Raw genomic sequence first — 72,089 nt, 5'->3', positions numbered from 1 at the left:
GGCAGCCGCTGAAACGTGGGACGGCTGCCGCAGGTGAACTTGTAAGTGTTTTTTTTTTTTTAATTTATGGACCATGAGGCATTTTTCCCCTATACAAACGGCCCTTGTCACCAAAAAGGTTCCCCACCCCTGCTGTACCTGCACCCGAAGAGCCTCTGCTGTTTTTCCCCTGAAATCAGCTGTACTGCATGCTGTCAGGCATCCAGGGCCGAGGAGCGTGAGAAGCCTCTGTGCCAGGGAGCGGGACTCTGCGCTCATGGGAGAGAAAACCCAGTGCCATGGAGCGGGAGCTATAGGAAGAAAACCCATCTCCAGGGAGCGGGAGCTGCGGGGCAACCTGCACTGCTGAAAGAAGACCCGGGAAGACAGAGGAGAAGCGCTGGGGGGAGAAAGTGTGCAGCAGACTCAGGAGAAGGAGTGGCACTGCTGATCATGACATGAGGTACATCTGCTCATCCTCCACATGTCCACCCCTGCTCTCCTCTCCCCTTCTCTCCTCCTAGATCCTCTCATCCCCCCTCCTCCTACTCCTCCTGACTTCCTCCTGCCTCCCTCCTCCTCCCCCTCCCTCCCTCCTCCTTCCCCCCTCCTCCTTTTCCTCTCCTCCTGCTCATCCCCCTCTTCCTCCTTTCCGGCACTCTCCTCTTCAGTCCTCCCCCTTCCTCCCCCCTCCTCCTCCCCCTTTCCCCTCCTCCTTTTCTCCCCTCCTCCCACCCCTCATCCTCCTCCTCTCCCCCACCCTCCTCTCCCCCACCCTCCTCCTCCTCTTCTACATTCTTCCTCTACTACACTTTTCCTCTCCTCTGTTTAACCTTCTCCTCAGGCCCTCTACCCCTCCCATGCTCTCCCTTCTCCTCTCCTCAGCTCATCCACCACATCCTCTGCTCCCCTTCCTCTGCTCCTCTGCTCCTCTGCTTCCCCTCCTCTTCTCCTCTGCTTCCCTCCTACTCACCCTCTATCTACCGCACCCTCTCTCGCTCCTTTGCTCCTCCACTCGGCCTCCTTTCCTCAGCTCCCCCACAACCTCCTCCTCTGCTCCCCCTCCTCCTTTCCTCTGCTTTTCCCCCTCCTCACCCCCCTTTCCTTTGCACACCCTGTCCTCTCCCTTCTCTTCTCCCCCTCTCCTCTGCTCCCTCTCTACCCCTCTCCTTCATTTCCCCTCCTCCTCATCCCCTCTACTACTCTCCCTTCTCTGCTTCCCTCCTCCTATCCTTTGCTCCTTTACTTTGCTCCAGCTCTTCCCTCACTCCCCCTCTGTTTCCCCTCCTCCTTACCTATGCTCCCCCTCCTCCACTCTCCCTCCTCCTCTCCCCCTCTTCTTCTCTTCCACTCCCCTCCTCCTCTCCTCCATTTCCCCTTCTACTCACCCCTCCTCCCCCCTTTTTTACCTCACTCCCTCTTCTTTGCTCTCTCATCCCCCTCTATCTCTCTCCTCCCCACCACTTTCACCACACCTTTCTTTTTCCCAGACTGACCCTGCGCTAGGGTGAAGGAAAATAAATCCCGGCGCCAAGAAGAAAGTGCTGCGCCAGGAAAAAGGAGCTGCTGGGGACCATATGCTGTAGGGAAGGGAGAGTGAAGCAGACCTAGGAACAGGAGCAGAAAAAAAAACAGGAGCAGACCCAGGAACAGGAGCAGCTACCGTTGCTGCTGATCATGACAGAAGGTACACAGTGCCCACCTGTACTGCTCTCTCTTCTCCACTCCTCCTCCCCCCACGTCCCCCTTCTCCTTCCCCTACCTCCTGTCCTCCCCTTCCCCCTACCTCCTTTCCCCCTTCTCCTCTTCCGCTACTATTCTTTTCTGATTAACCTCCTTCTCACCCCCTCTCCCCCTCCCCTGCTCTCCCTTCTCTGCTCCCTTCCTTAATTTACCCTCATCCGCTCATGCTCTCCCTTCTCCTCTCCTCCACTCCTCCTCCTCTCCTCAGCTCCCCCTCCTCATCTATTCTGATTCCCCTCCTCTGCTTCCCCTCCACTGCTCCTCTGCTTCCCTCGTACTCTGCATTCTCTCCACCTATCCTCTGATTCCATCCTCCTCACTGACTATCCTTCGAACCCCCTCCCCTGTCCTCTCCATCCTCCACTCCTTCACTCCTCCCTCCTCTCCTCCATCTCTTCAACTTCTTCACTCCCCCTCCTCTCCTCCCCCTCCTCCTCACCCCCTCTCCTCATCTCCCTTCCTTGCTCCTGCTCTCTGCTTCACCTCCTCCTCTCCTATGCTCCCATTATACATATGTCACACACTGTGATGCCCATCCTCCTCTGATCCCCCTCCTCCTCCACTCCCCCACCTCCTCTGCTTCCCCTCATCATGCCCATTACACATGCCGCACACTGTGATGCCCATTATACATATGTCTCCTCCACTTTCCACTCTCCTCTGCTCTACACTCCACTCCTCTCCTCCCCTTCATTTCACTTTACTTCCAATTCCCTTCACTTCACATATGCCACACACCGTGATGCTCATTATACATTTGTCACACAACTTGATGCTCATTATACATATGTCACACACCGTGATGCTCCATTATACATATGTCACACACCGTGATGCTCATTATACATTTGCCACACACCGTGATGTCCATTATACATATGTCACATACCGTGATGCCCATTACACATTTGTCACACACCGTGATGCTCATTATACATATTCCACACACCGTGATGCCCATTATACATATGCCACACACCGTGAAGCTCATTTTACATATGCCACATACCGTGATGCCCATTATACATATGCCGCACACCACGATGCTCATTATACATATTCCACACACCGTGATGTCCATTATACATATGCCACACACCGTGATGCCCATTATACATATGTCATACACTGTGATGCCCAATATACATATGCCAAACACCATGATGCCCATTATACATGCCACACACCATGATGCCCATTACACATGCCGCACACTGTGTTGCCCATTACACATATGTCACACACTGTAATGCCCATTACACATATGCCACACACCGTGATGCCCATTATACATATGCCACACACCGTGATGCCCATTATACATATTCCACACACCGTGATGCTCATTATACATTTTTCACACAACGTGATGCTCATTTTACATATGCCACACACCGTGATGCCCATTATACATATGCCGCACACCGTGATGCCCATTATACATATGCCACACACTGTGATGCCCCATTATACATATGCCACACACCGTGATGCCCATTATACATATGCCACACACTGTGATGCCCATTATACATATGCCACACACCGTTATGCTTTATTATACATATGCCACACACCGTGATGCTTCCTTTATACATATGCCACACACCGTGATGCCCCATTACACATTTGTCATACACCGTGATGCTCATTATACATTTTTCACACATTGTGATGCCCATTACACATGCCACACACCATGATGCCCATTATACATGTGCCGCACACTGTGTTGCCCATTACACATATGCCACACACCATGATGCCCATTATACATATGCCACACACCGTGATGCCCATTATACATATTCCACACACCGTGATGCTCCATTATACATATGCCACACACCGTCATAAACATTATACATATTCCACACACCGTGATGCCCATTATACATATGCTGCACACCGTGATGCTCCATTATACATATGCCACACACCGTGATGCCCATTATACATATGCCACACACCGTGATGCCCATTATACATATGCCACACACCGTGATACCCATTATACATATGCTGCACACCATGATGCCCATTACACATGCCGCACACTGTGTTGCCCATTACACATATGTCACACACCGTAATGCCCATTACACATATGCCACACACCGTGATGCCCATTATACATATGCCACACACCGTGATGCCCATTATACATATTCCACACACCGTGATGCCCATTATACATATTCCACACACCGTGATGCCCATTATACATATGCCACACACCATGATGCCCATTATATATATGCCACACACCGTGATGCCCATTATACATATGTCACACACCGTGATGCCCATTATACATATGCCACACACCGTGATGCCCATTATACATATTCCACACACTGTGATACTCCATTATACATATGCCACACACCGTGATGCCCATTATACATATGCCACACACCGTGATGCCATTATACATATACCACACACCGTGATGCCCATTATACATATGCTGCACACCGTGATGCTCCATTATACATATGCCACACACCGTGATGCCCATTATACATATGCCACACACCGTGATGCTCCATTATACATATGCCACACACCGTGATGCCCATTATACATATGCCACACACCGTGATACCCATTATACATATGCTGCACACCATGATGCCCATTACACATGCCGCACACTGTGTTGCCCATTACACATATGTCACACACTGTAATGCCCATTACACATATGCCACACACCGTGATGCCCATTATACATATGCCACACACCGTGATGCCCATTATACATATTCCACACACCGTGATGCCCATTATACATATGTCATACACTGTGATGCCCATTATACATATGTCACACACCGTGATGCTCATTATACCTGGAATAACATGTAAAAGGGGCCGCGGTACTTGTTTAGTTTTACGGTGGCCGATATATCGGATGCGATATCGGCCGATCCGATGCAATTTTTTGCCAGTTCATAACACCACTATCCACTACGCATGGAGTTGATTTTATATTGTGTGGCAAGTGCAGTAATCCACTACGCTCGCCACGCTTCAGGCTCGCTGCATTTGCCACACTATAGAAAGTCAACTCCATAAGTAGTGGATAGTGGGGTTATGAACTGGTAAAAAATCGCATCGGATCGCATTGGATTGGCCGATATATCGGCCGATATCGCATCCGATATATCGGCCGCCGTGAAACTAAACAAGTACTGGGGACTCTACCTGGAGTAATGTGTATTATGGGCTCTATCTGGAGTAATATGTATAAAGGGCTCTACCTGGAGTAATGTGTATTAGGGGCTCTATCTGGAGTAATGTGTTTAAGGGGCTCTATCTGGAGTAATGTGTATTATGGGCTCTATCTGGAGTAATGTGTATAAGGGGCTCTACCTGGAGTAATGTGTATAAAGGGCTCTACCTGGAGTAATGTGTATAAGGGGCTCTACCTGGAGTAATGTGTATAAAGGGCGGTACTTGTGGAGTATCACTGCTCCCATCTCATGCCATCGCATGCCATCGCATGCCATATGTAGTGCATGATCTGACATTTTACAAAACTACTGAATTTCTACCACTTAAACTAAAATAAACTAAAATAAGCAATGAAATTCTGATCATTAACAGACATAATTGTGCAATACAGATATGGCATGACCTGACCAGACCTTTACCTGCATAGAATTCATGTGTGTATTCAAATGAGCACACAACATTGTGAATGTCACACCAGGGGTCTGAGTTGATGAGACAAAGACCTCTGGTGGGGGTCTAGATCGGTATTGGAACCGGGCAGGCTGTAGGAGACCCTTGTGCATATGAGCACGACAGTGCACCCAGAGGAAGAATCAGGCAGCAGGTAAAATACAACAGGTTTATTGAAGGAAGATGGTACAAGCAGTTGGTAACCAGATGGAATGGTAAATGACAGTCACTGATAACGTGAAACAGAACTACTTGCACCGATATGGATTCGATGGTGGAACATCGGATGGAGTATGATATCCGGAGTATCGGACCAGGGATGCGGAGGTGATGAAGGCTGTGGAATCCGGATGGAATGGATGGAGACAGCAGAGGATAACCGGAGTATCGGTCAGGATCGATGGCGGAACATCGGAGCTAGGCTGAAGCTGGTAAGTGGATCTGCGGCAGGTGGAATCGCAGGTGACGTCACAGGGGACCTGGATGGCACAGGACAGGAGACCCGGCTTGGACACAGGCGATGGTGTCCCCGATATCACAGGCGATGGTGTCCCCGATATCACAGGCGATGGTGAACCCGGATGGACACAGGCGATGGTGAGCCCGGATGGACACAGGCGATGCTGAGCCTGGATGGACACGGCAACCTGGATGGACACGGCAACCTGGATGGACACGGCAACCTGGATGGAACACTGCAGCAGGAAGAGAATAACAGCAGACAAACACTTGCATAGCAGGATGACAAATGAAGCACTAGCAATGAGATGAGAGCTCCCAGGATACTTATACACATGGCTTGGCCTGGATTGGCCGGGCAGGTAACCTGGGAGATCAACTCATTGCCAGATTGGATGAACCAGACATGTGACTGACAACATCATGGCAGCCACCATGTCTGGCTAAGGCGGGAAAGTGTGTTTGTACACACCATGCTTGTGGCCGGGAGCAATGGCGTCTGTCACGGAACTTGCAGGGCAAAGGCTACTGTTACTGCGGGTGAGGAGAGCGGTGCACCGCGCAGCCGCAGACTCAGCAGCGCTGAGAGGACTGCCAGATGACTGACATGGAGGCGCACTGCGCTCAGGATGCCGGCTGTATCGGAACTTGTAACGCAAGCTGAGCCTGCGCAGGCACTTGAAGAAGAATATAGGTTCAACCACCACCAGCGTGGGATAAATAAAATGATACTTCCCTTCTATGAGTATAATCCTTTCTTTGTATACACTTGTGTCAGTCATACGTATCCTCAGCTCAACTTATATTCATTTGTACATGAAAAAAGAGCATATACATGACATAGTGTATACAATTTAATATAACAGTGGGATATCACATAAAAACATCAAAACATCAAAACACAATTTGCACACAATAAAAATTCCAAAGTGGCTGGTGCATTGGTTAAAGAACTTTGAGGTAGTTACCAGATGGCCAGTGAACCATAAACCAATATAGTTCAAAGTGAGCATGCAAGGATGATTCCACGATCGCCCGGGCACAATCAGGATCACACGCTGCTGCAGGATAACAGTCCCCCAGTCCAGTCCAATGCCTCTGCCCGCCGACGCGTTTCAGACTCGATCTGAGTCCTTTTTCAAGGCTTGTCTTTGTGTGCATATGTCCAGTTTATTTATGTCATTCAAATCTCGCGGTGTCTCGCGAAAAAACCCGGCACTTCCTGGTTCGCGGCACCGCGATGACGCGTGTGACGGCGTCCCCGTCATCACGCATTGGTACGCGAAATCCCGATACTTCCGGGTTCGCGTGAACGTGGTGACGTCTGCAGTTGCGTCCGCGTCACCCTCTGATGACGCTCCGATTTGCCTTATTCATCTGCGCTGTTCTAGGCGTCCCATATACCCGGTCATGTGATCACTGCCACTCTCACATGATCGGGGAATGATGCCATTAGTACATATTCACTTCCGCCCATACAGACTGTGGGTATACGTAATTTGCCTTTAATAGAGAGAAATATAAGATAAATATATAATAAAAATACGATAAAAAACATGATGCAATATATTAAAAACCATTTATAAAAAACATTTTAACTCAAAATCTGAGTTAATGCCGTTAGGTTTTAAAGTATTAAGATTATAAATAGTTTGCATTTCTATCCTGGCCAATTGGACATCTGTGTCTCTGCGGCGACAGTGTCCTTCCACGTATTTGATTCCCAGGAATATTTTAATTTCATTAGGGGAACTTTTATGATGAATTTTAAAATGTAAAGGAAGGGAATGTGTTTCTATCCCCTTCTTAATATTCCTGATGTGCTCACTTAGTCGAATCTTCAATGGCCGGGATGTTCTGCCAATATAAAATAAATTACATGTGCATCCAATAGCATATACCACATTTTTGGTATTACATGTGATAAATTCCCTAATCTGGTGTTCTTTGCCATTGATGCTTATTTTTTCCACCTTTCTCTCTCCTTTAATATTAATACATGCACAGCAACTTCCACATCGAACCTAACTACTAAGGAACAGAAGGCACTCAAGGATTTGAAAGGGAATAAGTAGATTACCATCAAACCCGCCGACAAAGGCGGGGGCGTGGTAGTTATGGACACAGTGTGGTACGAAAACGAGGTCCTGCGACAACTAGGGGATAAAGATACGTACCAGAAGCTCAGATCAGATCCAACAAAGAAAATCATGGACAAACTGAAGATCATGTTGGACATCTATCAACAAAATGGCACTTTAACGGAGAAAGAATTCAAATTCTTATGGATAGCGGAACCAGTAATTCCCGTCATTTACGTGTTACCCAAGGTGCACAAGGATCCCCTGGCACCCCCTGGACGTCCAATTGTTGCAGGGATAGACTCGGTGACATCTAATCTCTCCGAGTTTATCGATTACTACCTGCAACCTTTGGTATTGGGTAACCCATCACATCTGCGAGATACCAAAGACATTCTACAGAAAATACCCAACTTCGAATGGGAAGATGGATATACACTTATAACAGCAGATGTGAAGTCGTTGTATACGATTATCAACCACCGACAGGGAATCGATGCCATTGCAAGCACTTTGTCCAATAGCACTTTAGAATCAAATCTCCAAGAATTTTTAATACAGGGTGTAACCTTCATTTTAGAAAATAATTATTTTATGTTCAAGGGTCACTTTTATGTACAACAGGTCGGGACAGCAATGGGCACCAGGTTCGCTCCAAGCTATGCTAACTTGTTCATGGGTCAGTGGGAACGCGATTTTATATGGAGTAATAATCCGTTTGGAGCGAACCTGGTGTCCTGGACCCGATACATTGATGACGTTTTGTTTTTATGGCGAGGAGAAAGATCACTTTTAAATGACTTTTGTTCTTATCTGAATACCAACAATTTTAATATCGAATTCACTTTTAACATCAGTGAGTCATGTGTCAACTTTTTAGATATTACTATTTATTCAGAAAACGGAGGTTTGAAGACCAAAACATACACCAAACCGACCGACTCACAGAGTTACATCCATGTGGGAAGTTGCCATCACAAGAACTGGCTGGACTGTATCCCACAGGGACAGTTCAAACGAATTAAAAGAAATTGCACAGAGGACCAGACCTATAAAGAGCAAACTGCAGTAATGTCTCAAAAATTTAAAGAAAGTGGATACGATCCAGTGATTATCGATAAAGAAAGGGAAAAAGTGGATAAGATTGAACGTGTTGCTCTACTTCAAAATAAAGGGCCTCAACCTGAGGTGGACAACAAGAAGTATGCTTTTATTACGAGTTATAGCCAACAGCATAAGCAATTGGAACACTCCATTAAAAAAAACTGGAATCTATTAAGAAAGGATCCCATTATAGGTATGGATTTACCCGAGAGACCATCTTTTGTATATAGGAAGGTGGCCAACTTGGGTAACCATTTAACAAAAAGTATGCATCCATCCAACTTGGAGAGACGCCAAATAAGAACCAAGGGGTTCCACAGATGTGGAAGTTGCTGTGCATGTATTAATATTAAAGGAGAGAGAAAGGTGGAAAAAATAAGCATCAATGGCAAAGAACACCAGATTAGGGAATTTATCACATGTAATACCAAAAATGTGGTATATGCTATTGGATGCACATGTAATTTATTTTATATTGGCAGAACATCCCGGCCATTGAAGATTCGACTAAGTGAGCACATCAGGAATATTAAGAAGGGGATAGAAACACATTCCCTTCCTTTACATTTTAAAATTCATTATAAAAGTTCCCCTAATGAAATTAAAATATTCCTGGGAATCAAATACGTGGAAGGACACTGTCGCCGCAGAGACACAGATGTCCAATTGGCCAGGATAGAAATGCAAACTATTTATAATCTTAATACTTTAAAACCTAACGGCATTAACTCAGATTTTGAGTTAAAATGGTTTTTATAAATGGTTTTTAATATATTGCATCATGTTTTTTATCGTATTTTTATTATATATTTATCTTATATTTCTCTCTATTAAAGGCAAATTACGTATACCCACAGTCTGTATGGGCGGAAGTGAATATGTACTAATGGCATCATTCCCCGATCATGTGAGAGTGGCAGTGATCACAAGACCGGGTATATGGGACGCCTAGAACAGCGCAGATGAATAAGGCAAATCGGAGCGTCATCAGAGGGTGACGCGGACGCAACTGCAGACGTCACCACGTTCACGCGAACCCGGAAGTATCGGGATTTCGCGTACCAATGCGTGATGACGGGGACGCCGTCACACGCGTCATCGCGGTGCCGCGAACCCGGAAGTGCCGGGTTTTTTCGCGAGACACCGCGAGATTTGAATGACATAAATAAACTGGACATATGCACACAAAGACAAGCCTTGAAAAAGGACTCAGATCGAGTCTGAAACGCGTCGGCGGGCAGAGGCATTGGACTGGACTGGGGGACTGTTATCCTGCAGCAGCGTGTGATCCTGATTGTGCCCGGGCGATCGTGGAATCATCCTTGCATGCTCACTTTGAACTATATTGGTTTATGGTTCACTGGCCATCTGGTAACTACCTCAAAGTTCTTTAACCAATGCACCAGCCACTTTGGAATTTTTATTGTGTGCAAATTGTGTTTTGATGTTTTGATGTTTTTATGTGATATCCCACTGTTATATTAAATTGTATACACTATGTCATGTATATGCTCTTTTTTCATGTACAAATGAATATAAGTTGAGCTGAGGATACGTATGACTGACACAAGTGTATACAAAGAAAGGATTATACTCATAGAAGGGAAGTATCATTTTATTTATCCCACGCTGGTGGTGGTTGAACCTATATTCTTCTTCAATTGCATGTCTCTGGGTGTCTGAGAAACGCCCCCAGGTGATAGCCACCCTAGCATAAGGTGCGCACAGACAATTGCACTTGCCCTCTTGTATATGCGCAGGCACTTAGCCGGTAAGATGGTTTGCTTTAATACCCGGATCGTGACAGTGAACATAGGCGTGCGCACAGGGGGTGCCGGGGGTGCACAGGCACCTCCTAATCACCGGCATTCCCCCCCCCCCCACATGATTGCAGCTCCTCTCCCTACTGGCAGCAGCAGTGGCGTAAGATACAGCTTGGGTGGACCCGACGGGTAGTTTAAAGGGCAGTTTCCCAAGGGCCCCACAACACTAGCCCAAGTCTTTCAACCAAATCAGCAGCCGCCACAACACACGGGCGACGCTGGGATTCAGCTGATAGAGGCACCCGGCAGGCTAGAGAACTGAAGCAGAACAGTGGGATCATGGGAATTGTAGTTTATATTTTACTGCTCAGACTTTGAGCAGTTAATGATAAAACTACAAATCCCATGAAGCCATGCTTTGCACTTGCAGGAAGTCTCACTAACCTGTGGAACCGCACTGGCTTGCCTGCAGAGTGCAGTTGTTGTGATAAGGCTGTTCTTTAAGTGGGAGACGGCTCTGCAGTTCTCTCCCTCCCTCCCACATCCCCTGTGTTTACCAAAGCAGCAGAGTTCAGCAACGTCAGGAAGAGGACTCCTCCATGCTCATAACAGTATGTGCTTGCTTTCTCACTGACCGGGTAAAGATCCTCTTTTGTAGCTTGTATATCCATAGTAAATACATGTATTTGGCAGCTTATATTGTCACCATTTATTTCACATCATGCAAATAAACTGGAATATATATATATATAAATATATATATATGTATATACATATATATATATATATATATATATATATATATATATATATATATTATCTATCAATCATCTAGGTGTAACTAGTCATTTTGTGCCCTCCTTCCAAAAAAGTTTTTGGTCCTCTCCCTTATACATTTTTATTATTATTTTTACTTGCTTGCTCATTGCCACAGGGGTTATGTGTTTATTGCCATGGGTTTTGTTCTTGTTGCCAGGGGGTTTGCGGTCATTGCCAGGGGTTACATGCTCTTTTCCAGAGGTTACGTGCTGATTGCCAGGGGTTACATGGTCCTTGCTGGATGTTACATGTTCATTGCCAGGGGTTTATAACTAGTTGTCAGTGGGGTTTCCTGCTCATTTCCACTGGGTTACATACTAGTTGCAACGAAGTCACACAAAGCACACTAGTACACTTCCATCTATTGCTGTATGCGCTGCCTTCCCCTGACACACACTAGTGGTTTAGAAGGACCTCGACCATCTGTCTCCTAGAAGGTGGCATCCATTTTAGAAACACCATTTTGTAGATTTCTTGCTATCTACATGAAATATGCGGAGACCTGTCACCCCCCCCCCCCCCCACGGTGCGGCTTGGCTTGCAGTGGCGCCTTTATTCCACTGATTCCCGCCATGCTGCTCCCACTCTATCTGTGTGCAGCATCTGCGGTTCAGGAGTAGGATGTGGCATTAAAGTTCATCTTTCCAGCCATGCCGTGGCTCTCTTTGATGTGATTTAGTATAAATTAATAGTATAAATCAAGTTTAATCAATAATTTCACTTTGTAATTGCGATTACTACTATGTGGGGGACTACAAGTGGCATAATGTGAGTAAGGTTGTGCCCACACTGATGCGTATCCAATGTATTATATGCTGAATATGATAAGGCACTATGAAATGCCTCCTCTGCATGGGTTAGGGTGGAGCAGAAGGGCCCAAGTTATATTTGGTCACCTGGTCTCACCTCCCACACTGCTGCCACTGAGGGGCCCCACTGCACTGCTTTGCCCGGGGGCCCATAATGTTGTTAAGATGGCCCTGGCCAGCGCTGTGACCACGGAAGATCTGGTGCAGTGACCTCTAAAGTCCCGGCATTATGTCCCCTGAGACCCGTCCCTGCGCCTGAGGGAGACTATGCTATGTGCAGGAGATGCGCCACTACTGGAGGTAATTGTGCTGAATGGGAATCTCTCTCTCTTTCCCTCTCTCTATCCTCCCCCTTTTCTGTACCTGCCGCTGTCTCTCCTTCTTTCTCTGATAGTTTCTCTCTCTCCCTGTCCCCCCTCCTGTCACTCTGAGTTGTTCGCCCAGCGGCTAGCAGCCAGCACAGCAGTGGGCACTGGCATTCCCAAATTAACATATGTGACATCCAAAAAAGATATTCCTCACTACACAGCTGAAGGGGGCCACGGCTGACACAGGGAGAGGGGGACAGGGCGATAGGGCTTACACAGTGGGAGGGGGACAGGTCTGACACAGGGGGAGGGGGACAGGGCTGACACAGGGGAATGGGGACAGGGCTGACACAGGGGAATGGGGACAGGGCTGACACAGGGGAATGGGGACAGGGCTGACACAGGGGAATGGGGACAGGGCTGACACAGGGGAATGGGGACAGGGCTGACACAGGGGAATGGGGACAGGGCTGACACAGGGGAATGGGGACAGGGCTGACACAGGGGAATGGGGACAGGGCTGACACAGGGGAATGGGGACAGGGCTGACACAGGGGAATGGGGACAGGGCTGACACAGGGGAATGGGGACAGGGCTGACACAGGGGAATGGGGACAGGGCTGACACAGGGGAATGGGGACAGGGCTGACACAGGGGAATGGGGACAGGGCTGACACAGGGGAATGGGGACAGGGCTGACATACGGAGGGGGGACATGTCTGACAAAGGAATGGGGACAGGGCTCTCACACGGGGAAGGAATGGCATAATGTGTAATAGTCATTATGGTGTGTGGCATAATGTGTAATGGGCATCACAGTGTCTCAATTAATCTGTATTGGGCATCACGGTGTGAGGCATAATGGGTAATGGGCATCATGTTGTGAGGTGTAATGAGCATCACATTGTGAGGTGCAACGTGTAATGGGCATCACGGTGTGAGGAGCAACGTGTAATGGGCATTACGATGTGGCATTTGGTATACTATGTAATTGGTGTGACGTGTAATAGGCATTACGGTGTAAATTTGGCATAATGGGTATTTCAGTGTGTGGCTTTATGTGGAATGGGCTTTATTTGTGACAGACATTATGGTTTGTGGCATTATGTGTAATGAGCATTACAATGTGTGGCATTACAGTGTAAAGTTTTGCAGCGCGCCGTCGGCGTGCACTGTCCCTGTTTCTAGTATGTGTTGGGGGGGGGGGGGGAAATGATTAATTCTAAAGTGCATAAACAGAAATAAGTCACCTTCTATTTAGTTTACACTGATGCCCTGTACGCGTTGATGGACACGCCCAGTAGGCGGTGAAGGACACGCCCAGTAGGCAGTGATGGACACACCCCTCCAATTGTGCACCCCCTAACAAAATGGGCTGCGCACGCCTATGACAGTGAATAAGCAGCTCCACCATTGTGTGAGTGACAGCAATCTTAGGAGGTCATGCTGGTTGACACGCAAAGCTGTGAAATTCACAGCTTTGTGTTTCTTCTAAACACAGCCAGCACGACCGACCGCCTACCCCCTCGCACACTGATTTCCCCGCTCGCAAGCAAATGGATATTGTGCAAAAACATTGATTTCCATCCTTGGGTGTGGGGGAAAAATCAGTTGATGGTCATTTGACGCATTTTTAGTTTAGAGAATCTCCCCTCATGACTCAGAATCCTTAATGAAACATGTGAACTGCTGTGAGGGCTGGCCACACACCCTAGGTATGCTGGCCATACCCCCAAGTATCACTGTATTCTCCCCATTTATACTGTGTACAAGTCAAACTATGTCAACATAGACACAAACAAGTGAATACTTATGTCGGCTCTTTCCATCTTTTCATAACCCTGTTGACCATGTTGACCTTTTTGCATGTCAACCTATTTGATGTTTTAAACTTTTGACTATCAAGCCAATAGTGGTCGACCTTTTGACTGTTGACCTTGACACTGTCTACCTAACAAGCCGTACCCTCGCCAGGCATGGTGGAAGTATACTGAGTAAACCTACTCCAGTGCCGTCACCTTATAGAGAGTGAAGGGCTTTGCCTCTATTCTTGGGAACATTCCTCCGGCATTTCTAGATACAATGCGTAGAATGCATAATGCATGTGCTGCTATCGGAAGGAGCACAGCAGGAGCACGGTATTGTTGGCTGATGGGCTCGGAGGTAATAGGACTGTACACAAGATGGAATATAACCAGATACAGGGGCTAATAGTAGTAGAAGAAGAGTAATGGAATATTAGCGGGGGCATTGATACATAGTAGCAAGATAGAACAAAGCGGGTGGCAATGAAAGCAACATATCGGGGGAATTTACTAAGATGTGTATTCTACTTCACATGTGATGTTGCTATGGGCAACCAATCAGATCATGTCTACTATCTTACAGAGGGTGTTAAATAAATAAGGAGTAGATTCTGATTGGTTGCCCTTAGCAACATCACATGTGAAGTAGTATACACATCTTAGTAAATTTCCCCCAATGTGTGATGCGTATAGTATCATCACAAACACAGCGAGAAACAAATGAGCAATAATCATGTGTATACAGTAATAAGTATGACCATATTGGACTTCTGGTACTTATATATGGGGAGGCAACTAATGTAAAAAATATTGCAAAAAAAGATTTTTGGGGGTTAATTTCTTTAGGGATTCTAACACTGGGCTGACGAGGTAAGGGGTTGGCTGCCTTTACAGCAGGTTGTTCCACAATGCGTACCTCCCCTAAAGATTGAACAGCATTAGCCCTCCACTAGCTCATCCTAGTGCTAGTTTTTTGGAATAAAGGGTGACCCCCATCACATTTCCCCCACTATTTCTCAGATGCCAGATGCTGGCTTGCAACTGACACCATTTTTGTAATTATTGTTAAGCTTTTTCATAACAATTAACAATAAATCCTGTACAGATCACAGAGCAGTGCGCCATCTTGCTGATACGGCAGGTCTGTCTTTGGGGCCATCTTGCTGGTATGGCAGGTCTGTCATTGGGGCCATCTTGTCTGTACGGCAGGTCTGTCTTTGGGGCCATCTTGTATGGAAGGTCTGTCACTAGGGCCATCTTGCTGGTACGGCAGGTCTGTCTTTGTGGCCATCTTGCTGGTACGGAAGGTCTGTCATTGGGGCCATCTTGCTGGTACGGCAAGTCTGTCACTAGGGCCATCTTGCTGGTACGGCAGGTCTGTCATTGGGGCCATCTTGCTGGTACGGCAGGTCTGTCATTGGGGCCATCTTGCTGGTACGGCAAGTCTGTCACTAGGGCCATCTTGCTGGTACGGAAGGTCTGTCATTGGGGCCATCTTGCTGGTACGGCAAGTCTGTCACTAGGGCCATCTTGCTGGTACGGCAGGTCTGTCATTGGGGCCATCTTGCTGGTACGGCAGGTCTGTCATTGGGGCCTTCTTGCTGGTACGGCAGGTCTGTCATTGGGGCCATCTTGCTGCCATCCCATTGGATTTGTCTTCAGTACATCAGTGGGTTGGGAAGGATTAGAAATAATAAAGGTTGAGGATTGTTGGATCAGCTGGATGGTACTGTAGTACTGATGTAGACTAGTCTATTGAAGTATCATGATTGACATTTACGGTACTTCTTTACTTTCACGGCGCCAGCATGGCGCCGTGCTACTTCCGGCTTCTACGCTCGCCACAAACTATGTAAAATAAAGGAACTTAACGCCATGCCAACATGGATAGTTCATACCTCCACTATCCATGTTGGCATGGAGTTGATTTTAAATAGCGTGGCGAGCGTAGCGAGCCACCGAGCCCGCAGCGTGGGCGAGCGAAGCGAGCCCCGCAAGAAGTACCACATTTACCTTAACTTCGAAATTACCCTGTAGAAATGAATCACACGGACACCTTATACTAAAATAATCACACTGACAACAACTGCATACAGATTTAGCGGGATTCATCTTTGCAGGGGATGGCGATGGCATCGCCATCGCCATCCCCTGCCCCGCCGCCATCTGTATGCCGGAAGGGGACGCGCGCGCACGAGGTGCGCACGCGTCCACTTCCGAGGGTGCTGCCCTCGGTCAACCGGTGCCCACACCGGGCGACCGAACCCCCCACAGTGGCCAGAGGTCCCCCCCAGCCCTGTCGAGCGGGAGGCGGACAGTATTGCGTCCGCCTCGCCGCCCTGCCGCCCGGATACTGAGACGTGCGTGCGTGGGGGACGCACGTGCGTCTCAGTCAGATAGAGGCGCCGTGTTGCTGGCAATCCGCCAGCAGCATGCTGCTGGCGGATCACCAGCAAGGATAAGGCCCGCTACATCTGTACAGTACACAACTTAGTAAATTTCCCCCAATGTGTGATGCGTATAGTATCTGTACAAACACAGCGAGAAACAAATGAGCAATAATCACGTGTATACAGTAATATTTATTAAGTGGTATGGCTCTATTGAAAGGGATTTCCCAGGAATGCGCTTGGAGACCAGCTCAGGTCAAAAAATGTTAGTAATGTCGGCGACTACAATGCCCCAACTTATAACCTGGGCGATGAACCGCTCCCATTTAATTTAAGGCACAGCCCGCACTGTGACGGTCTTACCGCCCCTCCTGTGGCATGGCGAGGACACTTCAAGGAAGTGACCAACGTCCCCCCTCGGGGCAGGACTCACCAGCCGTCCTGGCAGAGGGGGGCAATACCGCACAGTGACCACCTGTACCTCAAAATTGACCGCTGGTCGAGAGCGCCTTCCCGCCAATTATTAATTAATTTTGTAGAGCCAAATTAGGTGAAGGCCGAAAGGCCAGTTAGCAATTGAAAAAGCAAGGGAGGAGGGTGGGAATCCAGACTCAAAGAGGAAGCAGCATCATCTGACTCCACTTTATATAGCCCTGAATAAGCTACCACCCCTTTTCTACCTAATTGGCTACTCTAACCATCAATTACGTGCACTTCTATGAGTAATGAACTATTCAACTTTATTAGGACAATCACAAAATTCACAGGCTCTTAAATGCCCTCGTGCCTATACAGCCCTCACTTAATCTAATGCTCAGTAGTCCTATCTATAGATTGGTTGCATGAGGGTTGTTCTGTCTCAGTCCATTCCTAATGCTTGTAACATTGTTTATCTATAATGTAACCACTAGTCCATTTTACTGTAATATAATGATTAGTGTGGTCTACATAGTCTATATAATGATTAGTGTGGTCTACATAGTCTATATAATGATTAGTGTGGTCTACATAGTCTATATAATGATAATTGTGGTCTACATAGTCTATATAATGATTAGTGTAGTCTATGTAGAATATATACAGTAGATGATGTAGTCTGTGTCTTCTGTACATAACTTGTGGCTGGAGATGATTTGTGTATCTAGAGAAATGACATTCCTACACTTGTAGTTTGAATGATGCTAATTGGCTAGAGCTCAGTTACACAATGGCCTTAGCATAAGTAAGTAGTTTAGAGTACAGCTGTTTACATTCATTTGCAAACTAAAACACAAGTACAATCATTTGCCTGTAAGCTGTGCGTGCTTCTAAAAATGTGTGCTATAATCTTTACTGTCTGTGCACCCAGACGGGTCCACCTCCATTTCCAAGCGCAATAGTGGAAGTTAATACATAGATATTTCAACAATACTAAAAACATTGCTAAATATTTTGCCATATCTGGCGTTGGAATTAGAGATGAGCGGTTCAGATTCCGTGGAATCTGAACCGCTCCGAACATCGCCGGCCCGACGGCACACGAGCCCATGCTCGCAAGATTATGGCTTTGTTCGGAAACCCGAGCGCGGCTGAACACGGCAATCTGGGGTCCCGAGAATTTGGCGCCATTTCACACTCACGCTTCCAGCTGCACACAGCTCTGCTCGTGCCCGGCAGGTCTAGTTGTGCTGCGTGCAGGAGCCTGGGGTGTTGAACTTGTCTTGAAATTGAATCATCAGTTACTTGTCACATCAATCATCAAGTTTTCAGAGGGGTGTTGTGCAAAGTGCAGACAGAGGGGTGTTGTGCAGTGCAGACTTCAGAGGGGTTTGTACTGGGCAGACTCAGAGGGTGTTGTGCAGTGCAGACTGGAGAGTTTTTGTGCAGTGTAGAGTGGTGTTGTGCAGAGGGGTGCAGTGCAGTCAGTGCAGAGGGGTGCCGTGCAGACAGAGGGGTGTTGTGCAGTGCAGACTGCAGAGGGATTTTTGCAGTGCAGACTCAGAGGGGTGTTGTGCAGTGCAGACTAGAGAGGTTTTGTGCAGTGTAGAGGGGTGTTGTGCAGAGGGGTGCATTTAGGGTTGCCACCTCACCAGTGGCGTAAGTTCATCCCAGGCGCTCGCAGGCAAGATGAAGGCTGGTGCCCCCCCCCCCCCCCAAACTATATATATATACACACACACACACACACGAAAAGGAGAGGGGAAGAGGGGAGTGAGAGGTTATAAACACAAAGGTTGGGGGGGGGGGGGGGCTGGGGAAGAGATAAAAATATAATGGACACAGAAAAAAAGAAGGGAGGGGAACAGGGGTTTGGGACATACATCACTTGTTAACATCTAGTTCCAACTCCCAAAGGAATATAAAATATACATTATTTTTTAAATCAAAATAACTGCAACATATGAGCTGGACTGTAGCTATAGCAGCGCTTTGTATTTGCAGTAGTAAAATACCTCACAGGCCAGCGCTGAGGTGCCGCATCTTACCGCAGGTCAGTGCACCGGGTCATCCCACAGTTCAGAGATGCCAGGTCTCCCGTAGGTCAGTGGCGTCGGGTCTCCCGCAGGTCAGAGGTGCTGGGTCATCCCACAGGTTGCGCTGGTTCTCCCTCCTGTCAGTCGTGTCGCCGTCACGTCATCTTCAGGGCCTGGATCCTCCAGAGGAGTATGGCAGCACCAGAAAGGGTAGGAGTGAGAAGAGGCGGGGTCAGCTGGTCCTTTTCCGGGGTCCACAGGACATCAATGTCGCCCCGCCGCAGCCTCTGCCCATGGGTTAATTCTAAAGGGTTTAGGGGATTCAGTGCCCCTTTAGTCAGTGCCCCTTTAGGCCAGGAGCCCGGCGGCAAATAACTCCATTGCCTCCTGGAGTTACGCCACTGCACCTCACTGATCATTGATTCCTGGAGATTCCCCCCCACCTCCATAATAAGGTGGGTGTGGGCTTTGCATATTCAGAAAAGTGGGAGTATTCTCTGCAATACAGACATGTATTTAAGTGCCTATTGTTACTATATATATATATATATATATATATATATGTGTGTGTGTGTATGTATATACACACACATCATACAGTACACCCACGTTTGGTCAATACCTTTCTCAGTGTAAGTTTACAGTACCTAATGGCACATTGGTGGCCAGGGCAGCTGGCAGCGGCAGCAGGAGGAGGACACAGAGAGTAGACACAGGACTGATGGAGCGGAGCGGAGCCGAGGCCACAACCGGATGCAAGCTGCAGCCACAGTCCTCTAGAACAACAACACCAATCACGCTCAAGGCGTGGGAGCAGCGCTAAAAATACAATAACACACAACTTTTACTGTACTGTAAAACTTTTTACTGTTTAAAATCAAAAATCAGAACATAAAATGTACATAAATATAAATTTCAATCACAATATAAAGACTATTGCCGGCTGACAAGAAGAGGAGTTCCTCACATCACAGGATTAGTTTAAATGTGGATGGGCCCAATGGATGTGAATGGGTTGATATTATCAGTGGAGGAGGATATGGGGGGGGTGGGGAGGGGGAAAAAAAGGGGGCAAAGAAGAAGAAAATAGTCACTGGTGAGTGCACTTTACCAATTCGAGTAGGATGTTAGTGTTCCATGGTTTCCGCTCAGATGTTATGAGATCCTCACGAGAATGAGCGGCACTTTATTTAGCCATGGGAGGTGGGTCGGCTTCCGCTTCAAAGTGATGCCCCTCGTCTCTTGATGACCAGAGGGGAGACGGGGTGTTGGGGAGACGGGGGAAGATGAGTCACCCCAATGAAGCCAAAGCGGTGTCCGCCGAACCAGAGGAAACTTTTAAATGGTGGTGGGTAGCTCACTATGGTAATGTCCTCCAAGATAGCATGCTGGAATTGTGCCGCTGGGTATTGGGAGGAGGAGTAGCCGCCATACATCAGAAGGAAAATTTCCCAATTGGGGGGTGCAGTGAATTTGTGGATGTTAGTGCACCACAAATCGTAGAGTCCAGTTGAGGTGAAGGAGTCCACATAAACAGTCCTGGAGATGAGGAACAGGTTGTAAACTGACGCGTTTCACTGCCAAAGCTGCAGTTGTGTTTCACGGCCAAAGCTGCAGTTGGCAGTGAAACGCGTCAGTTTACAACCTGTTCCTCCTCTCCAGGACTGTTTATGTGGACTCCTTCACCTCAACTGGACTCTACGATTTGTGGTGCACTAACATCCACAAATTCACTGCACCCCCCAATTGGGAATTTTCCCATCTGATGTATGGTGGCTACTCCTCCTCCCAATACCCAGCTGCACAATTCCAGCGTGCTATCTTGGAGGACATTACCATAGTGAGCTACCCACCACCATTTAAAAGTTTCCTTTGGTTCGGCGGACACCGCTTTGGCTTCATTGGGGTGACTCATCTTCCCCCGTCTCCCCAACACCCCGTCTCCCCTCTGGTCATCAAGAGACGAGGGGCATCACTTTGAAGCGGAAGCCGACCCACCTCCCACGGCTAAATAAAGTGCCGCTCATTCTCGTGAGGATCTCATAACATCTGAGCGGAAACCATGGAATACTAACATCCTACTCGAATTGGTAAAGTGCACTCACCAGTGACTATTTTTTTCTTCTTTGCCCCCTTCCCCCCCCCCCCCCATATCCCACTCCACTGATAATATCAACCCATTCACATCCATTGGGCCCATCCACATTTAAACTAATCCTGTGATGTAAGGAACTCCTCTTCTTGTCAGCCGGCAATAGTCTTTATATTGTGATTGAAATTTATATTTATGTACATTTTATGTTATGATTTTTGATTTTAAACAGTAAAAAGTTTTACAGTACAGTAAAAGTTGTGTGTTATTGTATTTTAAGCGCTGCTCCCACGCCTTGAGCGTGATTGGTGTTGTTGATATTTTCTTGGTGGGGACTGACTAAACCCCCTCTTTTGAGCAGCAGCCTACCTAGAGGGACACACCTTGTCAAGCGCCTGCTTGTTCCTTGGATTATTCCTCGGAATTTATTTTCGTCCTCAAGAACAACCTCACGTGGTGAACCCTATACATCTCCTGAACAGCGGTGGGCGGACGGGCGGCGCATTTGATGGACAGCTCACTACACAGGACCCGGGCAGTGCTCACTAAATGGGCAGAGGCAGTGGGGGGATGGAGGCTCTTTTACAAACCCTGTTTCCGGGAGAATCCCAGAATCCGGGAAACTGGAAAAGCCTCCGGTAGGGGTGCCACCCAAAACTGGAGAATCCCAGAAATCCAGGAGAGGTGGCAACCCTAGGTGTAGTTCAGTCAGTGCAGAGGGGTGCTGTGCAGTGCAGACAGAGGGGTGTTGTGCAGTGCAGACTGCAGACGGATTTGTGCAGTGAAGAATCAGAGGGGTGTTGTGCAGTGCAGACTCAGGGGCATTGTGCAGTGCAGACTACAGGGGTTTGTCGCAGATTGTGTCTCGGCGTCCTGTGTGACTGTTCTTGTGTCCAGCGCACCAGGGGAGGGGGGTGTGTGTGGATTGAGGCTGACTGGATGGCGAGCCTGAGGCGGCTGTCGCCGCCGAAGTTTGCAGCTGGCTGCTGTAGCTGATGACCGGGCGGCGGGCGACAGCCAGGGATGGGGACTGACTGTATGTCAGCGGCAGCAAGGTACACGGGCGGGCTCCAGTGGGGGGAATCCGAATAACTCACCTAATAGCTGCTTGCTGTTGCTGCATTCGATCGCTGATCGTTGCAGCTTCTATTTCTAAGTTCATCTGGGCTCTCCTCTGCGGTAGTGAAGCTTCCTGCTGCTGCTGCTGGCCCTCCTCCAGTGGCCGGTGCCCTAGGCAAATGCCTAAACTTGCCTAGTGGTGGCGCCGGCCCTGATGCCATAGTGCAGTACTCCAGCAAATATTGGGAAACGTCTGTGTCTTAGAAGATTATTTTAGCGAATTGAACTACTAACTACATCCAGCAGATGGGAGAGTCACCACCTTGATGCATGCTGTCCACTATACTGGACTATAAGCATCCATCTTTCCTTTGATCTTCCATAAACTAACTTTTCTGTGCAGATCCTTTGCTGGCCTGTTTTCCATATATAATTATCTGGGGGTAATTAACGCAATAGAGTGGTGGATTGGGGTCTGATTCAGACGCCTTGCCGAGTTCACAGGGGGAAATCTCTCACCATCAATTCATTTCCTGTGGCTTGCCGCACTGAGTAAGTCTAGACTCAGCTGGTGCTACAATGGCCAAGGGGAGAAAGCGCCCTTGCTGGCATCAGTGTCCTTTCCTACCAATGGGAACGCTTGCTTTTTTGAGGGAATTCTCACAATCTCCCCGGCACCTGTCAATCACCTTGAATACGATCAGTGAAGGTTAACCTTCGCATGGTCCATTTGCAAAGGACACATACCGTGCCGATATGCAGTCTTGATGATCAATCAGGACCTTTGGTCAGTGTGCAAATACAGCATTCCTGGTGAACAAATCAAAGTCATTCTTTGCTGGCAGCATAAATGAAGCATCATTGTGCCAGTGATAAGATGGTGTCAGTCATCTCGTAGTGGAAGTAGAACACTGTATAAGAACATTACGTTGCTATGACGGACCACAGACATTATTTGCATCATTCAAACTACAAACAAAGACCTGTCTGTGCTCCATGCACACAAAGCATTATCTCCTGGAGGACCTTACACAGAAGGGCCAAAATGCTGTCTCCAATGTGGATCGGTCTGTTATTCCTCATCTTCCTCGGAAGCTTCATAGCGATTACATTGAACTCGTACATTGTGATTATGGATGTCGGAAGCATTAAACACGGGCAAAAGCTGAACCCATCTCATCTGATCCACATTATGCGAGGACTGGTGAACATTGTCCTACAGTGCTGTCTGACAGTGGATGGATCCGTGTACGTCCTTTGTGTCCCTGTGCTGTCAATAAAAGGAGTGTACATCCCATTAACCATAATTTTGCTTACAATGATTTACTGCAGCTTTTGGCTGACTGCCTGGCTCTGTGCCTACTACTGTACCAGCCTCACCAACTTCAGATATGGGCTCTGTGGTTGGTTACAGAGGATTCGCCCATCTTCCCTACTGCTGCTGCTTCTACTGACGGTGTGTTGGTCATTTCTCAATGGTCTCCTGTTTATTTGGAATGTCACATTTGATGCTGAAGTGATCGGTTCTGAGAATAGTACACTAGGAACGTCTTTTATTAATGGGACATTTCATATAAATCACTTATATATCCTAATATCCACCTGTCTAGGCTGCTATGTGCCCCTCATCATTGTACTGTACTCTATTATAGTCACTGTGTCCTCTCTTTTGAGACATGTGTGTAATATGAAGCAGAGCGATTCTGGGTTTACTCGTCAAAAACTCAGAGCCCACCTCAGTGCTATAAGAACAATTATCCTGATCCTTATAGTTTTTGTAACCTTCTGCATAGCTAAAGTTGTCTTATCCACAGCTACATTCAGTACTGTCCCGAATGTCAAGCTTGTAATCGGCTGGTGTATTGTGATGTTATACCCTGCTGCGGAGTCCATCATCGCCATCCAGGCCAGCGCCAAGCTCAGGAAGACCTTTGTGGAGATGTTTTCTGCTGTTTGCCGGCAAAACACAAAAACTGAGAACTAGAAAAGTTTGTAATTGTGGGCAAAGTGCTTCTCTATCAGCACATTAGAGAATAATATCTGTGAAGATTTAACTTCCTTTAGTCCATTTTGATGATAATTATGTTAGATGCCCTTACAGGGAATACTTGATAAAACATTATAGAGATTTGCTGTGGTGTGTACTGTAATGATATGTTTTATACAAAATGCATTATCTCCTAGCAATACAACCCCGTGACGCTGTTACCAGCTGGCAGTTCTATAGAATTGTTGATACATTCAAAAAATTGTCTCTTGAATGTAGCTTATACTCACTAAATCATCTAGACCAGTGGTTCGCAACCTCGGTCCTCAAGGACCCCCAACACTGCATATTTTCCAGGTCTTCACACACAATCACAGGGGAAATAATTAGCTCCACCTGTGATTTTTTAAAATGTGTCAGTGACTAATGAGTCACCTGCCAGGTGACCTGGAAAACTTTTGAGGGGAGAGGAACCGTGCCAAAACCTTACTTATTAGGCAATCACAATGGATAATGTGACTTGGGACCACCAATCCTGGGGGTCTCAATGAGAAAATTAATTGGAATAGCCTGATATAGGTTCCATGTAGTTAGTTCCACTTATATCTCTATTTCACCATTGGAATTACCCATCTCTGCAACCTTATTGCACTGTTTATATGTGGATGTGTCTTTAATTGTTACCTGAACACTCACATCTGCCAATGCTGTTTAGTGTATTGTTTGTTATATATGTTGTTTTGATTTTTCTTTTTATGTAATGTTACACATAGTAGTGTATATTTCTATGTTGTGCACATTCTGTCCAGTAATATCCGTTCCATTGGTATCCTTAGGGTGCGTGGCGACGGGCCTGGCCGTGGAGACATCTTCCTGGACAACAGTGGAACGCAAGCCAGAGACGGGTGGAACGCATGAACGCTCCCCGTTGGCTGACAGTGCGTATCACCGGAAGTGGCGGGATGACGACTTCCGGCGGGCCGCACGCCGGCGCCTGGCGCAAATGGACGGTGTCTGGACAGGTAAGGCTATATATATATATGTATATATATATATATATATAGACGTGGAAAAAATGGCGGCACTCACGGATTTAAGGTGAAATCAAATTATTGTATTAAAAGGTACAAAGTAGTGGTCACATCAGTTGCCCGACGTTTCAAGGCCAGAAGCCCCTTCTTCAAATGCAGCAGAGGGATCTGGCACTCGCTAAATTAAATAACCATCCCTGTTGCCCTCCGGTAATTAGGAAACGTATAATCCCCACAATAGCAGCAAAGTCCGACGGCACTCAGGTAGAATAACTCACAGCAACAGCCTGCTTGCAGTCAATGTTTCAATAAGCTTTACTTATTTTCATCAGGATGAAAATAAGTAAAGCGCCAGACAGCCAGAGAGCTACAGGTCCACATGCCGCACCTCGGGCGGTGAGCCATCAGCCGGAAGTGAGGAATCCAACGTATGTCACTGCACTACTTCCGCCTACCACAACTGCCGCAACCAGTCAAACAAAGCCAGAAGTGCGGCAGACACTGCTGCTCCCCGGACAGAACAGAATCATTTACCTAGAAACAAAGCTAACCATAAACAAATAGAGAAGGAGCACAAGGACCGGCTAAAAACCGATCTGCAATGCATCCAAGAAATTACATCATAATACTCCAGAATACTACAGTATGTCAAATACATGATTACAAATATAGCTAGACAGTAAGAAGTAAACGAGTATCCTGAGAATGATAGAACAAAACAGAACAGACAGACAAATATACATGCAAAAACAATGCATGTATAACTTAATCAGCATAGGACATATAGATATTAATATGTAGAAAATATATAAAAGTCTAACCAGATAAATCACCTAGTTCAGAAAAAAATATTCCATACAAAATATAAAAAATAATAAAAATAAAAATTGACAAGTTGAAAAATGACAGTTATGACAAAAGACCTCCAAATGGAACCCACAGAAAAAAATAAGGACAAAAACATAGATATATGATCCACAAATTAAAGATAACATTGCAGGCCCAAGGTCTCATTAGGGGCTAAAGTGCCCAATTTGCAGATCCATCTACTCTCTCAATGTAGTAAAGCTTTGTTTCTGTTACACCCCCCCCCCCCCCCCCCCTTAGCGATTTGGGGACATGATCAATGATGGTAGAGTGAAGGGTGTGGATCGTATTGTTGACCCGACTTAGGTTGACAGTCATTAGGTCGACACTGTTGGGTCAACAGGCAGCAACGTCCACAGGGTTCTGGGTCGCAAAGAAAAGAGGGTACTTGTGTAGTTTCACGGCGCCAGTGAGTCCCCTTGCGGGGCTCGCTTCACTCGCCCACGCTGCGGGCTCGGTGGCGCGCTACGCTCGCCACGCTATTTAAAATCAACTCCATGCCAACATAGATAGTGGGGGTATGAACTATCCATGTTGGCATGGAGTTAAGTAACTTTTTTTGACATATTTCGTGGCGAGCGTACACCCGGAAGTAGCACTGACTTGTAATAGTTAAAACCAATAAAAAACAAATGGAAATTGGACTGATTTTATATTAAAATAAACACATTTTATACATTTAATACAATGAGTGACCATTTAGGGGAATGCTGGTATTTGATGCAAGTTGGCCCCACATGAAAGAAATGGGGGAGAAAAGGGAGGGCTGTCAGTTCCTATTATGCCTCCAATCGTGACTGTATAAAGTACAAATGCAAGGAATAAATGTTACTGTCCACCTGTTAGTTGAAGACAATGGTGTGTCTTGTTCCTCCCAGGGGACTCAAGGCCTTAATATGCTGGGCCGAGTCACCATCCAAGAGTAGGGGAGTACACCCAATAGCTGCAGTCAAAGATGGTAGTACAGGGATCCTTTAGTGCAAATGGCAAGGTCCAAAAACTATGCAGATGGTGTGGTCCAAAGATATTTCGAGGCTGGTCCGGATCAGTCCATGAAGTGTAAGTGGGCAAACCACTGACGCGTTTCACCGTCTCAGCGGCTTTATCAAAGGTGTTCATGTATTGCATCTGAAGGGTTTATATACCAGGCTAAACAGGAAGTGAGTCGGTCACATGACAAATAACAAACACATAATTGTATTATGATTAGTTCAATTTTCATATATGAACCATTAGAAAATAAAGAATAATGATACAATAAATGTAGAATTAATTCATTAATTAAGAATTCATTCATTGGTGAATAGTGAATTGGTGAATAGTGGTAACATGTCACGGAATAGGCATGTTTCTAATTGGTCTAGCATTATCATGTTAAAAAGCTGGTCATACATTGGTTAGACTCACAATATTAGCTGAATATGCAGCCTTGTTATTGGTTAAACTTGCTGTATCAGGAAGTGGGGCATCACTTGATGTCACCGCAATGGACGGAAGTTCGGGCATTGTATAGTACATTCATAATCGCAGGTGTCCGGTCATGTGATCGCGAGAGTCCGGTCACGTTATCGTCACATGGCCGGAAGTTACATAGAGACTTGAGAATGAGATGTATTTGTTAAACAATTTATGCAGAAGTGAGGCACATTTGTTTACGGTTCTTAAAGCCATAAAAGTCATTTGTCAATATACATTGGGTGAAGTAAAATACATCTTGGCTTTTATTCTCAATTTGTCACAACATGTAAAAACACGGCTTAGCTGTTTCTCCAAATTAGCAAGTGGATGGATTCTGAAAATTGTTTGCAACAGTAGAATTTGTATAAAGTAATAGATTAGTGGTGGAAATTTTTAGAAAAATCAAAGTGTGACTTTGCAGAGTCCAAGAAGTGCCAAATTGTGCCATACATGGCTCAGTAAATCCAAGATGTAAATAGTTCTTACTATATAATATAAGGAAAGCAATTATTTCAAAATTATAATGATGAAAAAATTATTATAAGAAATAATAAATAAAATTAATAATAGACATTAAAATAAAAATAAAAATAATAAATGAATAAAAATTAAAAAATAAAAAATTATATAAATAAATTTAAAAAATAATAAATAAGAATAAAAAAAATAATGAAAAAAATATTATTTATATATTAATAGATGTAAGGAATAAACATATAATGGTTAATTATCAATAAGGTATGGATAAATATAAATAAATAAACATTGTGGGTGTCAATATGTGAAGTCAGTTGAATAAAGCTGCCAGTATCATTGTGTCTAGTCAATAATCTATCCAACAAATCTGGACTTTTAGACCAAAAAATAAGTAAGTCATCAATATAACGGTGGTATAAAACTACCCAATCTATCAACTTTTTACCTTGGTAAAATAATTTTTTTGTTCCACACTGTAAATATATCTGTTGGCGTAGGCATGGGCCACTGCCGACCCCATGGCCAGGCCCAGGCCTACGCCAACACGCCATGCCCAAATGCTGTATGAAAAATGTTCCATTATGTAAGAAATAATTCTTAGTTAAAACTAAGTACAATAATTAAAAAAAAGCTCAACAGGTGGACCAAGGTACAAAGGATTATTGGTCAATAACTCTATAAACGCCTCTACACCTACATACAGTAGGCAAGTAATCAAGGTCAGGTCTTGGGTAAGATGGAGGTCCCTCAATACGACCAGCAGGGAGGTTGTGTCCTTTAGATATGAGGGCAGAGCTTGGACACAAGGATTAAGCAATCTATCCAGGTTGATTGATATAGGATGATATAAGGACCCGCTGGCCGAAATAATGGGTTGACCAGGGGGATTTCTATGTCCCTTATATATTTTAGGAATTGAGGAAAACAAGGGGAATCTTGGATAATCCACTGTAAATGCCTGTTTTAATTCTAAAGAGATGTGTCCATAACGCACAGCTTGATTAAGGACAGAATCCAGTTGCAGCTTAAAACCCCATGTGGGATCTTTTTCAAGATGTCCATATGTATTAATATTGCTCAAAAGATGGTCACACTCATTACGATAGTCATCCACGTTAAGGACCACCATGGCTCTGCCCAAATCGGCACTGCAGATGATAATGTCCTTGCGAGCGGACAGAGACTTAAGGGCTTGCATCTCCTCTAAAGTGAGATTGTGATGTGTAGGTATCACAAAAGTGGATTGATGTAAAAATTCGCCTTGTTGTTCCATGAGACGTATAAACGTTTTAACAGCTGGACTAGTAGAAATGGGGTCAAATTTGGATATGGTTGCAATCCTTTTCAGTTTGGGAGGAATGTCAGTGGCTTGTGGAGCTGGCTTTTTTGGCATAGGTTGTTTGCCAAAATAGTCCTTTAGACACTAAGATCATAGGCGTGCACACATTGAGTGTTAAGGGTGCACAGGCACCCCCTAATGCTGTGCCCCCACACTTATTGCTGCTAGTAATACCAGCAATACATTTTATCAAAGACTTATGCTTTTTAGACATGTATTCCATTAAAATAAGCACCTATCAATCAATTATGTGGGTTTTGCATTATTAATTGTATTACACCATTGTCATATTACTACATATCTGAAATAAGCAGGATATAATGGTGTGGCTGAGAGACGTTTTATATTGTAGTGTGTGCATGCCTGATTGGCGGTGTTAGACAGACCCAATGGCGGTGTTAGACATGCCCAATAGGTGGTGCTAGGCACACCGCTTTGACAGTGCACCCCCTAATAAAATGTGCTGTGCATGCCTATGACTAAGATCTATTAAGTCTAAAGGTATCAATGACTCTCCACCAGCCTCATTGACTCTCCACCCCTACAGGAAGATGGCATTGCAAATGGCTGCCTAGGAACACTGTGCACTCAGACTTATGTAACCCCGTGTCTCCCATGTGATAACTGTACTGTCTCTGCTATAATTTTTGCTGTTCTTGCTCATACTGTTACTACCTGGCTGCTGCAACGACCAGTGGTGCCGCTGATGGCTGCCTAGGTGCTGTGGAGCTCGGCTGGCATGTGTCAAATTTACCCCATTCTGAGTAACCAAGAATAAGGCCCAATAAGAGACAGTTGGAAAGTTAGTATCTGTAGTCCTATTCGGTATATCAGGAAGATATGGGAAATAATCATATACTTGTCATCTGGGAGGAAAAGGATCTTTTTTTTATGCTGATCAATACCATACAGTATATGATACAATAACATTTTATTTAGTACATCTGGTATATATAACAAACAGAGGCATACTGTATACTGTATACCAGTGATTAAAAACCTTTTTCGCAGCACACCAAACAAGATTTTTAAATTGCCAAGGCACATTATCAGACCCCCACAGGGAAAAGCAAATTGGCCCCACAATGAGAAAAAAAAAACTCATTGGCCCCCTATATGAAAAAAACAATCACTCTGGTCCCTACAGGTAACAAACATAAATGACCAGAAGCAGTGGTTCTCTGACACAGGCAGGATTTCCCAGGACACCCAGCAGGAACACTTCCTGCAATACTTAGGCACAGACTGGATCAAACTGAGCATAGGAGGAATCTCAGACAGTAGTTACAGATGGAGCACGGCTTGTCTAACGGGGGTCTGGCGATGGGATTGGCAACTGCCAGCCCCTACCAGCCATCGGAAGGGGACGCGCGCATGAGACGCTTGTGCACCCCCTTCCAACAGAGCTCCTCGTCAGTCCCTAATGCCTCCTCACTGTTCATTGCTGACCCCCGCCACCTCCCCGCACCACCCTCTAACTCTGCCCGGCACCCTGAAGCGAAGACAGGCAGGGTTCCTGTCCCTCACTGCCAAAAAACTGGGACACGCGTGTGTGTCAGAAGCTTGCACGTCGTAGTCAGATGAAGCACCCTTCTGGCAATCCCTGGCGCTGAACGAGAGGCGCTCCATCTGTAACTAGGTACTCTGAGAATCTCTAGGAAAATGGAAATAACCAGGATTATACTAAGGGTATAACAGGACTAAACAGAACTTTACAGGTACCTTCTGAGGAAACCATCCGATACATTTGACGGAGGAACGCGTCAAGGAATTGAGCATTTATCACTTTGGGCCTTCCAGAAATTATTCTCCCACGCCACCATACCAACAGGATAAAACCACTCTGCAACAAATCCTTTTTCAGCGGAGGACTAGCGCGGCGGGTTGTGATATCCAGCGCCCGTCAAACCATTGACCTGCGGCGCTGAGGGCTTCCAAGCTGCAGGAGGTAACCATCTCCTCCTGACACAGTGATTACAACATCGACCGCAGCGTCCGAGGACCGCAGATTGCAGATCCCCCCTTGGAGCCTATCCAACCCAGCGGCCAAACAACTGACCCGGTAAGCTCCGGACCTCCTTTGTGGAACTACAAGGACATTCATGCGCTAATACAACGAGTGGTGAGATCAATATTTCTGGAACTTATACTGTTTATTCCCTACTCAATGGAAATTCAATTGGAGACCTAATTAGTCCAAGGACTCTGGTCCATAGGACCTTGCCTACTATAAGGGATTATTGCCCATATTTATTACCTAATTACCGTATCTACCATTTTAAGTGTCTAATACTGTTGTTTTTAATAAATGTTTAATTTTTTACTGGTTTATATGCGCTCTCATTAATTTGTGAAAAGGAATTTGCCTTTGCGAGTGAACCAGAATAAAGGCCTAAAGTCCAAAAACTGCAGAAGTAAAATACTTAACAATATTATAATAAACTGCTGTAAAAAAGAAAATGACATAACTATTACTTAGACATTGTTTGCATTATTCAAATTCTATGCAAATACCTGTCTGTTCTCAACATAGACCAAACATTCTTTCCGCAGGAGCCAACAGAGAAGCCAGAACATGCTGTCTCCGGTGTTCATCGTTCTGTTCATCCTGGCCTTCCTAGGAAGCTTTATATCCATTACTTTGAACACATTCATTGTAATTATGGATGTCAGAAGCATTAAATATGACCAGAGGCTGAACCCATCTCATCTGATCCACCTTCTGCGAGGACTGGTGAACATTCTTCTACAGTGCGGTCTGACAACACAGGGCTCGCTCTATGTCATCTGTGTCCCTGTGCTGTTTATTGGGGAAATATACTTCCCATTAGCCACAATTACATTTACAATGACTTACTGCAGCATTTGGCTGACTGCCTGGCTCTGTGCCTACTACTGTACCAGCCTCACCAACTTCAGATATGGGCTCTGTGGTTGGTTACAGAGGATTCGCTCATCTTCCCTACTGCTGCTGCTTCTACTGACGGCTGCTGGGACATTTCTCATAGGTCTCTTGTGCATCTGGAATATCAAATTTGAAGTGGAAGTGATCGGTTCTGAGAATAATACACTCGGAATGTCTTTTATTAATGGGACATTTCATATAAATCACTTATATATCCTATTATCCACCTGTCTCGGCTGCTATGTGCCCCTCATCATTGTGCTGTACTCTATTATACTCACTGTGTCCTCTCTTATGAGACATGTGTGTAATATGAAGCAGAGTGATTCTGGGTTTACTCGTCAAAAACTCCGAGCCCACCTCAGAACAATTGTCCTGATCCTTATAGCATTTGTAACCTTCTGCATAGCTGAAACTGTCTTATCCACAGCTACATTCAGTACTGTCCCGAATGTCAAGGTTGTAATCAGCTGGTGTACTGTGATGTTATACCCTGCTGCGGAATCCGTCATTGCCATCCAGGCCAGCGCCAAGCTCAGGAAGACCTTTGTGGTGATGTTTTCTGCTGTTTGTTCTAGAGACATGAAAGCTGAGAGTTAGAAACCTTGGTAAATATGTGCAATGTGTCTATCAGCATGTGAGAGGCATTCCTGTAGTGTGTGATAAAGCAATAGATAGGATTGATTAAGCATTTGCTTTAATGTGTACTGTAATGTAATCTGGTATATAATTTTTTCCTAACCCAGTGAAGCAGCTCTGAGCTTGCAGTTATATAAAATTGTTGTTATATTAGCTGAAGTTTGTTAAAGTGTTGTTATAACCCTACTTACCTACTTTTGAAAACTAGTTTCAGGGAGATTATAGTTAGTAATATAATTTTGCAAACAGCACCATGGAGGGGGTGTGTCATGCTCCTCCCAAAGGGCGTGTCTGGTTCCATATATGGAGAGATTGTGAAAAAAGATTGTGAACGTGGCACCTAGAAGCGTGGCTGTGTACTGCTACATCTGAGAGGAATCTTTTCAAATGACTTGTATTACAGGGCAAGTGTGCTGTAGAGGTAAAGGGTGATGAGGAGAGGCAGTGGATGACAGGACAAGGGTGATGGATAGAGGCAGGAGGTGAGGGGGGAAAGGTGACACAGAGAGACAGGATGTAATGGGGAGAGGAAATGGATAAGGGGGGAAAATAAAGGGTGACAAGGAGAGGCAGTGACGACTGATAGAGAGAGATAGAGGGTGATGGGGAAAGATAGTGAAGGGTGATGAAGAGAAAGAGTGATGAGGAGAGGCAGTGGATGACAGGACAAGGGGGATGGGAAGAGGCAGAAGGTTATGGATAGAGGCAGAAGGTGATGGGGGAAGGGTGACACAGAGAGACAGGAGGTGAGGGGGAGAGGCAATGCATTAGAGGGCAAAATAAAGGGTGATGATGAGAAGCAGTAATGGGTGACAGGGAGAGAAAGAGGGTGATATGGATAGGCAGGGGATGCCAGGACAAGGGGGATGGTGAGAGGCAGAAGGTTATGGATAGACGCAGGAGATGAGGGGGAGAGGTAATGGAAACAGAGGGTGATTGGAAAGGCAGTGTATGACAGGGAAAGTGTGCAGGAGAGGTAGAGGGTGTCAGGGAGAGGCAGTGGATGACAGGACAAGGTTGACATAAAATGACGTGATGATGGAAGGCAATGACAGGTGACAGGGAGAGAAAGATGGTGATGGGGAAAGACAGTGAAGGGTGAAAGGGAAATAAAGAGGGTGATGGGGATAGGCAGTGGATGCCTGGACAAGGGGGATGGTGAGAGGCATACGGTTATTGATAGAAGCAGGAGATGAGGGGAAAAGGGTGACACAGTGAGACAGGAGGTGAGTGGGAGAGGCATTGGATGAGGGTGAAATAGACACGAAGTGAAGGGTGACAGGGAGAGAAGAGGGTGATGGGGTTTGGAAGTGGAAGGCAAGGCAAGTGTGATGGAAAGGTTGATGGTGATGGGGAGAGTCAGTGGATGACCGGGTGAAAAAGAGGGTGATGGGGGAAAGAAAGTGAAAAGGTGCCATGGAGAGGCAAGAGGTGAGGGGGAGAGGCAATGGAAATAGAGGGTGATTGGAAAGACAGTGTATGACAGGGCAAGTGTGCAGGAGAGGTAGAGAGTGTCAGGGAAAGGCAGTGGATGACAGGACAAGGGTGACATGGAGAGACAGAAGGTTATGAATAGAAACAGGAGGTGAGAGGGAAAGGGTGACACAGAGATGTATCCTATTTGGATGAGATGGCAAAATAGGTGGTGACGACGAGAGGCAGTGGATGACAGGACAAGGGTAATGGAGAGAGGCAGAAGGTGAAAGGGAAAGGGTGAGAGAGAGGCAGGAGGTAAGGGGGCGAGGCAATAGATGACAGGGCGAAGTAGATGGGAAGTGTGAGGTGGAGGGTGATTGGTATAGGGACACACTATCAGCACAATCTTTGGTCACAATTAATTTGGTCTTTCTGTCAGCCGGCCACTATAGATTTATTTGGACATTACTGTTAGGTTAGGTTCATAGACTGTGACCCCCAATTACACAAAATAAATAGACACACAATAAGTGTTACACCTGCACAACAAAACCATAGAGAGCTAACATTCCCAAGGGACAATAAATGCATCTTTGCAGGAAATGTTCCCCAGACAATTTTTTGCCAAAGAAGCTGCCAAGATCGATAGACCAAATTACTTAAGTGTCAGTTCAAGACCACTCACTCAAACTAAGCAAGCACATGGACACTCATGCATTTACAGATGTAGATTAACACCCGATTAACTCACACCATCAATATTTCATTAAATATATATTGAAGGTGATACATAGCTTTATGTCTATAGACATGATTTACTTACTGACATTTGGGTGAAGCCTACATTACAATGGCCGTACCACAAGCCCATTAAAAAGATGCTTTATGGTACATCACCGTAATGTTATTAAGTAACCTACACATAGTGTTCCATACCATAGTGATCACAATGATGATCCATCTAGTTTACAAGTAGTGGTGTGGAACACATCCCCACCACTTCTAGAGATGTCTACAAGAGGTGTATTGAATATGTAGAACCAATTCACTTTCTCCTGAGGTACATTCTCTCTCTCTCGCAAATCTAGGAAAGATGTGTGCTTCCGACAAAATGACCCTACTCAAGTGTGGTGTAATCCTGCAGCAGACTGATGTTGATGTTGCACTTTAATAAATAACATGCAAAATAGAACTCTGAACAGCTAATTGAGGATTACAGCCCCTGGGCCACCATGACTTGTAGATCTAGCATACAAGGTGGTGTGACTTTGCCAGGGTAATTGTTTCTTGAATCATACAGTGCACAGTTATGGAGTCATACACCTAGTCTTAGCAGCATCACAATGCCAGGCAGCCTTCCAGCTGAGCCACCACATGACTGGGTACAACCTGAAACTATTAACTATATCAGTAGTTACAGTCCCAGGAAATATCAAACTAAAAGTGACAGGTACCACGCCCATTCCCCGCCCATAACCACCCACCCCCCTTTCATGCCACTATTGATATGTACTGGAGATGCTTTGATAACGTTTCATATTAAAATATGTCTGTTTTGAATCGAATTTCACGGAACACAGCAATCGTAAACAATGGGATGAAACCATCCTGTGAAAACAAACCACATTAGCCATAATTACACTGTTTTTAAATAGTGTAATATGTGAATGATCAAACGCATATACCATTACAGGAGTGGTTACAACAATGATGTGTCTCAGGCCTTTGTGTCATTGCAGCGTCACACATATTTTAGCTAATTCTAAATTAGTTAAGGAATTCCAGTCAAACATCCATTTTCCCTCACATAGCTGCATTGTCCAGTTTAATACAGGCATCTGCAAAGCATTATACACACCGGGGGTTTGACCTCTGTATACATCAAATGACTATTAAGACTTAAGACTTGTTTTTTGTTTCACTAACTTGGATAATAGTGGTTTAACAGTTGGCGATGCAAAGACAAAGTCATTGCATCAGGTCACAGGACCCGGGGGTGATAGCACAGGTCAGAGATGACTGTTAGGGATCAGAAAAAAAGCATTACAAGAGTTATGTAATCCATATTTCAGTTAATGCATCAATTTGCCACGCATTAAAGGTTGGCAGCTGTACACCTTGTTTCTCAAACCCTGAACAATAGGATTTACACAGTTGTCAATGCAAAGACATACAGTCAAAGCATCAGTTCACAGGACCAGGGGGTGATGGCCCAGGTCAGAGTTCGCTGTTAGGGATGTCAGAAAACCATTAAAAGAGTTTTTCACTGATGGTCCTGTATAATGTAAAGTTCAAATACTTTTTTTTGTTTTATAAACATATTGGTGCTGATTGTAGTTACAGATGTTGTAGGCAAAGACACGGTCAGTCAAAAGCAAGATGTGAAATGTTCACATGTTTGAAATTAAAATGGTTGTGAAAATGGTTGTGCAATATGGCCATATAAGCCCAGCTATGTTGAAAAGTTTATGATGTGCGGCTGACTTGTATATATTATGAACGACTGCCAGTGAGGCTGTTTTTTTGCCCAATTCCTACGCTAAACATGTACAGAGTACAGAGAACATGTTCAGGCTTGTACACTGTCAATTTAGCGTTAATACACCGGTGTACGGATGGTCTAGTTCGCGCCATGGCATATAATTCAGGCGCTGCAAAGCAAATTGTTATGAAGCGACAGATGGGCATATTACAGTGGACATTTCAAGAGCAAAATGTATAACTCATAATATGCATTGCGTTTTGGTAACGTATAAATGCGGCATACGGTGCGCAATATTATGTTTTATGGTTGTAATAACATTAAAAAATAATTCATACCTCTATATAGATATATTTAATATCCAATTGTTCAGGGGCATATTACAGGGGCCATTTCAAGAGTAAAATTTATAACTCATAATATGCATTGCATTTTTGTAACATATAAATGCGGCATACTGTGCGCAATATCATGGTTTATGGATGTAATAAGATTAAAAATTATTAATATTGCTATATAGACATATTTAATATCCAATTGTTCAGAATGATATGAACTGCATAATTTATGAAAAACATTGTGTATACAACAATACTGTAATTATTTATTATAATTCAAAGTATAACAAGTCAAAATATTTTTCTCAATAGAAAGGGGAGGGTCCCTTGGTTAGGTTCTGCTATTAATATGGGAAAGCCATTGCTGATAGTTACAACTGGAAAAAAGCTTGGATCCTTCACACCAGTCGGAGGACCAAATCCAAAGAAGTTTGAAGTGGTCACTTAGACCCACTGCCCAGAGATGCATCTGAAAGAAGACTGAAGATCTCTCTTGTTACTACAGCAGAGGTAGTTATTAATATTATTAGCATAATTAATATCAATATAATTTATATTATCATAAACGTATATTTCTAACCGAATAGCGGACAATACCTATAAAGCTGTGCAATAATTTAAAATGTGTGTGTGGGCGTGTATATAAATATATAAGGTGACATTAATATTATAATGTTAGGCTGCTTTATAAATGTTTATTTCTACCCGAATTGCAAATGTGCGTGTGTAGTTGTGTAGATACATAAATATATATATATATATATATATATATATATATATATATATATATATATATATATATATATATATATATATATATATATTGTAAAGTGCATAGAGGACACTCACCAGTCTTCCTCTTAAGCAGAAATATTTATTCCATCATCCCAACAATAAAGTGCAAGTAGTGCAAGACAGTGGGCCAAGGACCAACGTTTCTGTCTGACTCCAGACCTTTTTCAAGGCCCCCACTCTCTCCTCGTGCACTTTATGAGGGACTAATGATGTCACCATCAGCCCTGCCCCTAGAAGTGCTAACAATGTTATTGTTTCTGGACTGGTCCGGATGACTGAGTTTGGCACCCCAGCAGTTGCTTGAACCCCTTGGAGGAGAGTGTGATCCGAATTCTTGGATATATATATATATATATATATATATATATATATATATATATATATATATGTGTGTGTGTTTTTTTTTCCAGGTTCCTAAGAAAACCAATTGTTAGTGTAGGACTTGCAGTGAAGTGGGGTCCCTTGGAGATTGGAGATTGGCTGCAAGCTTAAATGCATTGATCAATTCATGAACTAGAACCCCATTATTTATTTAATTGATTATTTGAATGTTAAGGTGAGTTAGTTTGATGTAGTGAGTGCTGGGCCCCCTGTGTTTGTATTTACTAGAGTGTGTGGTCACAGGCCACTGCACCCCAGCCTGGGAAGTGGGTGCTGTTTGCACCCCATTCGCAGGAATGGCGAGTGTGTTGGGTGGTACTTCTGTATCTATCTATCTATCTATCTATCTATCTGTATGTATATAGTTAGGGTTATTAGTATACAAACAATGCCATATTTTACTGTTATTATACGGTTAACTAAATTAATAGTTTTACATTTTTCAGCTAATTAGAGTTTTGAAATTCAAAAGTTTTGAATCAGGCTGCGTAGCACTGGCGACACCTAGTAACGCATTTTGGTATAGCTGATGCTCTTAAAGCTTTATGCAATATACATAAAGGGACCGGCCATCGATGATAAACAACTGTAGACATGTATTTTATTGATGCAGACTGTCGATCTAATGTGGTATATTTAAAATTAACAAGCGGATTATGTTTTTACAGATTATATTACTCAAACTCCCGAAATATTATTGGCGTGTAAACATGCAGGTATGTTTATTAATATCGCTACACGTAGCGTTGATAAAGCAGCGCCGCTGAGCACTTTAAACTTGTTTTAATATAAACCATGTTTGTTTATTAATATTGTAATTGTTTAAATAATATAAATATGTGTTAAAACATTTTAAAAATATGCAACGTGTAAAAACTATGCGTAATTATCATGATCAAAAATATGTCTTCTTTTATAGACAAGATATGAGTTAACTGATGAGGATTGTATGGCATTTTTTGAAGGCCTGCCTCCTTACCAGCCCCTCAGAAGTGAGTTGATTTATATTTAATTATTCGTTATATGCAAATAACATGTTGTTATGCGTGTTTTTATACTTTATTTTTGTTATAAACAAGCGTTGCAACTTTAATCTAATTTGAAAATGTCTAATTATTAACCAACAGTTCCTTTAAACAATTACGGCGACAGCCTGATGGGTATTTCCTTGCATTTTGAAAATGCATTTGGCGTATTACAGAACCACTCTACGGGGTACACCGATCCGCTGCAGGCCAAGAACACACTGGGCGTGATTTATGTTGTGATGCTTTGAAGAGGAAACTGGACTATAACGATTGTGTAATGCCTAATCGCAGGAGGGGTCGTGATATTTCACACCTATGTAATGATTCTGACGGTACTGTACACAGTGTAAACGGTGCAGCAGCTACTGGCATTATTTCTTTACAGCCAGCATATACAATGAACACACAGTGTTTTTGCTATATCACGATCATCATTACTATGGCCTCAAAGATATCAAAGCTTTTCTTGGCATAAGATTTTATTGCTTCCAGTGCAACAGCTGTTTCCATCATAGACACAAACACAATTGTGTTTTCTTTTGTAAGGCGTGTCACGGGCAAGATTGTATCGATGACGGATCATCAATACTAATGGCCCCCATACATCAGCAATCACAATTAATTGTTTTTTAGATCCAGTGATTTTTTTGCACAGATAAATGGTTTCTTCAATCTATTTGACTTGCCCACACATTACAGATTTGTTTCAGTGATCACCAGATTTTTCCTGTTGGAATGCCCACACATCCAAAAATGAAACTTCAATAAAACCAGATTTTTAAACATGTTCAGCAATCGAATGGCGATCTCTATTAATTTTTGATTGGGGTTGCCAAAAGGGGAGCCCACACATTAAAGATTAATTGTGACAATCATCTCCAGAACAGAGGATTCTCACAATTAATTTCTGATGTATGGGGCCCATAAGGTGTTCGGTTTGTAGGATCTTTTGTCATTCAACAGCCTGTAGAGAGACGCATGAATCTTTAGCACTGGATAACAAAATACCCCTTCTTCAGCATGTTTATTGTGACAGGTGTTGTCTCTACCGCCAACTGATTCATAAGTGTCAGGGCCTAAAGTGCCCTATTTGTAAGGTAAATGTTACTGGTTTTGCTTATCACCTTAGTTATATACAAGTGATCAAACCAGAGGAACCCAATAAGAAATAAATATTTTATGATTTTGAATGTATGCAGGAGACAGGTGTGCACATACCAAACTACTGTTACGCTCTAACACTAGTGGATGAGAGAACCTGGGAGTTTAAGGGCGTTGCTTGTATCAAAGACTTTGTAAAGACTTTCATGAAGCCTAAATTTGAGCATTACACATTCATAGCGCATAATGCGGGGCGTTATGATGCATACTGTACTTTGTTTTGTGCCAATTGATTAAAGAACACCTGAAATAAAAACTCTTAGCTCGCGGTGGCAACATTATGTGTATAACTGCTAAAGATTTGAAGATTCGATTAATCGATTCTTGAAATTTTTTACCAATGAAACTCAGCCGGCTTCCAAAAGCCATGGGGTTTAACGGCTCCAGAGGTCACTTCCCGCATTTTTTTTAACACAGTGGCTAAACAAGATTACATATGCCCAATGCCCTCGATAGATTATTTTGGCCTACAATACATGATGCCCGATCATTTAACTTTCAGACTGAGCTTATCCGCTATTGAAGGAGGATGTAGCGATGCGGTTATTTCCATGACAGAACAGGATATTCCAATAGCTGGTGAAGATGGTCCCAGATGGTCCCATTGTTAAGAGGCATTTTGATCCTTTTCATCTGATGACTTTGGCATTGGTTTGCATGGCTATGTACCGTTGTAATTTTTTGAGGTAAAACACATTGGCCCTTGTGCCAGGTGATAATTATCACAAGACTCAGAAGCGTTACTTAACACCAGCCATACAATGGTTAATGTATATTGAACTCAAAGAAGGGGTTAGCATAAAACAGGCTTTACAAGTGGGTTAAAAGAAAGTCGGCAAGTATAGTCTGGATGGTTATGCCGTGATTAATGGTGTGCCCACAGTTTTTGAATTCCAAGGTTGTTTTTATCACGGTTGCGGATTTTGCTACAACGCAGATGATGTAAACAAGTTGCCGAAGACAACTTATGGCCAATTACAGCACAATACGCAGGTGAGAATGCATTTCCTAAAGTGGTGCGGTTTTCAGATTCGCACAATTTGGGAATGTCAGTGGAAGAATATATTAGAGGTTGATGTGGGTCTACAGTCTTTTCTGAAGGGTAAAGAAGTATCCGAACTGTTGGATCCGCATGTGGCTCTTTACAGTGGTCGTGCTAATTCAATAAAGTTGTACCACTAAGCAGCTGCTGATGAGTTAATTCACTATTTTGACTTTACCAGCCTGTACCCATTTGTCTACAAAACAAAACTATATCCTATAAAGCACCCACGCATACTTTATAAGGATTTTGGTGATGTCACAAAGTAATTTGGTTTTGTCAAAGTGAAAGTGTATTCGCCTTGCGGCCTTTTCTTTAAGGTTCTACAGTTTTCTTGCAGTTACAAGTAAAATATATATAAGGTACAGGCATATGGTTATAACAATACATAAATCATTAATAAAATTCCACTTTTAACAATAATGGACTCTAGAAACGATGTGTAAATTGTGTATGTGCAGAAAGGTCTTTCTGGGATCTATATTTAGGACTTTGCTATTTTATAAGCAAGCCAGGCCGTCCACTTAGCTGTAGAGGGCGTAGAGGACGTAACCCGGTATGCATTTTATAGAAGGTTTACCCGAGTCTTTTAGCGATGACCAGCTTTTTCCACCTGATTAATTTAGCTGTGGTTGATGATCTGATGGAGGCGGCTAGTAATAATTCTGAGGTTGAGAAAGCTTTCAACAAAGTATGTACACCATCGTAATCTCAGCATCATGTACCTTGTGCAAAACATATTTTGTCAAGGTAAAATGAGCAGGATATACACAAAATATATGGTCATGTTCAAAAACCCCAGGGATAAATTGCAGGTGGGCATATCCGTCGAGACATTGATTCTTCATCGAAGTATTTGAATCTGCGACGGAATCCCCTTATGGCTATTTACTGGTTGATTTAAGAAACAGCACTTTTGACGATTATTGTTTACGAAGCAGCTAGTCCCACCCGACACACCGGTTGCTTATGTCGTTAAGAAGCGCGGTTCTAAATATCTATAACCGTACAACCTTTAGTCATTTATCATTGTTCTGACAAAGGTGAACATGGCGGCCCAGATATGACGCAATTGGGCGCTTTTAAAAACGCTGATAAAAACGAAGCCGTCCCAAAGAAATGCTATTTTATCCAACGCTTTAAAAATTTGGTTATTGCTATCTGTGAGATTGCGCTCAATATGCTAAAAGGTAAAATACCCTTGTCACAATGGCAATTAAAGTATCTTAAAAAGAAGAGGGCCCTTATAAAATCTCTTTGTAATAAGAAATCCGCCATTGGCAAAAAGAAATGTCTGGTGAAACAGTCGGCTTTATTGGATCGCTGCTTGGTTTTGCTATTCCGTTAATAACCGGACTACTGTCTAATCGTTGATGGAATTTGCTGAGAAAATGTATCTGGTGCCTCAGCAGCAGATAGACCATTTACACAACAAACCGAGTAACAACGATATAGGTAAAACAGCCATGCTAGGTCTAGATGCGGAGATCATAAGCATACTACATAATAATGCATTATCAGAATACGAAAAGGCGAATTGATACACTGCCGCTTTACAGAGATATCTGGTGTTGAGTAAACAGACTGGTAGAGAAATGACAACTTTAACCCTTTTATCACCCGGTGCAAATGCTGATGCTGAATCATTTAATGCCATGCAAACTGATGCAGCCGACACAATTTATCAAGATGTTTTGAATGGTGTTAATGCAAGGTATATAAAAAACTGTGAAATACTAATGAGCAAGATGGCTTGCGCTAAACACATCACAGTGCTCTCCCGGTTGTCTGCTGTTATGCGTATTGATTACAAATGCACAGGGGTATTGCGGCAGTTTACAGTTAGGTAGCATAACATACCGATAAGTCCCTTTAAAGTATAATTGCGTTGTTGGGTCTGCTCACAGTATGCAAATTATCTGCAATGTGTTCATCTTGTTGCTGTGTAATTGCAATTGTTAAAATATACCAAAAATATTAATGTTATTTATTTCATTTATAGATGATCATACAGCACATCTTTGATTAATTTCGATGATATTATCAAATAAAGCATAAATGATCACATTGACTGTCCGGCCAGCACTTCAGCAAAGTGGAATTCGGAACGTAGATTCCCTGTTCTGATTAGCTATAGGTGTTTTGCGCATTCCTGTTCAGGTGACAGATCAAAAGTGAATAACGTGTAGCCATTGAGGTACTCTTCACAGTCGATTAGTATACCTGAATCTGATTTCTGTTTATTTGTGATCTGTATGAGAGACATGTACTCACGAACCGCATTGCCATGTTCAAAGTCTGGTTGAAATGGCTTAGCTGGATGCAGTGTTCCATCCAGGTAAAGGGTTGCAAAGTTTACGTTTTTATGTTCAAAACGTAGAGGGTACCTGTCATAGGCTCCTGAAAATGCTTTGTTGTCTACAAACGCGGCTATATCCGTTTTTGGTACTTGACCTAAAAACAGATTTTCTAAATTAAACACCTTACTACCGGCAGGCTCACTATATATCTTCATGCCAACCCTATCAATGGCGTATTTAGCAATTCCACTTAACAAGGCCTGAGCGTGGCCGATCCGGACGGCCGCTGAGACCTGGACTCTTTTCACAAACCGGGAGGCGGCGACAATCTGAATTTTAAAGGGAACCGCTTCCATGGACATTAAACAGAAAGAGTTTGTTTCTGGTTAATTTTATCTTCAAATCAACCGCGTTTAAGATCAAATTAATGTTGATTAAAAAGATTGCAGTGTAGCGGGTCCAGTAGTTCCACCGTTCGACTTTGCACCTTTGCTCTTGCTCTTTTTATAAACCCTGTATTTAGACCATCTAGGGCTCTGGTGTTGTGTTCTCCAGCCATATCTTTGTAAAACAATCCTGTTGTGTGTTTTGTGGATAACGCGTCTGAGCTATAATTCAAAATGGTCTTGATGTATGCCCTATAGGCGTAAAGATTATTGGATTGTGATATGAGTCTATTGCCCAAAGAAACATCCACTTGGCTGAATAAAGTCGCTATGGGATAATTAATAAGGACGACCCGTGCTGCTCGCGGTATTGCCGTGTTATCGACCCGTACGATCTTACAGGTCACGTACAACAACATGTTGTTCAGGTCGTAGTAGTGTTCGCCGCTGGCCGCTATGTATAATTATAACAGAGCGGTCTTGGATAATGCAGCTAAAGGTTGCATTTCCACGTATAGACTTTTCTCTACGCTGGTTTGCGTTGGGGGCACATCAAAAAGGTCAAGCTCAGATTTTGCGCATTCCATGGATTCGTTGAGTATAAAAGACATTCCTAAAAAATATCGCCAGCCCTTCTCTTCAGCTTCCTTTTTTATCTAAGTTGCACTTGCTCCGGTATTTGTTTAAAAGGGGCATGCACCAAGGCGGAAGTTGTGTTGAGCGCTTACGTTTTCTTTTAACCACCCCTTTTCTCGTATAAACTAAACCGGATCCATCTTGCTTCACTTGATTCGCTTTGTGTAATCTGTTCACAACGGCCATTGTGGCTTGGCCTATGATGTCTTTTGCTATATTGCGCGCGGCATTCTTCACGTGAGGTTTTGCCAACTCCAGACCTCTTCGGAAAAAAGGCACTGCTTTTCTGAACAGGCTTTGGAAAATACCACCTAACCGGCAGCCATGCATATATGCACTGCCGTGAAAGCCTGGTAAACCACTGCCGGCTTGAGTTTTATAATATTGCGCATAGAGCGCCGGATCACTTTTTTTTATGGCGACCATGCTATTTAATAAAATTCAGTTATGCGTCATCTGAAGTGTAGTTTCATGTTCGCTTTCCCAAACTTAAATGAAATGTTCTCGTTCTGGTCGTTCTTTATCTCTATGGCTATAGTGTCAAAATGCGTTTTGCCCAACGGCACGTAATCGGGCTTCTCGTAGCATATAGTGACCATCTCATTGATATGCCCCTTTATTTCAACAGTCTGCAGCAGCGGTACATAACTATCACTGACCCTTTGATGTTCAGTAATATCTGTGTACACGAACAACGTATATTGGCCGCCGTTGATGTCTGCACATGGTTTTAAAGAATTAGTTTTAGGTTGTAAACCAAGTATTCTTGTCAGTTTAGGGCTGGCCATGATATGGTACATAGGCTTATTGCCGAAGAATACGGATCAGTCAAGCGGTTCGTACAATAGTTTTAACCCGCCATCCAGTTTATGTCGGCTAATTTCAGCCACCTTGTTATTTTCAGCACACAATCGTGTAGATCGATTGTATTCCAGATGTGGGGGTATTGTATTTCTGTAAGAGCTACTTCCCATTCGCCGTTTTAAATCTATCGGCTTTGCCAGTTTTGTCGTATACACTGAAATCCTTTGTGGAAATGTATCAGCTGAGGCGTTACTCGGCAACGTTATGTAGAACGGTTTGTCATCCATCTTTCCCTTTGTTTATATATCCTTTAGCACTGATGTCACGACCCAACTGTTAAATTTTGTGGGGTATCCGCGCCACTTAACTAGCGCGTATTTCCGGCCTCTGACCATCTTATTTTTTAAAATCTTTTCCACTTTGTAAACCCTATTATAATTTTTTGGTATGCTTTGTAACTCCTCTGGGTAAAAGCTACCAGTTATAATCTCGCCGTATAGGTCCTCCAGCTTGTAAAGCGGCTTAACCCCGTTAGTGTTTGCACCGCGTATTACAAATATTTCCTCAGAAAAATTCTGTTTGTAACCTTTTTGAAATATACCCTTATATTTGGAAATACGGACGTGGTCACCGATTGCTAAACAAAGGGATGTTTTCTTACTTCTAAAGTAATCACAGTACGTCGCCTTGAAGATTCTCAACACGTTAGAGTCAAACAACTTTTTTAGTACTTTGTTTAGAAACTCTTTACCTTTATCGGTTTGCAGCTTCTTCGGCATATCGCCCTGTTGGAATATTTTTTCAAAAGCCTTAGCGACTGTTGTGGTGTTCTTAGCAGGCACACTTACGCCCATGCCCTCTTACTGAATATATTGATGATTGTTAATACATATTTAATACCATCGTTGTGCTTTGACAGGTCTATGAGCAAAACCAAATCACATTATCATTGTTGATTTATCCCCGACACGCAGATCATATTCCTTTTAAAGTTTTTTTCTCGCCGGCTTGTGCAATGTGTATGCGTCTTGCTCTTGTAACCATTTTCTTACATCGTTTCTTTTAAATTTATTTTTAACCGCTTCATAATATTTATCAATACCGCTATAACTACCTGGTTTTAATACGTCGTAATAGTACTCTTTCAGATTCTTATTTTGACGCGCGGCGTTCCGTGACACACGATTCAAAACAGCCATCTTTTAATATGAAATGATATCAAAGCAGCTCCAGTACATATCAATAGGGGCCCGAATGTGGGTGTGCAAGGGGCGTGTGTGTAGGAGGGGAATGGGCATGGTACCTGTCACTTTTAGTTTGATATTTCCTGGGACTACCTTCTTATATCACCTGGCATCCAGGGAGAAAATTATAGGTAATATAAACAATGCTGGTCCCAGGATTTGAAACAAGGACTGTGTGCAGGGAACCATGCAACTAGTGCGCTGAGGCACCACACAACTGGTAATATACTGAAACTATTACCTATATCACCCATCAGCCAGGGGGGGGGGGGCATTTACAGTTTATTAGAGTTCAACATCAAATAGAAGGGACAGTCTGTGACCGGGTTACACCATACTCGGCTAGATTCCACTGAGTGGCATCCTTTTGTCAGAGACATACAGTTTTCCTAGTAGCAACTATCAAAGCCACTTTCTTTCTCTCACTTTCTCTCTCACACACACCCCTCTGAGGCACTCAAGAAATGCTAACACTCTCTCTCTCGTTCTCCCTTTCTCTCTGAAAAACTCAAGTAGGCACCACAATAGCATTTCCATTTACTTCTGTGACTTTTGAAAATTGGCTTAATGATGATATGATGAAACAGGCCTAAAATGCAGTGGCTGTCCCACATCTTAGTGGGCTGTTGGCTGCTCTTTGCACCAATGTTTGTTGTGGATTCTCTGGTTGGAATCTTATGGGATCTTTGTCTTTAGTACACTTGAGCTCGTACCAGAACACACAATACAACATAGAAAAATGGATAACATGGAGCTCGGGTCATAAGTAACAGAATCAAGACTAGAAATGTAAATGATTTAATTCCAAGAATCCTTCAGAGCTTTAGTTACAAGGATGATTAAGCTGTAGGAATACACAGAGGCCTAACTTACACACAAGTATAGCAGTCTGCTGGGGGTGGATTTCACATGTCAGGAAGTATGGTGCATCCCCAGCATGAGTAGCTGATTTGCCCCAAGGAATGGACCCAGACTCTGATTGGAGAATAGTAGTTATAGCTGACTGCAGCTCCGCTCATCCCTCCCGCCTTCCAGAGTATTACCCAGCTCAATGCTGGACACTTTAATGAATTAGCCCTCACTCCCAAGTAATTGATTCTGTACATGAGAGGGGGGAGTAGTCCAGTGAGAAATTCCATTCTCCTTCGCATGACCACTGTGGGTCAGGCATGGTGGTTCTGTGACCATAAAGTGTATTTTCCAGTTAACAGCCCAGAAAACAGCCCACTTGGGATAATGTACACAGTATTTACAATCTAGCAAAGGGAAATGGCAGGCAGCCCCCCCCCCCCCCCCCCACACACACACACACTCCCCAAAGCCCTCTTTGGCTCAAAGTAAGTCAACAGGCAGTACACAAGAATTTACATTCATAATACACAAAATAGGAGACATACCGATTTTGGGATCCGATCAACTGATGGATCGTGACAGCTCCAACATAAAATGGTGCACAAAGGTCATGATCAATGTCCCTGTCTCATCAGTGTGTTATTTACTACATTACTGCATTGCTGTGTTGTGCACCCTTTCTGTGCTGGATGGTAAATGTGTACTGTTGCACCATGAGACTCCATCTTAACAGTTTACCATTATCTGCTGCTGTTCTATTAACAAATATGAGTATACTATGATCTGTAATAATTGTAAAATGTCGTCCATACAGATTTTGCTTTGGAGAACCCACACTATTGCCAAACACTCATTTTCAATGGTGGCATTGAAAGCCACTTCTCAAGGGGAGCTCTTCCCCTTTCTCATTGACCTGGCTGAGGACAGCACCTAGCCCATAATTAGAAGCATCCGTCTGCACCACAAACCTCCTTTGGAAATCTGGGGCCTACAGGACAGGCAACTGAGCTAATGCAGACTTCAGCACCAAAAATGCCCTCTAACGTTCCTTTGTCCAATTGACCATCTGGGGCAGCTTCTTTATGGTAATACCTAGAAATTACCTGACCTGTTTTTTAGTAGTGGGAGTAGGCCACTCAGTTATAGCCCCACTTTGCCTGGACAGAGGGTACTTCCTCGAACACGGTGCCCTAAATAGAGCACCTCACTCAGCCCAAGATAGCATTTCTCCAGAATGATTGTCAAACCAGACCCAATGATTTTACCTAACACACTATTGAGATGGATCGGGGGATCCTCCCAGGTCTGACTAAATACTGCATTGTCATCCAAGTTGGCAATGGTGGGTTCCTCCTGGTCAACCAGCAGGTCATTAACCAGGTGCTGAAAGCACATAGGGGCATTCTCCATAGCAAAGGGCATGACCATAAACTCAAACATGCCAAATGGTGTGATAACTGTGGACCTCTTATGGGCCTCAGGTGACAGTGGGAACTGCCAGTACCCCCTACTGAGATCTATGACAGTGATGTACCATGCCTGGGCCGGCTGATCTGATAGTTATTCTATTTTGGGCATGGGATAAGCATCAAACACAGTGACATCATTTAACCTTCTATAATCTACACAAAAGCGGGTGCCCCCACATTGCTTTGGGACCAGTACAACTGGGGCAGCCCAAGCACCGTTGAATCACCCCGAGCTGCAGCATTTCAATCATTTCCCTCTTCATGGCTTCCCACACCTCAGGAGAAGCCCGGTATGCTGGCTGCCTCAGGGGGGTCTGACTACCTGTGTTCACATGATGAGTTACCAAGTGTGTTTTCCCAGGCCACCCTGTGAAATGGGGTGTTCCCCCACAGGGGAGGAGGGGAAGGTGGCGCTGTGACTTGAGCTGGATCACTAGAAGCTGCTAAAAGTTGTCAGGCTAGTCAGGCCTGAACTGTACAGTACCAAGGGAAAAAAGGGGGGATAGCAGCGCTGAATATGTAAAATCAACTGTAAAACTATAATAAAAAATTGGACTGATTATACAGTAAAATCAATACATTTTATTCAATACAGTGAATGACCGTTTGCGGAAATTCTGGTATTAGATGCAAGTTAATCCCACATATAGAATGAGGGAAGGGACTGTCCGTTCCTATTGTGCCTTGAGTCAGGACCATATAAAGTGCAAGTGCAAAAATTGGTTACCGTCCACCTGTTGGTTAAAGACCGGGGTGTGTTGTTGATCCTCCCAGGGACTCAAGGCCTGGATGGGCTGGGCCGAGTCAACCTCCGAGATTAGGGGAGTACACCCAAGGGCTGCCGTCAGGAATGATGGTACAAGGATCCTCCAATGCAAATGGCAGGGCCCAAAAGGTTGGTGGTTGGTACGGTCCAAAGAAGGGGGGTTTTCAAGGCTGGTCCGGATTAGTCCATAAAAGTGAGTGGGCAAGTCAGATGACGCAGTTCACCGTCTCAGCGACTTTATCAAAGGTAGTACCCGGCACTACCTAGAAATCACCTGACCTGTTTTTTAGTAGTGGGAGTAGGCCACTACTTACCTTTAATAAAGCCGCTGAGATGGTGAAACACGTCAGGTGACTTGCCCACTCACTTTTATGGACTAATCCGGACCAGCCTTGAAAACCCCCCTTCTTTGGACCGTACCCCTCTTCACCAAACTTAAAACATCCTTGGCCAGTTTTCAAGAAAGGTCCCCCCCTACAAATGTAGCAGCCACTGGTTTCATTGAAATGGAATGCGGGGGTGATTCTCTGGATTTCTTTTTCTCCAGCCGAATTGCTCTCGTGTTCCCCAGCTCTTCTTTGCTACAGAAGCCTGGGATGCAGTTAGAAGTGAAGGATTATAATAAAGAGTCCCAAGTCAGTGGGAAAGGTTGGCACCCTTGCAGACCAATACACCAGCACCAGGGCTTCTGGGATTGGTTCAAAATCCCGGCGGTCGGAATCCCGGCAGTCAAAATCCCGGCGCCGGAATCCCCAGCGCCAAAATCCCAACACTTTCTCCCTCTATGGGTGTCCACGACACCCATAGAGGGAGAATAAATTAGCGTGCCTGCTGCATGGCAAGCAAAGCAAGCCCGCAGGGGGGGGGGGGGGGATCCACATCCCCCACTTGTCAGGATTTTGACTGCCGGGATTTTGTACCAGTCCCAGAAGCCCTGGTGCTGGTGTATTGGTCTGCAAGGGTGCCAGCCTTTTCCACTGAATTGGGACTCTTTAACCACAGATGGGTAGAGTGCATTGAACTGCTCCTACAGTATGAGGTCCTTCAGTTTATCATAATCCTTCACTTGTAAGCCCTCAACCCATTGATGCAACAGGGTTGACAATTGCGCTAACAGCCCCACATAGATATCAAAGGGACTGCACTTTGAGTCTCTGAACTTCTGTCGGTAAATTTCGGGAGTGATTTTTAAATGCTTTAACAAGGATATCTTAGGGGCAGAATAATACCCATCCAGCTCCTAGGGGAGGTCGGCAAATGCTCCCAAAGCCTTTCCCTTCAGCCCAGGGGTTAAATAACTGGCCCAATCACTGCAGTCCAATGCAAACTGCTGGCAAGTTTTTTGAAACTCATGAAGAAAGTATCAAGGTCGCCATCTTTCCAGCATGGGAAATTGGTCATGCTGGGATTTTTTCCTTCCCAAGTCACCAACAGTGCTTTGGCCACTGAGCCTCACCAGCTCCAGCTGGTACTCAAGCTCGACCTGATGCTCTGCAGCTTCAGCCTCTCATTTGATTTTCCACTGGTACCTGGAGCAAGTTCAAGACATGGTTCCCCCTTCACTCCAAGAATGTTTCCAAGTCCTCGCAGAAGATAAATCAGATGAGATGGATTCAGCTTTTGGCCATATTTATTGTTTCTGACACTGATAATTACAACATGTGCGTTCAAAGCAATGAAGCTTCCTAGGAATGCAATAGTGAACAAGACGATCCACAATCCACCAATCATTTTTCTCAGCCCTATAACTGTCCTACACTTCATTAACTAATTTATTCCCATAACTATCCTTCCACAGATTACTGCCTCAGTGCGGACAGGGACAATGTGCGACAACATGACCTACAACATCTGAAAAGAGCCCAGCATTGGGCGAGCCAGGCTACAAATGAGCTTTATCATATGTAAGGGTCCAGGAAGTGGCTGTACAATGCTTTATAACATTTCCATACCTGGAGCCTGTGCTCCACCAGAACTATCCTCACTACATCCCTGATTGACAGACTGTCAAGGCAGATGCCCATAGACCTAGCACAGGTCACCTGATGCATTTTGCTACTCAAGGCAGTTTGATAACTGGACTGTGTGTTCTATCTATGTTTTCGCTATATCTACTTTGGTATAGGGTTCCTTATCTTTGCATTGGATTCCATTGGCAACTAGGTCCATCCTACAAATTATGTATGAATTGTTTTCTATTAATTAATAGATCATTATACAATATTTTTTTTTTATTTATATCGAGCGCAGCATATGTTTTTTTCCTCTTGCCCATCCTACAAATTGACCACAGAGTTAGCATTTTCATTTACAATGGACTGTTGCCTCTGGGCTGAGATCTCTCTATTGAACTGTCCATCCACCTCCCAACATGGGATTCCATTAACAATGCCGATACCTGCTACATTGTATTTTAACCTTTGATGCTTCATTTTATTTGTATTTTTGTATATTGTATTTATGTCTATTCAATTTCCATAATTTAATATTGCATTATCTTTATTATATAATTTTTTTTTTTTTTTGCGTTGTGCCATCTTTTTTATTTTAATACAGATGGAGTCAATGCCATCTATCTCTATAATAGGATTAAGTGAGTAATTGGATTAATCTGCTAATCCCCTACTCTATTGTTCTATGTATTGTATTGCAGCTGATGTATTGTATTGCAGCTGAGAACAATAGGATAGCCATGGCTAGCCATCCTGAGCCATGGCCTAAGGAAAACAGATGAGATGGGCTCCTACTGTATATATTTATCTCTATAGTACATTGAGTCCAGAGATTGTAAACTAAAAAAATTGGCAATATTAAAATAAAGTGCTGTAAAAAACAAAAATGACATTGTGACCGGACGACTGCCCTTACGCTCTGGCTGCGCCCTTCGGGTGCACAGATAGCGGTTCCTTATCTCACGGGACCTGGCCATTAGGGGATTCCCTGTTACCGTAAGCAACCGCCTTTTACTGACTCTGCCCACTACACAGTGAGCGGGGATATGGCTGCCACCACCATGCTCCTACTTAGGTGACACCTGGAATCACAGATACCTCCTCAGGCCAAAACGCTGGCACCTGAGTACTACCTGCTGGATTGTGTGCGTTGACACGCTGCTGACACACCCCCAACTGGTGTCAATAGGTTCCCCACTGGTCACGGACCAGACCTCTGCTTCGGTAGCTGGCAGAGCAGAACTGGGAGGATGCTGGATACTGGTACCCAGAACAGCCGGAGAATGGAATTATTGCAGTAATTCTGTTGGTCGCAAGATGAAAGTAGTTGTCTTGGGCAAAAGATGTTTATTTTCCCATAGATCTTAAAAGATCTCTTCTCCTATTGCTAGGAGGCACAGCATACAGATGTTTACAGCATTCAAGTCAGGTAGAAGTACAACTTTACAGGCAAAACTTGTGCCTTTTTATACAAAATCCACACACATCACCACAGGGGGTAATTCCACCCTGTTCTCCCCACCCACTCAGCATTGTGCAGGAGGTGTACATGCCTGGGACATTTATATTTATATATCAATTGGGACATTTTCCTGTCATAAATAGATCCAGATTACATGTCAAAGGGTTCAATCCATATCCCTTAGTATATCTTACTTCCAGGAAAGGTGGAGATCATTTGATTATCTCCTGGACATGTTTGCTTAAAGAAACACACATGTCTGTGCATTACCAACACCTCGCACACAGGATGGCATGGGTTCAGTGACACATCACATACAAAAGTTTCCTTATTAACACCTTTACTCAGGACTTCAGACACAAAGCCTAATCCCTGCTGTGTTTTGGCCACTCACAGACCTTCTGCCAGGAGGAGGCTGTTTAGCATCTCATTTCCTCATCACCAAGATGTGCTATATCCCCTCCTCCAGAAATGTACAAAGTGCATTTTAAGTTTAGACTGCATTCCTCAATATTCAATACAATATACACATATATGGTAAAGTCCCAGCTCAGTGCTAAACATATATTTCATAAGTACATATAATCTGTGCCTGGTGCCCAGCAGCAGGATTCTACTCACATCAGCACTGCAGAAGGGGTCCTGTCCCAGCTCAGTGCTGCTCATACAGTTTAAAACATGTCAAGTGCCCTTGTACCGAATGACGTGCAGCATGGTTACCATCTTCAGTGCAGTGGTTACCATTAACCCTGTGTGCTGGGCTCTCTGGCCACAGACGTCACATAACTTTTACATAGACATTGTTTGCATTATTCAAACTCTATGCAAAGACCTGTCTGTTCTCAACGTAGACCAAACAGTCTTTATGTAGGACCATACAGAGAAGCCAGAACATGCTGTCTCCATTGTGGATCGTTCTGTTGACCCTTGCCTTCCTAGGAAGCTTTATATCCATTACTTTGAACACATTCATTGTAATTATGGATGTCAGAAGCATTAAATATGACCAGAGGCTGAACCCATCTCATCTGATCCACCTTCTGCGAGGACTGGTGAACATTCTCCTACAGTGCGGTCTGACAACACAGGGCTCACTCTATGTCATCTGTGTTCCCCTGCTGTTTATTGGGGAAATATACTTCCCATTAACCACAATTACACTTATGATGACTTACTGCAGCTTTTGGCTGACTGCCTGGCTCTGTGCCTACTACTGTTCCAGCATCACCAACTTCAGATATGGGCTCTGTGGTTGGTTACAGAGGATTCGCCCATCTTCCCTGATGCTGCTGCTTCTACTGACGGCTGTTGGGACATTTCTCATTGGTCTCTTGTGCATCTGGAATGTCAAATTTGAAGTTGAAGTGATCAGTTCTGAGAATAGTACACTAGGAACGTCTTTGGTTAATGGGACATTTCATATAAATCACTTATATATCCTAATATCCTCCTGTCTTGGCTGCTATGTGCCCCTCATCATTGTGCTGTACTCTATTATACTCACTGTGTCCTCTCTTTTGAGACATGTGTGTAATATGAAGCAGAGCGATTCTGGGTTTACTTATTCTAAGCTCCAAGCCCACCTCAGTGCCATAAGAACAATCGTCCTGATCCTTATAGCATTTGTATCATTCTGCATAGCTGAGGTTGTGTTGTCCACAGTTACATTCAGTACTGCCCCGAATGTCAAGATTGTAATCAGCTGGTGTATTGTGATGTTATACCCAGCTGCGGAGTCCGTCATCACCATCCAGGCCAGCGCCAAGCTCAGGAAGACCTTTGTGGAGAAGTTTTCTGCTGTTTGTTTTCGAGACACGAAAGCTGAGAGTTAGAAACCTTGGTAAATATGTGCAATGTGTTCCTCTATCCTTGTGAGAGGATAATATATGTGCAGATTCAACTTACTATTCTCCATATAAATGATAAATATCATACCCCTACAGGGCATTCTTGTAGAGAGCTTTATAGAGAATTCATTAAACATTTGCTTTGGCGTGTACTGTAATGTTAACGGTTATATAATATGCATTTGTCCTAGCAATGTAACCCACTGGCACAGTTTTAAGCTTGAGTATAGAATTGTTTATATATTAAATAACTTGTCTCTGAGCTATAGCTGAAGTTTGTTAAAGTGTTGATATAACCAAATATAGTGATATCCAACTTAGCCAGTGCACTGCTCATTATAGCTTTAGTCTGCAATGGAAAATGCAGTTCGATGTGGACTAATGTAGTAGTAGTAGTAGTACGTTTATTTATAAGGCGCCGCAAAGTGTCCGCAGCGCCGTACATAGCAAACAAAAAAAACAAATTACAAGGTAACGTACAGGGTGTGTTGAAAGATACAGTATAAATAGGGGTATAGCTGGTAGAACTAAAATCAGCATCAGTTCAGAAGTAGGTGTCAAAATTGTCAAGGAGACTGAAGATGAAGTAGAGGAAGGGAAGAACAGGACAGGAGCACAGGTGAGGTAATGAGGTAGGGTGAGTACGTGAGGAAGGAGGGCCCTGCTCATAAGAGTTAACATACTAAAAATAGGTGGGTGGACGAACGAAATACAATAGGATAAGTAGGAACGGAGAGGAACGGAGGCAGGATAGAAGGATCAAAAGAGGTTAGGAGGAGGGATAGGCTAGTCGAAAAAAGTGGGTTTTGAGGGAGCGCTTGAAGGAGGTAAGGGAATCAGATAGCCTGATGGGTGGCGGGAGGTTGTTCCAGTGCAGGGGGGCAGCGCGAGAGAAATCTTCGACACGGGAGTGGGAGGAGGTGATTAGGTGAGAGGTAAGTCGGCGGTCAGCGATGGAGCAAAGAGGACGGGAGGGAGTGTGGATAGAGATCAGTGAAGAGAGGTAGGGAGCTGTGGAGGAGGAGAGAGCCTTGTAGGTGGTGGTGAGGAGTTTAAAGAGAACTCGGAAAGGAATGGGGAGCCAGTGAAGAGATAGACAGAGGGGGGAGGCAGAGGTAGAGCGGCGGGAGAGGAAGATGAGCCTAGCAGCAGCGTTAAGAATGGATTGGAGAGGTGCGAGGCGGGTGAGAGGTAGCCCAGAGAGAAGGATGTTGCAGTAGTCAAGGCGGGAGATGACAAGAGAGTGAATGAGAATTTTGGTCGCGTCAGTGGAGAGGAATGGTCTGATGCGTGAGATGTTGCGTAGGTGAAAGCGGCAAGACTGTGAGAGAGCACGAATGTGGGGGGTGAAAGAGAGGGAGGAGTCAATGATGACACCGAGGCAGCGCGTTTGGTCGGTGGACGTGATCTCGGTTTCACCAATGCTGATGGAGATAGTGGGAGAAGAGGGGATGTTCGGGGGATGGAAGATTAGAAGTTCAGTTTTAGCCATGTTTAGTTTCAGGAAGCGTTGGGTCATCCAGGCTGAGATGGCCGTGAGGCATTCGGAGACCTTGGACAGGAGTGAGGAGTGACTAATGCAAGGTTATGCAGAAAAAGAGATGCCTAAGGGGTGACATGCTTAACATGTACAAATATATTAAGGGATAATACAACGATCTGTCAGGTAGCCAATTTACTCTGAAATCAGTTACTAGGACACAAGGGCATGCACTTACACTGGAAGAGAGAAGCGGGCATGCACTTTGACTTGAGGAGAGATGCAGGCATTCACTTACTGTACACAGGAGGAGAGAAACAGTCAAGCACTTAGACTGAAGGAGAGAAGCAGTCATGCACTTAGACTGAAGGAGAGAAGCGGTCATGCACTTAGACTGAAGGAGAGAAGTGGGCATGCACTTAGGGCCCTATTCTTGTTCGCTCTTTCTGACAAAATCCTTCTTAGATGGACAAACCATATGCACTGCAGGTGGGGCAGATGTTACTTGTGCAGAGAGAATTAGATTTGGGTGGGGTTTTACTTCAAAGTGAGATGTACAGATGTATCGGGATTCATCTTTGCAGGTGATGGCGATGGCGCATCCCCTTCCGACGGTGCTGCCCTCGGTCGCCCGGTGCCCACACCGGGCGACCACACCCCCCCCGCAGCCCGGATACTGAGACGCGCGTGTGTGGGGGACGCACGCGCGTCTCAGTCAGATGGAGCGCCGTGTTGCTGGCGGATCGCCAGCAGCATGCTGCTGGCGGTTCGCCAGCAAAGATAAAACCGGCCCAATCTGTATATTGCAGTGTAGAAATAAAGCATCCAGTATTTACCCTGCACAGACACAAAATAACTCACCCAAATCTAATTCTCTCTGTACATTTTACATCTGCCCCCTGCAGTGCACATGGTTTTGTCCATCTAAGAAGGATTTTGTCAGAAAGAGTGAACTAGAATAAGGCCTTTAGACTGAATGAGAGAAGCGGGCGTGTACTTAGACCAGAGGAGAGAAGTGGACATGCACTTAGACTGTTGCAGAGAAGCAGGCTTGCACTTAGACTGGAGAAGAGAAGCGGGCATGCACTTAGACCGGAGAAGTGGGCTTGCAGGACAGAAGCGGACTTGCACTTAGACTCAGTCAGAGGCGGGCTGGGCCGGGGGCCAGAGTGCCACATGCCCCCCAGGCCGGTATGACTAGCTGCTGGCTGGGCCGCTGTGTCCATCTTGCACACGCTGCTGCAGCCCAGCCATCACCGCTGCAGCCGCCGTTCGGCGGCCACCTCCGCTCCGTCTGTCCAGCACACTCCCAGCTTCCTGGCAGTGGCCGCACGAATATAGGGTGACGGCCTCTTCCAAAATGGCCGCCACCTTATAGGAGACAGACACTAGAGGTACTGCTATACCTCTAGTGTCTGTAAGAAGAGAACAGCGCGGCCAGCGCTACCCGGAAGTGCTGATTCGGGTAGCGCTGGCGCGCTATTTAAATGGCACACCTTGGTGACGAGCATGTACCCTGGCTCGGCTCCCCCCTGGCAAAAAATCCCCCTGACAATAATAATACACCTGTTAAGAAGCATGTAACCCCTGGCAACAAGCGATATAGGTAAGCAGCATTTATATGGTATAATTATTTAGTTTAATGGGCATTACAGTATTGGCATTATGCTTAATCGGCATTATGGCATTTGGCATTATGTTTTATGGGCATTACATTGTTGGTATTATGTATAATGGGCATTATGGTGATGGCATTATATTTAATTGGCATTATGGTGTGGCATTATGTGTAATGGGCATTTCGGGGTGTGGCATATGTAATTGGCATTACAGTGTGTGGCATATGTAATTGGCATTACAGTGTGTGGCATTATATGTAATTGGCATTACAGTGTGTGGCATTATATGTAATTGGCATTACGGTGTGTGTGGCATTATATTTAATTGGCATTACGGTGTGGCATTATGTGTAATGGGCATTTCGGTGTGTGGCATTATATGTAATTGGCATTATGGTGTTGGCATTATGTGTAATGGGCATTACGGTGTGGCATTATATTTAATAGGCATTACAGTGTGTGGCATTATATTTAATTGGCATTACGGTGTGGCATTATGTGTAATGGGCATTTCAGTGTGTGGCATTATATGTAATTGGCATTATGGTGTTGGCATTATGTGTAATGGGCATTACGGTGTGGCATTTTATTTAATAGGCATTACGGTGTGTGGCATTATATTTAAATGGCATTACGGTGTGGCATTATGTGTAATGGGCATTTCGGTGTGTGGCATTATATGTAATTGGCATTATGGTGTTGGCATTATGTGTAATGGGCATTACGGTGTGGCATTATATTTAATAGGCATTACGGTGTGGCATTATGTGTAATGGGCATTACGGTGTGGCATTATATGTAATTGGCATTATGGCATTGGCATTATGTGTAATGGGAATTACGGTGTGTGGCATTATGTGTAATGGGCATTACGGTGTGTGGCATTATGTGTAATGGGAATTTTGGTGTGTGGCATTATATGTAATTGGCATTATGGCGTTGGCATTATGTGTAATGGGCATTACGGTGTGTGGCATTATGTGTAATGGGTATTACGGTGATGGCTTTATGTGTAATGGGCATTACGGTGATGGCTTTATATGTAATGGGCATTACAGTGTGTGGCATTATGTTTGATGGGCTTTATGTGTAACGGGCATTATGGTGTGTGGCATTATGTTTGGGCATTATGGTGTGGCATTATGTTTAATTGGCATTACGTCAGTGATGGCTTTATGTGTAATGGGCATTACGGTGTGTGGCATTATGTGTAATTAGCATTACAGTGATGGCTTTAGGTGTAATGTGCATTACAGTGTAAATTTTTGCAGCGCGCCTCTGGCGCGCACTTTCCACATTTCTGTTATCCGTGTGTGTGTGTGTGTGTGTGTGTGTGGAAGGATTGTTTAATCCTTGCTGCAGACTAGATGGGAGAGGATAGGGTGGTGGAACGATGGCGATGGGCCACTTGCTTGTGTTGCCCCCCAGGCTGAAAGTTGTCAGCCAGCCCCTGGACTCAGTGGTACACGTGGGGGGGGGGGGGGGGTTCTGAATACCCAAATCCCACCCCCCAGAAGTCTAAGACTGAAAGCTGAGGGTCCCCTCTTTCCATGGGTATAATAATTTAAAAAAAAATTGGCCCTGGGGAACTGGAGATATCTGACTTCAAAGCCTGTAAATTGCTCTTCACAGTCAGATATTTCAGGTTCTGTCTGACTTAGAGTTTTTCTGATGGTATATTCCAAAATGGGACTCTCCCCCTTTGATGGACACTAGTAGCTTGTACGGTGCCCACAACCAGAGATAACAGCCTTCCAGGAGCTGGTTACTGCTCCAGCTTCACACATCTGGTATGTAGTTTTATATACTCGTTGGGGGATTGCTCTGCCTCCTGAACTCTGATCCCCTAGTCCCCAGTACCATTTGGTAGGGGGGAGTCTCTAGTTTTTAATTCCATTAAAAGCTAAGATATCTAGTTACAGAACTGGAGATATCTGCAGTCAAGCAAGCTGTCCTCCCACCAGAAAATTATGAATAATAAGCCAACTCCACTATACACCCCTCCTCTGCATATTAAACATCCTCTACCACCCTGGAAGTTATGTATCAGGGCCCCTTCATTCAGCCTAATGCCCCCTTCTCCCACCATCTGTGCAGTAAAGGGGTAATTAGTGGAAATTACTTATCCAGGCCTATATGCTGAGCGGTTGATATAATACCCACTACCACCCGCGGGACATCAAAGCTTCCACTCATTGCACCCCCCACCCACCCCTACCGCTGGCGGATAGGTAGGGGCCCCAGTACATTGCTATGCCCAGGGGACTACAATGCTGTGTGTATATATATATATATATATATATATATATATATATATATATATATATATATATATATACACACACTTGAAAAAGGAGCCTAGTGCTCCGAAACGTTGCATTAAACTTTTGGCACCATTCACAAGACCCAGGAGTGCCATGTTGAGTGTGTTCTTACCCACCCACCCCAATCTATTCAAGTAACCACAAGGGCACCCAGGCAGCTGCACATTTGCAACAGGAGTGCCGGATCACAAAGGACTCACCTACTGGGTCACCTACGTGTCCATCTGCGTGTTTTGCTCCGCCCCTCTCTGGAAACCCCCTTCTGAAAATCCTGCGTTTGCCTCTGACACTGGAGGCCAGAAGCGGACATGCACTTAGACTGGAGGAAAGAAGGGTTAGAACACTTAGAAGGAAAGGCTTTTTTACGGTCAAGGTGGTACAATGATGGGACTCTCTTCCATGTGAGGTGGTGTCAGCAGATAGAATAACATCATTTAAATGAAGGCTAGACAGTCATTTATCAGAAAAAAACATCCGGGGATACAGAATAACTGGTAAGCAAACGTTGAGTTAAGTCTTTTTTCAACGTACAGAAAAACTAACAAAGAAGGATGATCGGGCGCAAAATCAAATTTCAATCAAACAAATATATATTAAATGTAAATGCACACACTGATTAAAAGATTATTGGCTGTTCCAATAGTAATCTGACATTACTCAATTAGGCAGGCTGGAGAAGGGAAAAATATATTTTATATGTCGCACTCCCCCTGTGTGTTAAATGTAGATGTTAGGGTTTACAATCTACAAAAATAAGTGTTAAACAAACTCATTAATAAACTGTAAATAGTGTGTGTGTATTGCTTAAAATAAACAAGTTTATATAGTGGCAGATTGTGTTAAGAGACTGCTGTATTTCTTGCTGCAGCCTAAGAAGATGGCTCAAAGCCGAGTTAGTGCTATTATTTTTTCTAAAATACATATACAATCAGCTGTAGACATGCTTGTTAGACACTAATATAAATTAAAATGTGTTAACGCAGTAATGGGTCAAGACATATTGGGCTTCCCTCTAAATATTGGAGCAAGAAAATGTCTACATACTGGGGGAAATTTACTAAGAATACAAATACAAAAAATCGTATTCGTATTCTTAATACGAATGAATACGACTGGTGTAGTCATATTTTCATTCATATTCTGAAGGATAATTTACTAATCAGTTGTATTTGACTGATTCGTAATTATCCGATGGCGTAATGATTTGTATTAGCCCGCCGAATATATGGCCGCCAATACGAATTCCTACAGGCAGTCTGCATGGATCAGTCAGATCCGTGCAGGCTGCAGTGTGTAAAAAAATTTAGAGAAATAAATAAATTTAAAAAACGGCGTGGGGTCCCCCCCCCACAGCCGAAACCAGCACCAGGCTAAAAGAGCCAAGGCTGGTAATAAAAAAAAATTAGGAAACCCGGCAAATAGGTGTTATTCGATTTTTTAAAACCAGCCCCAGGCTCCAGGTCCGAGGCTGGTTCCCAAAATACAGGGGACAAAATGACTAGGGGTTTTAAGAACCAGCCCCAGGCAAAACCAGCCAGCAGGGTAATGCCACAGCCAGGGGGGAGACTTTTTATACAAGTCCCCCCGGCCAAAGCATTCATCCCTACTGACCAGTCAGCCTGGCCAGGGGCCCTGGGGGAGTGGGGACCCCCCAATAAAGGGGTCCCCCCCTCCAGGACTAACCTGACCAGGCTGAAGCCTGATGCTGTCCCCGGTGACCCTGGAGCGGTGGCCAACGGGCTGATTGTGGGCCTTATTCTGGTTGGAGCGTCCGGGCCGTACGCGTACGTCCCGGGTTTTTTTACGATCTGCGCATGTGCAGATACGCTAATGCGCCGGCGCGAGCACTCCACAACGCTTACGGCCGGTGTCTCAACGTGCGAAAAAACCTGTACGCGAGCGTACGGGTAATGGGGCGGCATAGGGGCGTGTTGATGGGAGCGGCCGAAATAATGAGGGAAAATGGGCGTACATATGGGCGTACACGGGGGTGTGCACCAGAAATGAGCGGTGCTACTACCGCACGATCGACTAAGGCACCGTTCGTTTCGGACACCAAACAGGCGGCCGCCAACCGACAGCTAAAACCACTCCTACAGATACCGCTTGCCAGCGTGCGCCTGAGTTGGCTAATTAACGCTGATTAGTACTCAAACACATACACCTGAATGTAATAAGCAATGCTGCAGTCTATTAACTCCAAACCATGATTTCACTGCCTGCAAGCCACACATGCAGCACGCAAACACATTGGAAGCTTATGTTTCTATACTTCTCCACATTTAAAGGTTTGTTTAATTTAAGGTAAGAATCTTTTTATACGCTAAGGTAGGTATTTGATAAACAGACACATTCACTACCTGCTTTCATAGACTTTACGCAGTAGCACACTCAATCTACACAAGTCGACATGTGTCAACGTGTTCACTCTAATACTAACATAGGTTTTGTATTTAGGATACAATAACATAAACCACATCTAACACCTACAAACGATGTTTCTGCAATGTTTGAAGCACATGACCACTATTTTCAACACAATCTTTGTATAGTACCCCAAATTATGACCTGTACCACTATCTCATCTGCTATGATTTGGATTTCACTACACTCTGGATGTAAGATGCCACCAATCACATTATTGCACTCTCATCTCTCTAACAAAGGATTCCTACATCTGCTTATGACACTGTCAAATCATATATATTTTAAAAGTTATGCATGTTTGTTCACAAGCTAATTTATCATGTTTGTCCCATTCACACATCTTTTTTTAGGGAGGACACATATGAATTCCTACACAAATGTACCTTTTCACCCTTGTTTGTCTGCCTCACCCACTCCATGAGGAAAGCATTGTTCTGGACCTGCTTTTACCTACTACTGTAGGAGCTACCTCACCTGCACACAAACTGCTTTCTCACCTATTAAGTTGCTCTGCACATGTGCTGACACAAACTAATTAGCAGGGAAAAGTTGGATAGGAACATGGGAATGGCCATGGAGAGGGTTACACATGGGAAACTTCCACCACACTTCAACAAATGTTCAAAAATACCCTGGTCAGTAAGTACACATAAATCTAGTATTTGTTTCACACAAGAAATGACACATACCACCATTTAGATTTAATTTGTAAAATTAATTTATTTGCTGTTCAGCATCACAGCTTGACACTTTAATGTGAGAAATAAAAAAAAAAAAAAATATACACACAAATAATAAAACAGCCAGAACAAGAGGTTGCATATCTCCAAACATGTGTTACCCTGCAAATGCAATGGTGAAAGAAATGGGGACACCAGAATACGTACTGCAACAACCAGGGTGACTACTAAGCAAGATACACACCACCAAAAAAAAAAACCTGCATTTGTAGAGGTCAAAATACGAACTTTCATGCCCATGGCACGCAAATGGATCGATGGGCAACTCAGGAAGCGGATGTCCAGTGCAATTTAAACCTTTGGCCTCCAACCACAGAGGAAGTGACCCAGGTCTCATTTGGGCCCTTTTTTGCCCCTTTTAGATGGGGCCTTGGGGACAGGGGCCTTTGGGTCAGCTGGCTTTCGGCGTCTTCCCCTAGTCGACACAGGAGGGTCAGCCGAGGTGGAAGGTTGGGGAGCAGCTTGGGGTGGGGCAGCAGATGGGGGATTGTCCCTTAGGGACCTGGCGGTGGACAGCTGCTCCGCAATAAGTTCATTCTGGCGGCTGAGGTGTTGGCCAATGCTTAGCATGCCAGCCGCCAGAGTTTCATTAATGCGGTTCAACGCCTCAACCTGCAGCTGGTTTGTGGCCTTCCACTCCGCCAGAAAATCCGCCACCTGCTGCTGACGGATCGCAGCATCCACCCCTTGCTGCTCGATCCTGTCCAGCGTCACCAACAGGCTCTCACTCAATGTCTCCTGTGGCTGGGGCTGGGGGCGACGTCTTGGTGGAGGCTGGACCACCTGCTCCACCTGTGGCTCTGCAGAGGCCGATGCTGCCGGTACATCCTGACTTTCTGCTTCTGCTAGGATAAGAATTGAAAACAATGTCACCATCACATACGCAATAAAAAATATCTTTCTAAATACAATGCATTACTGTGACTTACCATCAAAAGCAGCAGCAAAGACCTCCACCGGGAGCTCACTGTCCATATTGGAGATCCCCCTGATCTCCCCCACATCGATCACGTCACAGGAGTCCAGCTCCAGGGGGGTAAACTCCAAATGGTCAGGCATAGGACCGCTCCCGGTGGACATGCTGTGGTTGTACCGGTCAGTCATCTTCCTCTTCAGGGCACTTTTGAAGTCAGTCCACCTACAAGTTTAAAAATACAAATATCACCATGAGATATGTGCACCACTGTGCTACGTGTAGGGTTACCACCTAGTCCCTTTAATTCTGGACACATGTTACTTACACAGGTTCTGTGGCAGTTTAAAATTAGGTGAAGTGGAGTCTTGAAGTCAGCCAGCCACAGAACCTGTGTAATTAATATGTGTCCGGAATTAAAGGGACTAGGTGGTACCCCTAGCTACGTGACATTTCCTAGTGTGGGTGATCTTTTGTGCCATGTGTGGCCAAATATTTCTTTGATGGACCAAACCATGTGCACTGCAGGTGAGGCAGGTGTAAAACCCCACCCAAATCTGATTATCTCTGCACAAGTAACACCTGCCTCACCTGCAGTGCACATGGTTTTGTCCATCTAAGAAATATTTGGCCAGAAAGAGTGAACTAGAATAAGGGCCTCAGTTCCTGCTGGAGACTGCTGAACAAATTGCCCTGACAAACACACTAACCTTTTCTTCACCGCGTCCCAAGTTCTGACCACTGGTGACACCTGGTTCACTTCCTCTGTGATCTTGTCCCAAAGGTTTCTCCTTGCACTGGCACCTGGCTTCCTGGTTGCCAATTCAATCCATTCGCGTGCCCTGGGCACGAGAATTCGCATTTCGGCCTCTACAAATGCAGGGTTTCTCCTTCTGGTGGTGGTATCCTGCTCAGTCATCACCCTAGATGTTGCAGCACGTTTTCTGGTGGCCCCAGCTCTCTCACCATGCACCTGCTGGGTCACACCTGTTTGGAGAGATGCAACCTCTTGTTCTGGCTGGCTGCTTGGCCCTTGTGGAGCTGGTGGAGGTTCACCAGGGCCTGTTACTGAGGGGCCCGCTTGATCTTGCAGGCGACTCCTCTCTTGGGCCCTCCTTCTCCGCTCCTCTTCCCTCTTCTGTAATGCTTGAAGCATGGATTCGGCTTGTGCTCTCTGCAGAGCGTCCTCTGCTGCTGAATCGTCAGAGTCAGACATGTTTGCAGCAATTGTGGCCTGCATCTGACTGAATATTTATATGTTAATCTCCCGCCACGAACAAGGGGGCGTATATTTTTCCCCGCAAGGTAGATGCAAATTTACGCCGATATTTCCCGCCGATAATTGCCGCTTAAATTACGCAGGTCTCAATGCACCTGATCAATCACCCGTATATGTATCTACACAGGTTGTGGAGGAGCATTGTGGGCTACATCGTGAAATGTGTGCACCTGTCATTCCAATGATGAGTGTTGTCAGCTGGTATCTGTTGGAGTTCGTGTATGCTTTGTGAGTCACATTTCAAAACATCACGTTATAATGCTTTCCTTACATATGTAATGTGTATGAAATTGTCATACAGCAACATGTTGCATTGTGGCCCTTTAGGCAGCGTAGTTATAAGTAGAGTGTTGCGTGTATCATTTTCTGCCTACTGTATATACAGTACTCCTCCCCATGCATATCGCTGTATCGTGCCCCCTTTAAGCAGCGTAGTTATAAGTAGACGGTTGCGTGTATTAATTTCCGCTTACTATATATACAGTACTTCTCTTCATGGCAATTGGTGTATTGAGCCCCCTTTAAGCAGCGTAGTTAGGAGTAGACGGGGTGCGTGTATTATTTTCCGCACACTGTAAATACAGTACTTCTCTCTTCATTGAATGCATGCTGTTGGTTGTGGTGTGTATATCGGAACGGTCCGCGTAAGTTTCTATTCGCATCCAGTTTGTTAATATAAGAGGGATTAATAAAGTTAATACCAAACAAACAATTTTTTCGACCAATCAGCAAGCACCAAAAGTGATATATGTACCTGCAATTAATAACTGCGCCATTGCCAATATGACTTCTACAAGAGCCAGGCCCTTTTCTACATGTGAGCTTTTGGCCCTGGTGGAAGTGATGGATCGTCACCTGGGGCCCAGGGGCCCATATGTATCTAATGCGGACAAGCGGCGGGCGTATAATGCTGCCCGCCGCCTGATATTTTCAACAACCGGCGTCCGCAGAAGCCTGGGCCAGGTTGAGCGGCGCTGGTCCGACCTGCGCCGGCGGCAGCCGGTTCTACTCAGCAGCCTTCGCCGCCATATTGCCCGATGTAAGTTTTGATTACTAGTATGTCAGCGTTTTTTAGCAATGTTTGGTGTACTTTTTATAAATATGTTCCTGAGTATGGGGGTGTATATGGGTGTATAGGGGGTGTATATGGGGGTGTATATGGGTGTATAGGGGGTGTATATGGGTGTATATGGGTGTATATGGGGGTGTATATGGGTGTATAGGGGGTGTATAGGGGGGTGTATATGGGTGTATAGGGGGTGTATATGGGTGTATATGGGGGTGTATATGGGTGTATATGGGGGTGTATATGGGTGTATAGGGGGTGTATAGGGGGGTGTATATGGGTGTATAGGGGGTGTATATGGGTGTATATGGGGGTGTATATGGGTGTATATGGGTGTATATGGGGGTGTATATGGGTGTATAGGGGGTGTATATGGGTGTATATGGGGGTGTATATGGGTGTATAGGGGGTGTATATGGGGGTGTATATGGGTGTATAGGGGGTGTATATGGGGGTGTATATGGGTGTATAGGGGGTGTATAGGGGGTGTATAGGGGGGGTTTAAGTAGTTGATCAGTTTTTGGGTGTAGGATATCAAATAGTTTGCATGATAAATGTCTGAAATTTCACAGCAATGATAATTTTGAAGGTTATGACTAATGTGAATTTTTCTTTCCCCCTTTTTTATGAAACCCAATCTTCGATTTCTATGCCATCAACATGAACATTTCAGCACGGGCAAGGGCACGCATTGAAGCCCGGGAGCAGGCAGCCCGGGACCAGGCAGCCCGGGACCAGGCAGCCGAGGAGGAGGAAGAGGAAGAGGAGGAGGAGGAAGAGGAGGAGGAGGAAGAGGAGGAGGAAGAAGAGGAAGAGGAGGAGGAGGAGGAGGAGGAGGAGGAGGAGAAGAAAGAGGAGGAGGAAGAGGAGGAGGAGGAAGAGGAGGAGGAGGAAGAAGAGGAGGAGGAAGAAGAGGAGACCCAGGGTGCAGTTTTCACCCACACAATTTCCCCATCCCCCACCCCCTCCACAACCCCCACCCCCTCCACAACCCCCACCCCCTCCACAACCCCCCCCCTCCACAACCCACACCCCCTCCACAACCCCACCCCCCCCCCCCTCCCCACCCCATTTCCAACCCCCCTACACCTCTCCACCACCCACCCCCAAACCTCTCCACTCCCCAGTAACACCCAGTACCTCGGGCCAAAGACCAGGACCATCCTCCTTGCTCCTGCCTTCCCCAACCACTCCACAGCCAACCAGCGGCGCCCAGGATGGCTCAAGTAGCCGTAAGTAAATAATGTGTCTAATGTTGACCTACACATTTCTACACATAAACAATCACAACAACCACATATGTGTATCCAACATCAACATTAGTTGCAACATATCACTGCAGGGCGACCATGAGGTGTGTCCTGTCCTTCTCCAGGAACAAGGGTCCCCTTGGTGGTTTTTTTGAGTGTGGCCATGCCTCACCCCTTGAATAATTGACATAACAGTACATCCAATGAGATATCCGACATTAGTGGTGTGGTAGTTATGTGGCTCCAGGTGTTGGGTAACTCCAGTTCCCAGCATGATGTGCAACACAGGGCCAGATTATAATGGAGGCGCAAGGGGTCAGTGCCCCTGGGACCCCCTCTAGCTATGGGCCCCCTGTGGTTGTCATTTTTATTTTTTAAAAAGACAATGTTTAAGTTATGTTTTTTTTTTTTTGCTAAATGTTTTGTGCATGGGTGGGGTAGTGCTGCAGCTTCACCTATCTGCCAATGTGACAATGATTTATGGTGCTGAGCATCGGGAGGCAAGGCACACTGATTGCACAAGTGTGCAGTGCTTTTCTGGGAGTTGACTAAGTCCCATGACACTTTGCACCAGAGGACAGAGGCTGAGAAGTTTGTGCTGAGCTCTGATTGGTGGAGCTCATTACATACTTCTCAGGTCCATGGAGAACAGCAGCAGCAGCTTAGTCATAGGAGGGTTTTTAATCAGAGGCAGCACTAGGACTGTGAGGTCTCCTCCAGAGTAAGGGGCAGAGGGACAAACACAGGCTTTTCATGTGGTGTGTGTATATATATATATATATATATATGGTGTCTATTATTATTCCGAGTGCCGCCAACCCCCTGTCTATATATATATATATATCCCCTGCAGGTAACCATTGACCAAGTTTATTCTGCCTTTACTCTATGTTTTGACAGTATAATATTCGGCCATGCAGTGTGCGGCCAGTAATGACAAGTGCAAGGGGGCCCCCCGCTTTAAAGTACCCCGGGCCCCCCAAAGGCTTAATCTGCCACTGGTGCAACTTAAATGTCGAGATTGTTTTGGTAATAGTGTGTGAGGCCATGCGGATGCATGCTTTACAAACATAGCTGTAGGCCTATAATTTGTACAGCAATGTCCTAAATTTAAAATAGTAAGGAGTGCTTAAGCCACAACAATGTCATAACCCTTAAATAGCACAGGCTAATTGTGAGGTTAGAGGACAGTCCCCCAAAAACAAAGTACCAATTGGGATACAGCATACATTCATTGATGAAGGAGTAATTGAATTAATGTTATTTACTATGTACAGTATGTGTGTGTTAACATATTTTTTTTTAGTACTGTGTTTACAGCAGACCCATCTTCAATGTAGTTTAAAAATGTATGTGCCCTTCACACATAACTCACAACTTTTTATTATGTACAAATACAACAAACATTTGTTTATGTTATATATTAATTTTTTTTTTTATCCCTTCACTACAGACACTGAACAGCAGCAGGAGGAGGTGGCAGCCCTTATTCGGGAGATCTTCCTGACCCTTTTTTATTTTCAACTTCTTTTTGGCCTACTGGAGGCCCGCATTTAATTTTTTTTTATCCACCCCCCCCCCTTATTATGTTTGTAATAAATAAAAGTTGATATTGTATTATAAATTGCCTGTGTTTTTAATAATAAATATGTTAGAGGGCTTGTAAGGGTAGGTACATACAGATGTGTAATGTAAGTTATATTAGTAATTTGAGGTGAGGGGTAATGATTGATGTGTAAATGTGTGTGTTTTGGAGTAAAATAACACATAGTGAAAATGCATGAATGTTTAATGTTTTTCGATTAAAACATCACACATAACATCAGGGTAGGTATACATGTTACACATTTTGGACAAACTAATTATGGACATAATTTAGTACATATACAGAAACACCAACATAACTTGATTTAAAAGTAACAGCAATATGGGGACACATAGATAGTGATTAAAATGCCACATTAGAACATAACAAATATACATGTAATGTGGTTTAAAATGTAGTTTTATTAGGTCTTTATTAAGGTAGACAATTGAGTTAATAGAAAACAATAAGTGAATAACAAATAGATTAATTAATCAATTGTCAGATTAGTAGTTGAGAGGCAAGATTTGCAGGTCCATATATGTGAAGGGTATGCCAGCGTGCACGGACGTACGCTCACTCTCACGAGCGGTGACCTAAGCTGAGTTTTCCATTGAAAACAATAGGGACCCGTCCGTGCAAGCTGGCGTACGCTCAGATCGCCGCAAGAAGGCGGTGGGGAGACGGAGGAAAGACGGCCGTAGACGGCGCCGTACGCTCAGTCGTACGCTAGTCGACGGAGTGTAAGGGCTGGGCCGGCCGCGTACGTTGCCGTACGCTCATTTGTACACCACTCCCCTTCTACGTTATTTCTGCCCGTACGCAAGCGGCCGATTTGTGGGCGGACTTAACCCTAACGGCCGCGTACGGCTAGCGTGCGGTAATTGTGAACGTACGCACGTTTGGCCGCTCCGATCAGAATAAGGCCCTAAGTGTAAAAAAATAGAATAAACCTTTGATTAATACTGTGGAACTGTGAGTCCCAGCAAGCCACCCCCGCAAACTGGGACTTGGAGAACCATAAGTCCCAGCATGCGGGGCAGTAAAGGGCCCGCTGGCACTTGTAGTTCCACAGTATGAAAAATAGTAACATAAACACACACACACAGACACATGAAAAATAAAACTTTAATACATCCAAAGCCCACACATACTGATACTTACCTATCTTGATCCCGTCAATAGGTCCCTGGGTCCGGGGCTCCATGGTCCAGGGTCCGCTGCCTTGGTTCCTGGGTCCGGGGCTGCAGAGTCCGGCGTCCAGGATCTGAAGAAATCCATAGGGGTACCTGTGGAAGGAAATCCAACTTACAAAGGTCCTCCGGTGAAGACCTGTCCTCTTCTGTCCGACGTAGTTCTGGACTTCAGAAAATAACAAACACTGGACTGTTCTGGCCGCTACCCGAGATGGACTGAGGAGAGACGCAGATGTTTCTTCCGCTAGATATATGTCCGTCCGGAAATGTGCATAAGTATTAGTACTGCCACTGGAGGAAAACTGTACAGGTTTATATATATATGCTCGTACAGAGTGCAGTCGGCAGTGCAGGTCTTATTGACGGCTCTAGCTGACTGCCACGGGTCACATCCGCACGCATAATTGATGGGCTGCCAATGATCAGTTTGGGGTTGTCAGCCTGAAGATTTCATAGCAGTTTGTGCTGCAGACCATGACCACCGCCAATTGACAGACTGTAGGTACTCAGCTGTGGTTGTCTGCAAATTGTCAGCCCAAATAGCCATTGCCACACTTAAGCTGTCAGCAACTCATGCAGGTGCAGCAGGTGG

At 44.7% G+C, this 72,089-nt stretch overlaps 2 protein-coding genes and 1 long non-coding RNA gene across 3 annotated transcripts; all 3 read left to right on the top strand.

Moving 5' to 3' along the window:
• The first annotated feature begins 23,599 nt into the window (after nucleotides 1-23,599).
• Nucleotides 23,600-24,538, top strand: LOC146020729 (taste receptor type 2 member 40-like). The gene has a single exon (XM_083154108.1). It carries the CDS (start codon nucleotides 23,600-23,602, stop codon nucleotides 24,536-24,538), a length of 939 nt encoding a protein of 312 aa, XP_083010234.1.
• Nucleotides 24,539-37,828: 13,290 nt separating this feature from the next.
• LOC146021343 (uncharacterized) lies at nucleotides 37,829-40,432 on the top strand. The gene is made up of 4 exons (XR_014450875.1): nucleotides 37,829-38,003; nucleotides 39,338-39,385; nucleotides 39,589-39,661; nucleotides 39,797-40,432. It is a non-coding gene; the product is annotated as an uncharacterized LOC146021343 (long non-coding RNA).
• A 14,319-nt stretch (nucleotides 40,433-54,751) lies between these two features.
• LOC146020712 (taste receptor type 2 member 40-like) lies at nucleotides 54,752-55,603 on the top strand. The gene has a single exon (XM_083154066.1). It carries the CDS (start codon nucleotides 54,752-54,754, stop codon nucleotides 55,601-55,603), a length of 852 nt encoding a protein of 283 aa, XP_083010192.1.
• The last annotated feature ends 16,486 nt before the right edge of the window (nucleotides 55,604-72,089 follow it).

Source organism: Crinia signifera, chromosome 7 (assembly GCF_055691185.1).
Source record: "Crinia signifera chromosome 7, ASM5569118v1, whole genome shotgun sequence".
Classification (NCBI taxonomy): domain Eukaryota; kingdom Metazoa; phylum Chordata; class Amphibia; order Anura; family Myobatrachidae; genus Crinia; species Crinia signifera.
This window is presented reverse-complemented; position numbering and strand designations above follow the sequence as displayed.

Excerpts from the sequence above, each read along its gene's own strand:
- LOC146020729 (XM_083154108.1), top strand. The coding sequence starts at position 23,600 with ATGCTGTCTCCAATGTGGATCGGTCTGTTATTCCTCATCTTCCTCGGA.
- LOC146020712 (XM_083154066.1), top strand. The coding sequence starts at position 54,752 with ATGGATGTCAGAAGCATTAAATATGACCAGAGGCTGAACCCATCTCAT.